The following is a 72,089-nucleotide window of genomic DNA, read 5'->3' as shown; positions in this document are numbered from 1 at the left end:
ATTCTGTGTCTTGCCACAATTCTGTCTCTGAGCTCCTTGGGCAGTTCCTTTGAGCTCATGATTCTCATTTGGTCTGACATGCACTGTGAGCTGTGAGGTCTTATATAGACAGGTGTATGCCTTTCCAAATCAGGTCCTATCAGTTTATTTAAACACAGCTGGACTCCAATGAAGGAGTAGAACCATCTTAAGGAGGATCACAAGGAAATGGACCGCATGTTACTTAAATATGAGTGTCTGAGCAAAGGGTCTAAATACTTATGACCATGTGATATTTCAGTTTTTCTTTTTTAATAAATTTGCAAAAATGTCTACATTTCTAGAGGGGGGGTTTCAGTCAAGATGGGGTGCAGAGTGTACTTTAATGAGAAAAAATGAACTTTTTAGAATTTACTAAATGGCTGCAATGAAACAAAGAGTGAAAAATTTAAAGGGGCCTGAATACTTTCCGTACCCACTGTATATATATATATATATATATATATATATCTATCTGAACTAACAGTCCTTCTGAGGACTAATCCAGCTCCATATAATCAGTGCTAGGCAGGAGTTAGGCATGCAGTGTATGTGGTAGACAGCAGTGCATAAAGCGCAAGAGGGTCCATTGAACGTCCTGTCTGCTGCTGCTGTAATAATTACAGATGTTTGTAGACATAGCCCTAGATATTAGGGGCCAGGGAACATTTTTTTTTATCTTAATCCTGGTTATTTGCTTAAAAAGAAATCCAGAGTACCCAATTTTTCTGCTCCATTTGCTTGTTAACACTGCAGAATACAGCAAGATTTGTTCCATACTTCAGCGATAAAAATCCAAAAATTTGAACTGAACGTGGAAAATATTGGCCTCCTTTTTCATTCTGTTGCAGTGTGTCGGTCAAGCTATTCACACTAGGTCTCTGTGTAGAATAATATTAGTAACTTACAACCCTGCTATTTAAAGCCGTGGTTCTCTGTCAGACATATCACCTATAACAGTGTTCCAAAATCAGCCATTTCTGCCTTCCATTTCTTTGCAATGTGTCGGTCAAGCTATTCACACTAGGTTTCTGTGTAGAATAATATTAGTAAATTACAGGCCTGCTATTTAAAACCGTCGTTCTGTCAGACATATCACCTATAACAGTGGAAGGAGAAGTGAGGTGAGTATTTGATTTTTTTTTATATATGTATGGAGGCATGCAAGGTGAATGTTACCTCTGACTTCAGGTCAGCCAGAAGTTGTGGTCACAAGAGGGGGGGACAATGACATCCTGCATGGGCATTATATGGGGGTGGGGACAAGTGACATCCTCCATGGGGCAGTATATGGGTGGGGGAACAAGTAACATCCTGCATGGGGCATCACATGGGGGGGTGGCATCCTGCATGGGGCATTATATGGGGGGGTGACATACTGCATGGGGCAGTATATGGGGGATGACATCCTGCATGGGGCATTATATGGGGGGTTGACATACTGCATGGGGCATTATATGGGGGGGTGACGTACTGCATGGGGCATTATAATAGGGGGGACAAGTGACATACTACATGGGGAATTATAATAGGGGGGGAACAAGTGACATCCTGCATGGGGCATTATATGGGGGGAGTGACATCCTGCATGGGCCATTATATGGGGGGGAGGTGAAATCCTGCATGGGGCATTATATGGGGGGGGAACAAGTGACATACTGCATGGGGAATTATAATAGGAGGGGAACAAGTGACATCCTGCATGGGGCATTATATGGGGGGGGAAGTGACATCCTGCATGGGGCATTATATGGGGGGAGGTGACATCGTGCATGGGGCATTATATGGGGGGAACAAGTGACATCCTGCATGAAGCATTTTATGTTGGGGAACAAGTGACATCCTGCAAGAGGCATTATAATAGTGGGGGGACAAGTGACATACTGCATGGGGCATTATATGGGGGGGAAGTGACATTCTGCATGGGGCATTATATGGGGGGAGGTGACATCCTGCATGGGGCATTATATGGGGGGAACAAGTGACATACTGTATGGGGAATTATAATAGGGGGGGAACAAGTGACATCCTGCATGGGACATTATATGGGGGGTAAGTGACATCCTGCATGGGGCATTATATGGGGGGGAACAAGTGACATCTTGCATGGGGCATTAAATGGGGGGGTGACATCCTGCATGGGGCATTATATGGTGGGAGAGGTGACATCCTGCATGGGGCATTATATGGTGGGGGGAACTGACATCCTGCATGGGGCTCCATATGGGGGGGAGTGAAATCCTGCATGGGGTATTATATGGGGGGGTAACATCCTGCATGGGGCATTATATGGAGGGGAGGTGACATCCTGCATGGGGTATTATATGGGGGGGAACAAGTGACATCCTGCATGGGGCATTATATGGGGGGGTGACATCCTGCATGGGGCATTATATGGGGGGAACAAGTGACATACTGTATGGGGAATTATAATAGGGGGGGAACAAGTGACATCCTGCAAGAGGCATTATAATAGTGGGGGGACAAGTGACATACTGCATGGGGCATTATATGGGGGGGAAGTGACATTCTGCATGGGGCATTATATGGGGGGAGGTGACATCCTGCATGGGGCATTATATGGGGGGAACAAGTGACATACTGTATGGGGAATTATAATAGGGGGGGAACAAGTGACATCCTGCATGGGACATTATATGGGGGGTAAGTGACATCCTGCATGGGGCATTATATGGGGGGGAACAAGTGACATCTTGCATGGGGCATTATATGGGGGGGTGACATCCTGCATGGGGCATTATATGGTGGGAGAGGTGACATCCTGCATGGGGCATTATATGGTGGGGGGAACTGACATCCTGCATGGGGCTCCATATGGGGGGGAGTGAAATCCTGCATGGGGTATTATATGGGGGGTAACATCCTGCATGGGGCATTATATGGAGGGGAGGTGACATCCTGCATGGGGTATTATATGGGGGGGAACAAGTGACATCCTGCATGGGGCATTATATGGGGGGGTGACATCCTGCATGGGGCATTATATGGGGGGGTGACATCCTGCATGGGGCATTATATGGGGAGGAAGTGACATCCTGCATGGGGCATTATATGGGGGAAGGTGAAATCCTGCATGGGGCATTATATTGGGGGGAACAAGTGACATCCTGCATGGGGCATTATAATAGGAGGGGAGTGACATACTGCATGGGGAATTATAATAGGGGGGGGGACAAGTGACATCTTGCATGGAGCATTATATGGGGGGGAAGTGACATCCTGCATGGGGCATTTTATGGGGGGGAGGTGACATCCTGCATGGGGTATTATATGGGGGGGAACAAGTGACATCCTGCATGGGGCATTATATGGGGGGGTGACATCCTGCATGGGGCATTATATGGGGGGGGACAAGTGACTTCCTGCATGGGGCATTATATGGGGGGGAAGTGACATTCTGCATGGGGCATTATATGGGGGGGTGACATCCTGCATGGGGCATTATATGGGGGGGAACAAGTGACATCTTGCATGGGGCATTATATGGGGGGGTGACATCCTGCATGGGGCATTATATGGTGGGAGAGGTGACATCCTGCATGGGGCATTATATGGTGGGGGGAACTGACATCCTGCATGGGGCTCCATATGGGGGGGAGTGAAATCCTGCATGGGGTATTATATGGGGGGGTAACATCCTGCATGGGGCATTATATGGAGGGGAGGTGACATCCTGCATGGGGTATTATATGGGGGGGAACAAGTGACATCCTGCATGGGGCATTATATGGGGGGGTGACATCCTGCATGGGGCATTATATGGGGGGGTGACATCCTGCATGGGGCATTATATGGGGAGGAAGTGACATCCTGCATGGGGCATTATATGGGGGAAGGTGAAATCCTGCATGGGGCATTATATTGGGGGGAACAAGTGACATCCTGCATGGGGCATTATAATAGGAGGGGAGTGACATACTGCATGGGGAATTATAATAGGGGGGGGGACAAGTGACATCTTGCATGGAGCATTATATGGGGGGGAAGTGACATCCTGCATGGGGCATTTTATGGGGGGGAGGTGACATCCTGCATGGGGTATTATATGGGGGGGAACAAGTGACATCCTGCATGGGGCATTATATGGGGGGGTGACATCCTGCATGGGGCATTATATGGGGGGGGACAAGTGACTTCCTGCATGGGGCATTATATGGGGGGGAAGTGACATTCTGCATGGGGCATTATATGGGGGGGTGACATCCTGCATGGGGCATTATATGGGGGGGGACAAGTGACATACTGCATGGGGCATTATATGGGGGGGAAGTGACATTCTGCATGGGGCATTATATGGGGGGGAGGTGACATACTGCATGGGGCATTACATGGGGGGAACAAGTGACATCCAGCATGGGGCATTATATGGGGGGCTGACATCCTGCATGGGGCATTATATGGGGGGAGAGGTGACATCCTGCATGGGGCATTATATGGTGGGGGGGAACTGACATCCTGCATGGGGCTCCATATGGGGGGGAGTGAAATCCTGCATGGGGTATTATATGGGGGGGTAACATCCTGCATGGGGCATTATATGGGGGGGAGGTGACATCCTGCATGGGGTATTATATGGGGGGGAACAAGTGACATCCTGCATGGGGCATTATATGGGGGGGTGACATCCTGCATGGGGCATTATATGGGGGGGTGACATCCTGCATGGGGCATTATATGGGGAGGAAGTGACATCCTGCATGGGGCATTATATGGGGGAAGGTGAAATCCTGCATGGGGCATTATATTGGGGGGAACAAGTGACATCCTGCATGGGGCATTATAATAGGGGGGAGTGACATACTGCATGGGGAATTATAATAGGGGGGGGACAAGTGACATCCTGCATGGAGCATTATATGGGGGGAAGTGACATCCTGCATGAGGTATTATATGGGGGGGAACAAGTGACATCCTGCATGGGGCATTATATGGGGGGGTGACATCTTGCATGGGGCATTATATGGGGGGGGACAAGTGGCTTCCTGCATGGGGCATTATACGGAGGGGAGAGGTGACATCCTGCATGGAGCATTATATGGGGGGAGAGGTGACATCCTGCATGGGGCATTATATGGGGGGGAGAGGTGACATCCTGCATGGGACATTATAAGGGGGGTGACATCCTGCATGGGGCATTATGTGGGGGCCAGTATTCTGTATGGAGCGTTATAAGGGGGCCAGTATTCTGTATGGAGCATTATAAGGGGACCAGTATCCTCTATGGAGAATTATATGGGGGCCAGTATCCTGTATGGAGCATTATATGGGGACCAGCATCCTGTATGGAGCATTATATGGGGACCAGTATCCTGTATGGAGTGTTATATGGGGACCAGTATCCTGTATGGAGCGTTATATGGGGACCAGTATCCTGTATGGAGTTTTATATGGGGACCAGTATCCTGTATGGAGCATTTTATGGGGACCTGTATTCTGCATGAAGCAATATATGGGGCCCATAATACTGTATGGAGGACTATACTGTCCGATCTGCACTGTGGGTTGAGAGAATTCACCGGTTTCTGAGCTATTGTAGAATTTACAATAGATATCGCTCATGTAATATAAGAAGTGAAATCTTCAGCATTGTACTATATATATTTCTCTGCGGCATCTGTGCATCATGAATCATGGTATGTGTTAAAGGGCCCCACTGAGACTCTTTCGACCAAGACCCACAAAAACCCGTAGCCGGCCCTGATTACAGACCTGCTATTTAAAACCGTGGTTCTCTGTCAGACATATCACCTATAACAGTGTTCCAAAATCAACCATTTCTGCCTTCCGTTTCATTGCAGTGTGTTAGTCAAGCTATTCACGCTAGGTCTCTGTGTAGAATAATATTAGTAAATTACAGACCTGCTATTTAAAACCGTGCTTCTCTGTCAGACATATCACCTATAACAGTGTTCCAAAATCAGCTATTTCTTCCATTTTCATTTTGTTGCAGTGTGTCAGTCAAGCTATTCACACTAGGTCTCTGTGTAGAATAATATTAGTAAACTACAGGCCTGCTATTTAAAATCGTGGTTCTCTGTCAGACATATCACCTATAACTGTGTTCCAAAATCAGCCATTTCTTGTGAACGTGGAAAAAATTCTCCTCATCTTGTCGCTCGAACTTCCTGTCCCAATTACTAGGGGATTGCAGTACACCTTTATTGAAGCCAGAGCAGTGTCAAAAGGTTGTTGGTTGGATAGCAGATAATGTTTCCAGTCACTTTGCCACCACCACCACCCTGTAGTTCACATGGTTAAGTCTCAATAGTCGTGAGTCTGGACCGCATATTCCTCACCCTGATCCTCCTTCCTCCCACCATGCCGAGTGCCCGGAGACAACTGATCCCACACTTGGAAACTCAGAAGAGCTGTTCACTTTTTCATTTGTAGATTCAGGCCTCTCGCCCGGCCAGCTTCAAGCAAGAGGAGAACGCGTGTAGTGATGGCCAAATATTGGAGCAGCCACAGTCACATGAAGGCAATGGTGGGAAAGTGCAATTACTGTCGCAAGAGGTGGATGATGATGATGAGACACAATTGCCAGAAAGTCAGGAGGGGGACCAGGGTGCGGAAGTGGAAGACGAGGTGGTGGATGATATAGTAACTGACCCAACCTGGCAGGGGGACATACAGAGTGAGGACAGCAGCACACATGGGGAGGGAGGCGTATCACCACAACAGGCAGAAAGAAGCAGTGTGGTGGTCGCAGACACAAGGCGGGAAAGCGTTCCTCGTAACGCCAACACGATGTAAGTTGCCAGTCCAATTGTTAGGTCTTCCGTGTCTGGTTGTTTTTTAAAGACTTTGCAGATAACCACCTACCAGGCCAGCATCAGCAGGGGTAGCAAAACTAGCAGCCTGACCACCACCAGCATGATCAGGCACATGTCAGCAAAGCACCCGACTAAGTGGGCCGAACCCCAGGGTCCAGAAACAGTGTCTGCGGGTGACACCACTGCTTGTTCTGCTGTTGTGCATGCACACCAATCCCCTGTCCATGGCGCATGCCAAGATGCCTCCCACCCTGCACGTGTCGTTGCACACTCTCAACTAGCACCATCACCAAGCACGTCCTTGTCCCACTCCAGCGTTCAGTTGTCCCTACCCAGTCCTTGGAACGCAAGCACAAATACGCAGCCAAAGCCCCACACATTTCACGCTCGAAATGTTGCCTTTGAGGCTCGTGGAGACGGAAGCTTTCCGCAACCTGATGGCTGCGGCTGTCTCTCGGTACTCGGTCCCCAGCCGCCACTATTTCTCCCGGTGTGCAGTCTCCGCATTACACGAGCACGTGTCCCTCAGCATAAGCCATGCCCTCAACAATACAGTTACTGTGAAAGTCCACCTAACCACAGACACGTGGACAAGTGCTTGTGGGCAGGGACGGTACATCTCGCTGACTGCACACTAGGTTAATATAGTGGAAGCCGGGACCCAGTCAGACCTTGGGACAGAACACGTGCTCCCTATACCGAGGATTGTGGTCCCTGGGTCAATCAGAGTTGCCTCCACATTTTACAGCTCCTGCACCACCTGCTCCTCTTCAGCCTTCATCTCCAAAATGACCACATCAGTCGCAAGCTGGAAGCACTGCCTCGGTCAAGCAGCAACAGGCTATGCTGAAGCTAATATGCTTAGGTGACAAACCGCACAATGCTGAAGAGTTGTAGACAGCTCTTAAAGAGCAGTCAGATTTGTGGCTGACAACGCTGACCCTACAGCCAGGCATGGTCGTGTGTGACAATGACCAGAACCTGGTAGCGGCTCTGAGAAGAGGCGAGCTCACACACATACCATGCCTGGCCTATGTGCTTAACCTCGTGGTTCAGCGGTTTCTCAAATCCTACCCGGATCAACCTGTCAAAGTACAGCGCCTGTGTGCCCATTTTAGAAAGTCAGCTACAGCTTCCGCCGCCATTGCCTTGCTTCAGCAGCGTTTGCAGCTTCCAGCTCACCGACTGATCTGTGATGTCCCCACATGTCGGAACTCTATATTGCAGATGTTGGGAAGGATTTGTGAGCAGAAGAGGGCAGTTCTTGAGTACCAACATCAACAAGGCTGTCGGTATTAAGTTCAGACTCCACACATAAGGCCTCAGGAGTGGACATGGATGTCAGACATATGTACCATCCTCCAAGACTTTGAGGACTCCACCAAGATTTTGAGCAGCGATGACGCCATAATTAGCGTCACCATCCGGCTTCTCTGTCTTCTGAAGCGCTCTCTGATCACAATTAAAGAGGATGCATTGCAGGCAGAGCATGACGAGATGGAGCAAGGTACCATACAGGGTGATTCCACACAGCTCAGCCTGATCTCATCCCATTGTGGATTGGGTGACAATGAGGAAGAGGATGAACAGAAGCTAGTTTCCTGCACTATAGATGGTACTAATTACGCAACTGTCATACCGTCTGTTCAGCGTTGATGGCCTGAGGACAGGGAGGAGGAGGATGAGGAGGAGAGCAAGGTCAGTCGTCCTCTTGGTGAGGAGTCTTGCCTGTTAGCAGTCTGGCACACATGGCCAAGTTTGTTAGCTGCCTTTCCTGTGACCCTCGCTTTGTCCAAATTTTGGGTGACAGTCATTACTGGTTGGTGACACTTCTAGACCCACGCTACAAGGAGAACTTTTTGTCTTTTATTCCCTTGCAGGACAGGCCTAATAAAATGGTGCAGTACGAGAAGGGCCTTGTTGCGGAATTATTTAAAAAATTCTCATCTGAAAACACTGGCGGCAGAGGTCACAGTTCGTTGGACAACCAAGGAGTACAGGCAAGACAGACACAAATGCAATCTAGCAGAGGCAGGGGAACACTGTCAAAGTTCTGGGACTGTTTTCTCAGTCCCTCCCATCGCAGAGGCCCTGAGGAGCGGGGTACTCTCACAAGGAGGGAAAAGTTTCGGAAGATGCTGAGGGAGTACCTTGCTGACCGTACCAACATCCTCCATGATTCCTCTGTGCCTTATAATTATTGGATATCCAAGCTGGACACTTGGCATGAACTGACTCTCTACGCCTTGGAGGTCCTGGCCTGCCCTGCCGCTAGCGTTTTGTCAGAGCGGGTTTTTAGTGCCGCCGGGGGAATTATAACCGATAGGCGCATTCGCCTGTCAACTGAAAATGCTGACAAGCTGACTAATATAAAAATAAACAAGGGCTGGATTGGGCCAGGCTTCTCAACACCACCGAATGATAGCAGCGTAACATAAACTCAAATACAGTGTTTTTTTGGGGAGGTCTAACTCTATTCCCATGCACCTCTGTCTTCACACCCAGACATGGGTATACGCTTCCTCAGTTTGTCTATTTGCTCTTGTCCTCCTCATCCTCCACATCCTCCTCCATATCACCACCATATCTACCATATCAACATATCTACGTCTCTTGCAAGGGACATTGGAATTCCTCCAAATTTTTGGCAGCCGTTGCATTTACTGCATAGGCAAACAATATGGGAGACCCACTTCCTAATAATGGGAACATTGTTTTCAGAAGGCCCTCCAAGCTCTACGTCTCTTGCAAGGGACATTGAAGTTCCTCCAAATTTTTGGCAGCCGTTGCATTCACTGCATAGGCAGACAGTATGGGAAACCCACTTTCTAATAATGGGAACAATGTTTTTAGGAGGCCCTACGACTTCTACTTCTCTTGCAAGGGACATTGGAGTTCCTCCAAATTTTTGGCAGCCGTTGCTTCACTGCATAGGCAAACAGTATGGGAGACCCACTTCCTAATAATGGGAACATTGTTTTCAGGAGGCCCTCCGACCTCTACATCTCTTGCAAGGGGCATTGGAGTGCCTCCAAATTTGTGGCAGCCATTGCATTCACTGCATAGGCAAACAGTATGGGAGTTCCACTCCTTTTTAATGGGAACATGTCGTACTCGTTACTGTAGCCCAGCTCTATGTGTCTTTAAATTGTTAGTAGGGTTTTTCCTAAACTTTGGCAGCCGTTGGACTCACTGCATACACTATAACTGCATATCAGACCCTCTCCTTTCTAATGGGAACATCTCGTTACTGTGGTCCAGGTCTATGTGTCTTTAAATTGTTATTGGGGATTGTTATTAGGGTATTTCCAAAATTTTGACAGCCATTGCGGTCACAACATGGGCATTACCACTATAGGAGACCCATTCCTTTACAATTGGAGCATTTTTTTTACTGAAACCCTCCTCTATTTCTCTTCAGAGGGGTATTGGGGTGCGTCCAAATTTTTGGCAGGCCTTGCAGTCACTGTATACGCAATAACAGTATAGGAGACCCAATCTTTAATAATGGGAACAACAAAGCATAGCCAACTGTTGCTCCTTTGAAGAATCGTAAGGCTGTAAAAATAGTGTTTGTGACTTTCACAATCCCTCCTTCATAAATGAAACAGGATGTGCGTGATGATGTTTCACACACCACATGGCCACATGAGGTTGTAAAATGTTAAAATTTTAAAATCCCAGTGAATGAATTTGTCATGGTTGAAAGCTATGCAAAAGTGCAAAAACGCATCAAAAACGCTATGTGTGAACATAGCCCAAGGTGTGGAGCAGCATTTTTGTTTTTGGTTATTTATTTTGTCTTATATACAAGTCATTACCCTGGAAAGGATGTTCCTTAACATATTTTCCAGGAAAATCCATTTTGGTTTTGTTTTTGTATGTTTTATTGTGAGTCCGTAAAAGTGGCGTTATACATCCGACAACATTGTTGACAGCAGTGACCTGGGAGTCAGAAATGCTTCCAGGGGTCTTCCCCATGCTGTTCCCATGTCATTTGAGCACTGTTCCCATCGATTTGGGCAATTTTTAGGCCCTCTGCAGACCGCTGGGGGTAGCCACCAGAAAAATGCTCAAGTTTCCCATAGACTTACATGAGCACTCGAGCATTCCAATTTGCTTGACCCGAGCAACGAGTACCCGAGCATTTTAGTGCTCACTCATCACTAACAGCTATCGCTCGTGAAAACATGATTTTGAGAGATCGTATTGATGACGTGGAGAATTGCTCCCGTAGAAGCAATCTACGTTTAGTGGGGTTACCGGAGTCGTATGTACAAAATGCCCTGAAGCCACTATATGAAAATGATGTTCCAAGGGCTCTAAAACTAACTGAGGGCAAAAAGGTGGAAAGAGTTCACATGGTTGGCCCCCCACCATCTACCTCTGTGAACCGGGATGCATCCATACCGCGACAGGTCATCATGAAATTTCTGGATTTTAACGATAAAGCGGACATTATCCGGGCATACAAACAGCTGAACCACCCGTTGATCATTCAAGGCCATAAAATCTTGCTTTTATTCCAACGAGGTAACCAGAAAACACAAGACCTTCAGGTCTATTTGCACCAAGCTCCATAAGGAAAAAATCCGCTTTCAAATCCGCTTCCCGGCTACTCTACGATTGAAAGATCCAGATGGTTCCAGATGGTTCCTTTCGGGAATTTGTATCACCTGGCAAGGCTTAGGTTTTTGGCAACATTCTTCTGTGCCCACGGGTCAGTTCTGATCAGGCTCCCCAAGCTGACAACAAGTCTCACTGTTCACAGATTCCAGAGGGATCTGTGAGTCGGGCAGACAAAGGAGAACAGAGACCTAACAAATATATGACAAAAAACGGTAAACAGTAATCAATTTTCTCTCCTTACAGGGGTGCTGGTGTAGAGTGTCGTTTAAAAGCCGTTGCTTCTGCCCTTCTCTTTCTCTGGATTCTTATTATCTTTACTGATGTAGTTATACTGCTCATGGGAGGGATAGAGGGGAGGGGGAGGGCAGAGGCAGGGAAAGGGTGGGAAGGAAAAGGAAAAATAACATAAAAAGGGGGTTAAATCGAAGTTTTATTCCCATGGTTGGGCAGAAGTGAAGCCCAGGGGAAAGATTTTCCTAGCAAGTTGGAACATAATGTCCCAGCTCCTGCTAGGACAATTATATTCTAATGTTTTGTTTGATATTTGTTGTTTAGGTTTGTTACACCATGTTAAGAATTATTTCTTGTTTTACTGTCTAGCTACATGCCATCATTGCCCTATAACTATCTTACCAGTTTTGATCAACTGTATTGATCCTGGATATTTTTATTGTGTCATGGAACGTTAAGGGTTTAAGATCTCCCTAAAAACGCATGAAAATCCTCAGGCATTTAAAGCGCTTAAAACCTGACATAGCCCTCCTACAGGAGACACACCTTCCGGAGGCAGACTTCCCCAGGATGAAAAAATTGTGGGTGGGTGGCGTCTATGGTTCCTCTTCGGTGGACAGAAAAGCTGGGGTCTTAATCCTTATCAATAAACACTTCACACACCAGATCATCAGCCAACAAATGGATAGTGAGGGTAGACTGGCCCACTTAACAGTGTCCACGCCTGGTGGGGTCTTTCCTATTTATAATATCTATGCCCCTAATGTAGGGAACAAATCCTTTTTTAAACAGTTGGAGACTAGACTTCTGCTTGACCCCAATTCTAATAAAATAGTAGGAGGTGACTTTAATTTGGTGTTATCGGTCCACGAAGACAGGAAAAATATCACAGGTACCCTCCAACCTACAACTACACATGACAAGGCGCTTTCGCCTCTTTTGTCCACCTGTCAGCTATTTGATTCATGGAGGTTCCACAAACCTAGTAATAGAGAATATACCCACTTCTCACACGCCAATGACTCCTGGTCCCGGATTGATTATATACTAGTCTCCCCCTCCCTGTTAGCCAAACTAATTACTGTACACATCAATAACATTGCTATTTCAAATCGCGCACCAGTAGCTATGGAATTATCGAAGGTTTTCCCTCGGGGTTCAGACTTCTTATGGAGATTCCCTGATTACTTCTGCAAAGATGACTCTTTCATTTTGTCTCTCAAACTATGGTGGCAAGAATTCATGTCAGACAACTCGGCACACCAAGATGATCCTATGTTATTATGGGAGTCGGCTAAGACTGTTTTTCGGGGGAAAATGTTGGCGTATACATTTACCCACAAAAGAAAAGTTCTTAAAAAATATAGTGAACTCTCTATTAAATTAAAACAAGCCTATATCAAATTCCTACTCGACCCGTCCCTCATAAATAAAGACCATTGGTCACAAAAACAAGCTGAGTTTAACCAATATGTAGATTTGAGGGAAAAACTTTACCTATCTAAATCAGCAGCTTACTTTTATAGATTTGGAAACAAATCGGGGCGAATGATGGCTTATTTGGCTAGAAGGGTGAGAAAACCACAAGGAATTTTCCAATTAAAAAATACTAGCGGGGAAATTCACACCAACCCTAAAACAATAAATTTGATTTTAGGTTCCTTTTATATAGACCTATACAAAAATCCAAAGCAAACATCTCCCTCTCCAACTACACTTTTAGACAGGGTCAAGTTGCCCTCCTTCTCAGAGGAACAAAAATTTATATTGAATAAACCCATCTCTTAGGAAGAGGTCACTAATACAATCAATAAACTGAAACCAAATAAAGCCCCTGGCCCAGGTGGCTACACAAACAAATTCTTCAAGTTTTTAAAGATTGAAATCTCCCCACTGTTGGAATCTATTTTTAACAAAATATCTCACGGTGATCCGCAAACATGGCTTACATTAAATTGTTATTAAAACCGGACAGAGACCCTTTATCCCCCAGCTCTTATAGGCCAATCTCTCTCATTAATTCTGACATTAAAATCATATCCAAAATAATGTCCGACAGACTGGCTTCCACTTTACCTCACCTCATATCTCCCATCCAAGCAGGTTTCATTAAAGATCGCTCGGACACTTTGAATATCAGAAAAGTACTCTTGGTACTGGATAAAATCAATTCCTCATCTAACTTAAAGGACTCCCCAGCGATCATTTCACTAGACGCTTAGAAGGCCTTTTGATAACATTAATTGGGAATGGTTATACAAGGTCTTAGCAAAAATGTCATTAACAGTCTCCAAGGGCTCAGGTATACACTCTGTTTTTTTTGTCTACTCCCTTCTCCCTCGAGAAGGAAACGAGGCAGGGTTGTCCGTTGTCCCGCCTCCTTTTCAACTTAGCTTGGACCCCTTAGTCCACATATTATTGGATCCAAACACTTTCTCAGGTATCCAGTTTACCAAGAGATCTATTCAGGCGGCCTTTTTTGCAGATGACGTCATACTATTTATGTCTGATCCCACTCGACGTTTGCCTATAGTGCTTGATCTGCTTAAAAATTTTGGTTCTTACTCCGGCTTTAAAATAAATGTTAAAAAATGCGAAATACTCCCACTAATCGAGAAGGGAATAAAACTCTACCCAAATGGGTCTTTAGGTGATATAACCTTAGCATCCTCATATATTACTTATCTGGGAATTAAAATAGGTTGCTCGCCTTCATCTCTATACGCCTTAAATTATCCCCCTCTTATAAAAAAAATTATTAGTCAGCTAAAGGCATGGCAGGATTTGCCCTTATCTTTTATGGGAAGGGCAGACTTGGTAAAAATGATCAGTTCAGCTAGGCTTATGTATCAACTACAAACCTTACCACTACTCCTGAAACACTCCGATGTCACTATACTCAATAGGTCCTTCAGTCATTTTATCTGGAGGGGAAAACATCCTAGAATTAGTCTGAACAAACTCATGGCTTCTAAAGCCAACGAGGCATTAATTTTCCAAGTATCAGAAATTGCAACCTTGCCTGCCTCTCTCGCTACATCATAGACTGGCTCCATAAGAGACATACATATTCTGATCACACGTTGGAATCTGACTATGCATTCCCCTTTAACGTAACAGCTCTTCTTCATTCCCGGTTTAGTTCGTTACCCCTAGCAGTCAAAAGTTTGATGATGTTTAGGGATACTATTTCTACTTGGAAGGCAGTTAGGAAAAAATATGGCCTTGCATTCAGAATCTCAAAACACCTTCCGCTATGGCATAATCCAGTATTCCCCCAGGGTAGTGAAAATAAACGTTTTTTTTAAATGGCAACAAGCAGGTGTCGACAGCGTATCTCATCTTCTCCACCCAACTGAGCAGAGGTGGCTGTCATGTATAGAATGTCTGGAAAGATATAACCTACCTTGCCAACACTATTTTCAATATGAACAAATGAAGCTCTCCATTATGGCCAACTTAAGGAACGTTACCTTTGAGGTTTCCCAGAACGAGTTAGATGTCATTTTGTTATCTCGAATGGGTACCCCCTCAATATCTGCTCTTTACTCTGTAATGAAGTCTAATCTATTGGGGGTGCACCCCGACATTTTTTTTAAATATTGGAAGCAACAGTTGGATGATGTGGAGATTCCCTGTAAGATTAGGACAGGTTGGAGCTTATTTAGGAAACACATTATAAATGAAGCATGGATAGAAACTCAGTATAAAATTATGCATGGAGCTATTTACGCTTTTAACATACCTAAAAAAGATCCGCTATCAAATAGACTAACTGCATGTCCTAAATGACACCATTCCTGCTCTGACCTCTTACAAGGCCTTTGGTCCTGCCCTGCGTCAGTTTCATTTTGGGGACAGGTATCAGATATGATTAATGCCATTTGGGGCTCAGGGTATACCCTTTTGACTTATTTAGCCTTGTTGCACTTCTGGAGTAATGCAGACAATCCTAGCAAGAAGATAGGAGGCCCTCCCAAATTGCTACATACCTGGCTTATACTGGCGAAAAAATTGCTTCTTAAATATTGGCTAGATCCCAATAACCCCCCCCCCCATTGCAGAATTGACAGCACAAATGAAGCATTTTATGGAAGTGGAGCAACAAGATGCCCTTTGTAATAAAGAGACGCAAGCAGGCAAATTTCTTCTGAAGTGGTAACAGTGTATTCTTAATTGTTGCTCACTAAGTGAAAAAAAGAAAATGGTGGAACTCCACTTCTACAGCTTGGTATACATTAGAAAATCTCAAAAATAACCTGGGACTACTTTGCTTAAATTAAAAAGGGGGAGGAGGGAGAGAAGGAGTAGGGAAGTGGAATTACTATGTTAGGGTTTCTATTCTGATTATAGAATAACTGTCTTTTCATGATGGCTTTTATAAGTTATAATGTCATCTAGATCTTTTGTCCGGTTAGCTGATGACTGTTTAGAGGTTTTAATTTTTAATTTTGTTTTGTATGTCATACTAGGTAAATCCGCAAAAGATGTTATTATTTGCCCAGTCTGAGTACGGGTACTTGATTATCTTCTTCAGTCGGGTTTGTTTATATGTTTATGAAAAATTCCAATGAAAATGATGTATTAAAAAAAGAAAAAAAGATTATAATAAAAATTCCAACCAAAGCAGTAAGAAACGAATCATTGAAAAAGGAAACAGATGACTAAGATGATGGCGAGAACCATAATAGAGTTTTTTGCTCTTGTGTTGTCTTCCTGATTTCACCCATTTTCTGACCTCGGTTTGAACTTTGACTTTTCTCTGACATACATGACAGATTAAGTTGCACTCTGTAGCGCTATAGCATGAAAACATGAAATATATGAAATATGAATTGCATTAGTGCTCTAAAAAATAAGAAAAACTGAGAATACTTAGCGCATAAATTGGCCAATTCATGTATACCAAGCAGCCGCAGTAAGGCGATTCTCATTGCGGGGAACCTATTTAATGTGAATCCATTCATATTTCATGTTTTCATGCTATAGTGCTACTGTAAGGATCTGAACCATATACCTGTTCTGACTGGTCTTGCCCTTATCTAAGATGGAGTTGACAGCTTCACGGGGGCCATCTTGTTTCCTGTCTGACATTTCCTGCTTCCTGTTTGCTGTATATATAAAGGGACTCCGTCCACTATACCTTTGCTTGTGTATCTCATGCTTCACCTGTTGCCAAGCTTGGAGGACTTGTATTACTTGCCTCTTCTCATCATCGGGGTTCCCCGTCTGCTACTTATCTGCCGTTCGTCTGAAGATTCGACTCGTTCAGATCTGCCCTGCATCTATCTCCATTCCGGCTTGTTCTCCGCAAGGAGCCCAGTCTGGGCTCCGGATCTTTTACACTTTGCTTTTCTGGACCTCGAATACTTATCAGTTTGTACAGACATCAGATCTAGAGACTGTATTTGCTTATCATTTATTACTAAATCCTGATTGCTACAATATACCTATTAAGACTTGATATACCGTGTTTGTTTTCACTCTGACCCATGCCATCGGTCTCCATAGCATCAAGGAGTATTTACTTGGCAGGATACACAAGCCATTAAAAGAATGGAGTTCGCTGGGTCAGATTCTGTGGAGGTGCTTTTGAGAAAAATATGCACATACGTCACAGGACTTCATGGGGAGCTTCAGGCTACTAAAACAAAAGTGGTGGCATTAGAGTTGCAACTATAATGCTAATGTGTCCGATACATCCATTCAGGCGTTATCTACTCACCTCTCAAACCTAGAGACTGTAGCCCCGGTCCCGGTTCCAGTGTCTGTTCCAGCTCCGGTTCTGGCTTTCCCTAAGCTCCCGCCATTCAGGTTTGGTGGTGAACGAGAAAAATTCCGAGGGTTCCTAAATCAGTGTCAGCTGTTTTTACAGGCCATGCGGCTCAGTTTCTAACAGAACGAGACAAGGTGTTAACTATGATAATGCTGTTCACCAACAAGGCTCTTGCCTGGGCAAACCCTCTGATTGAAACCAGTGATGCATGTTTAAATTCTCTAAAAGACTTTATTGTTGCAATGGGTCAGATGTTCGATGATCCCAATCGAAATGTCACGACAGAACCCGCATGACTGGCACTCCAGGAGGGAAAGCGTCCTGTCGTGGAATACGCAATGGAATTTCGGAGGTGGGTGCTGGATACTACATGGTGCGACTCGGCAAGATACGCAGTGTTTAGAAGGGGTTTATCCACCGCAATTAAGGACGAACTGGCTCGAGGAGAGTCACCTGTTGCCCTGGGTGACTTCATAAATCATTGTATCCGGATAGATATTCGTCTCGCAGAATGTCGGCAAGAGAGATGGGCAGATTCTAACCGTAACAACTTGTTATCCCTTCCTTCTCCCTCCAGGGAAGCTCAAAATAAGTCCTTTCTCCAGGCAGAGTCGGAACCTATGCAGGTTGATGCAATTCGGAGAACTCCCCCAGACGCACGCAAGGAACATCGTTTCAGAGAAAATCTATGTTTCTACTGCGTAAAATCGGGTCACTACATCTCGAATTGTCCCAATAAGAATCGCAGGACTACGGCTGTGGTAATCGAATGCGACTTTTCAGGCGTATCTTCAGTAAGTTCTCACCCAATTTCTCCCAGGAATAAAGTAACCGACTTGAATCACGACTTCTCTGACTGTACTTCAGAAGCATCCTCACCTGTGAATGCAGCCATTTTTTCAGTAAGCTCCACTACTTCGGCCTCGGATGGGTCAAAGATGGATTCACACGGTTATATCCTCATCAAGATATGGATTCAATCCTGCTGGGTTACTAGTTCCGCTATGGTTGACTCTGGAGCCAGCGGCAATTTCATGGACATTACACGGTATACGTTCACAGAAGAGAATCTCACCGGTATTAATAGAAACCGTGGATGGGTCCCCGTTAGCATCCGGGCCGGTAGATCTTGAAACAACATCATTGAAGGTCCGTATGGGGGCGGATCATTCAGAAAGACTGTCATTTTTGTTCATTTCTTCTCCTCACTTTCCCATAATCTTAGGGTTACCATGGCTACAACTGCAAAACCCTACTATCAACTGGGAGACAAAGGAATTACTGTTTCCAGGAAGACAGATAACACTAGCTTTAATCAGGTCAGCACGCACAGTTGATTTAAATCTACCAGTAGCATACCAAGATTTCGTAGATGTATGTAGCAAGAAGAACGCTGACAAGCTACCACCACATCAGCCGTACGACTGTCCCGTGGAACTGCTACCTGGCGCCGCGATTCCATTCGGTAACATTTATCCTTTGGCTGGACCAGAATTCAAAGCCCTCAAGGAATATATCGATGAGAACTTAGCCAAAGGATTTATACGCCCATCTTCCTCCCCAGCAGGTGCCCCAATCTTCTTCATGAAAAGAAGAACGGTTCACTCCGACCATGTATTGATTACCGAGAGCTCAACAAAATTACGATTAGAAACTCTTATCCGCTTCCACTAATTCCCGAATTACTTGAGAGGGTACGACACGCTAAGATTTTCACAAAGTTAGACCTCCGTGTAGGATACAATCTAGTACGGATTCGCCTTGGTGACGAATGGAAGACAGCCTTTCGGTCACGCTATGGACATTTTGAGTATCTTGTTATGCCTTTCGGGCTTCATAACGCACCGGCTACGTTTTAACACTTGGCGAACGATATTTTCAGAGACATACTCGATATTTTTGTTGTGGTTTATTTGGATGACATTTTAATTTATTCCAGCAACATCGAGGATCATCGAGGATCATCAGCAGCATGTGAGAACGGTCTTGGATCGTTTACGGCAAAATCAGTTGTACATCAAGTTGGAGAAATGCGAGTTCCACAAGATGGAAATCCAATTTTTAGGGTATGTTATCTCTCCCCAGGGTCTCAGCATGGATGCAAGCAAGACTCAAGCCATTCAGAAGTGGCCAATTCCAAAGACAGTGAAGGAGGTGCACCGATTTATTGGATTCACCAATTTTTACAGACGGTTCATTAAATTTTTTTCGGAGATCGTTGCACCCATTACTCAACTGACTCGGAAGAAGACGCCATTTGTCTGGTCGCCACAAGCGCAGACAGCATTTTCCAGGTTGAAGTCTAAATTTACGTCAGCTCCTATTCTCATACACCCGAATCCGGATCGGGCCTTCATAGTGGAAGTGGACGCCTCAGACTGTGCTATAGGGGCCATACTCTCACAAAGAAGAGGTGAGAAAGAGCTTTTACATCCTTGTGCTTTTCTTTCGCATAAATTATCACCTGCGGAAATGAATTACGACGTTGGAAACAAAGAGCTGTTGGCCATTATAACTGCTTTCAAAGAATGGAGACACCTGCTTCAGGGGGCGTCCCAACAGATTGTCATACTTACAGATCACTGTAATCTTGAATTCATGAGGTCGGCAAGGTGTATAAAACTCAGACAGGCCCGGTGGAATCTTTTTCTCAATCAGTTTAATTTTATTATTTCCTATAGGCCAGGCTCTCTCAATGAGAAAGCCGATGCATTGTCTAGAATTCACTCGGTTGACCTAACTCCGGCTTCACCTCTGAGAACTATACTCTCGGAAAGTAACTTTATAGGCGTGTTACACAATCAAGATCTACTAACGAATATTAAGGAGGCATATGCTGCAGATCCGTTACTGATTCAACCATCCTGTCAGGTAACTCTAACCTTGAAACATAGACTTTGGTTCCAGGGACAGCGCCTGTATATTCCGGAAACGGTTAGATTAAGTGTGCTAAAATTAATGCATGACTCTAAGATTGCTGGCCATAGAGGTGTCCAGAAGACTCAGGAATTCATGTCTCGCTTCTTTTGGTGGCCAACCTATCGCAAAGACGTTCAGCATTACGTTTCATCATGTGAGGTATGTGCAAGATCAAAAGTTCCCCGCTCCTCACCTACTGGACTGTTACAACCCCTTTCTATTCCATCTCGTCCCTGGGGGTCTATTTCAATGGATTTTATCGTAGAGTTGCCTGCGTGAAAAGGAATGAACACTATTCTAGTACTAGTCGACCGGTTAACCAAGGCTGCTCATTTCATTCCCTGTACCGGTTTACCAACAGCCAAACAGACAGCAGATCTTATCGTACAAAATGTTTTTCGGCTACATGGAGTTCCTGATGAAGTGGTATCGGATCGAAGGGTCCAATTTACCTTAAGATTTTGGCGAAGCTTTTGTGCTGCTCTGGACATCAAGGTAAATTTGTCATCTGCTTTCCATCAGCAGTCTAACGGCCAAACTGAACGGACGAATCAGACCTTGGAACAGTACCTGCGTTGTTACGTATGCCACTTACAAGATGATTGGGTGGACTTACTCCCGTTGGATGAATTCACGTATAACAATTCACAGAGTGCGTCCACCAAACAGTCTCCGTTCTTTGCTAACAAGGGGTACCATTCCAGCATTCTCCCTCGATTCCCGATAGACATGTCCTAACCCGCAGTAGCCGCCCGGATTACGCTTCTTCAACAGAATTTGGAGGTTTTGAAACAAACGCTGGCTACAGCTCAAGAGAGATACAAGAGGGCGGCAGACAGGTTCCGTAAGCCAGCACCGACATACAAAATAGTAGACCTGGTTGGCTTTCAACAAAGAACTTAAAACTAGTTCCAACGTCTAAACTGGAACGGAAGCATGATGGGCCATACAAAATCAGCAGCATAGTAATTCTGTAGCCTGCCGACTCAAGTTGCCAAAATCTCTGAAAATACACCCTGTTTTTCATGTCTTCATGTTTAAACTGGTAGTACCAAATCCCTTTCCTGGACGTACACCTGTTCCACCTGATCCGGTTCTTATTGATGGGCAAGAAGAATTTGTCGTGGAGGGGATCACGAATTCTCGGATCCATAGGAGATGGCTTCAGTATTTGGTAAAATGGCAAGTGTACCCATGGGAAGAGAATTCCTGGGAACCTCAGGAGAATATTCACGCTACTTGCCTGATCAAACAATTCCACAGCTGATACCCCAATAAACCGGCTCTGAGGTCATCCGGAGGACATCTTTTAAGGGGGGGGTAATGTGAGGATCTGAACCATATACAGTACCTGTTCTGTCTGGTCTTGCCCTTATCTAAGATGGAGTTGACAGCTTCACGGGGGCCATCTTGTTTCCTGTCTGACATTTCCTGCTTCCTGTTTGCTGTATATATAAAGGGACTCCGTCCACTATACCATTCCTTGTGTATCTCGTGCTTCACCTGTTGCCAAGCTTGGAGGACTTGTATTACTTGCCTCTTCTCATCATCGAGGTTCCCCGTCTGCTACTTATCTGCCGTTCTGCTGAAATTTGACTTGTTCAGATCTGCCCTGCATCTATCTCCATTGCGGCTTGTTCTCCGGATCTTTTGGACTTTGCATTTCTGGACCTCAAATACTTATCGGTTTGTACAGACATCGTATCTGTTTCTAGAGACTGTATTTGCTTATCATTTATTACTAAATCCTGATTGCTACAATATACTTATTAAGACTTGATATACCGTGTTTGTTTTCACTCTGACCCATGCCATCGGTCTCCATAGCATCAAGGAGTATTTACTTGACAGCTACAGAGTGCAACTTTATGTGTTGGTTATATATGGAGATGGCTTCTTTTAATTTGCACCTGTACACACCTGTTTGTTGTAGCCTGTATTTCAGGCCTCCCATTTTCTTCCTTCACCCCCCAGTGGGCAGGCCTTTTCCTTTCATCTCACCTTCTTTAGGTGTGCACCTCACATAGCGGGCCAGCTATTCTTCATAAGGCACTCCCTTCTTGGGGCTGAACCCCCAGAGGGTGGGACAAATCCTTGCTCTCTTCTAAGCCCTCTACACCCACGATGGGCAGTTTCTCCTTTCTGTACTGTGACACCAACTCCCATCTTGCCATCCAATGCAGTTGCCATCTTTCCATGCAATTCAAACGCGATTTTTCCTTCTTCCAGTCTTCCCTGCATCCATTTTCTTCTTTTTCTGCAAGACTCGATCGTGCCGACTACGCCAAATGTAATAAGCATCTGCGCCCTTCCACATTATAGGACAATGGGGATACTGGCTGGGTGTGTGTCCTGTTACCTTAGTGATACACCACTGCAGGCCGTATGCTGCGCTTGACTTGACAGGCCAGGACCCTATAAGGTAGAGATGAATGAGGGACACTAGAGTCCAAAAATAAACTTTTCTTTACAGAACAAACTAATGAGAAATATGTACATCAGATAGAACAGAACACTTAGAGAATACTTATGCAAAATCCAGAGGCAGAAATTTTACGATTACACGTGGTAGTACATTTCTTCCATTACATGTTAGATAAGTAAAGCAAACCATTATGGTAATTTCCATCTTTCTCTTTGAGAACCGCAAGGGTCGAGGTGTGTCGCTATGGCCCCTCACAGCTCGTCTCAACTTCCAATTGATTCTTGAGGATCTCACTGGCTGAGTTGCATTGGTATTTCTCTTCACTACTATTCTCAAAGTCCATTCAATGTGGGCCACACACTCTTTGCTGCTCTACTGCATCCTCAATTTTCCATTGGAGAACTCATGTTCCAGCCTGGCCACCTTCTCCTTTATGACCCTCACGCCTGGCTACACTCTACCTTATTATCTAGTATAGATAACGGTTCCTTTAGACGCACTTGCCTGAGAAAAGGAATCCTTCATCCCCTCAGTCCTTGCTTTAGGCCTCCTTGCCTGAGATAAGGAACTGTCATGGGTTTACCATGACAGAGTGGGGCCAGAAGACCGCAGTGTCTGCACTCATTAGAAGCACTTCACCATCATATTAAACTGTGCAGGTTTCTTCTAGTAGTACAGGGGTTAATTTGTTTAGTTGAGTGCTCCTGGAGTTTTCCTGCTTTGGTGGTCTCAGCTGTTCAGTGTTGGCCACTCCCCTCTGCTATATATACTCAGGGATTGTCAGCGTTAGTTCATACTGCCTGGTTCTAGAGTAGGAGGTGATGCTTGTTGGAGGTGGCATTTGGAGAGTTGTTCAGAAAACTATTTCTTGTTGTTTATCTGTGTGCACATCCTCATCCTTTCCTATCTGGTTTCTCCTTCCTCAACTACCCGGTATTCCACTGTTGTTTGTGAGCACATTGGTATCTTAATTTAACCCTGTCTGTCTTACCTTGTTTGTCTGGTTGGTGTATTCTTATACACTTCTACGCCCCACTTCCCTGGGTGGGGTAAATGCAGAAAAGGGTTGACATAGGAGCACAACAAGGCTCGTGGCCACGGTATCATCGCCATCATAAGTTATCCAGTGAACAGGGATAGACTAGGGCGCCCCCTTAGCTGGACGGATAGGATAGGAGCCCCTAGCCCTGTGATATCCTGCAAAAGTGCTGTGATATTAACCTTATTCCTCTTAGTCCTTCCTTTAGGCTCCCTTGCCTGAGATACGCTGACAAGCAAAGGGTAACAATTAGAGATGGGCGAACCTGACCTGAAATGTTCGTACCGAGCAATTACTGTTCCACTTTCTGTGGAAGTCCGTCCCAGTAAGGAGTCTGAGAGGTGAGGTTGAGAGTGGGAGAATGAATTTTCAATGGAGTTCGGGTTCTGGTACCCGAATCAAACTTTTACATAAAGTTAGGGTCGGGTATAGAACCCGAACTTCCAGCGGTCCGCCCATCCCTAGTAACAATGTTTTGAACTTTTGACTTTCAGGCTCCATTTCTTACCATCCACTACTGCTTTGAACGTGAGACTTTCATAATTTTATAGACAATCATCTTGGCTATCTCACACATAAATTTGACTTGCAACTATTTAGCATATAATTAGTTGAGATTCTTGTCATGTCACTGCATTGTTACTGGTGGTGTAACAATCTTTTTCTTCCTGTATACTACTAAATACAACCTGTTCTCACATTCTCTAATAGCTCAGTGTGTTGATAGATTGATTCCCAAACAAAAGGTCACTGGTGCAAATCGAAGAGCAGATAGCACAAACCAGATAAAAACAACATTTAAAACAGTACACTGCGTTATATAGCCATAAGATCTTCAAGCGGGAGTGTGGGCAACTTCTCCACTCTTTTACAGTTGCATCCCTAATATCAGCTAAACAGGCATAATTACTAGGGTGTACTACCTCAATGCTAAGCACTTTTACTCTATCTTTTCTATTAATTGTTTTACAGTTACATACCTTTGCATTCTGATCTTGCCCACCTCCTCCCACCCCATATAACAGGGCCCCATCCACAGCCCACTCAGTGAGCTCTAAACTTCTTTCCAGGTTTACAATGCTCCTGAGCAGACATGGGTGGATCAATTTGCGGCACTACAGTCCATCAGCCAGGTCAGGAGCCTCTGGCCACTTCATGGGAGGCACACAGATCTTTTACCATTCATGATCCTTGCCCTTTCTTTTGATTAGCAGAACTGGAGTGACATCATCATTGCAGTGTGATGCACAAATGACGTGGCACTAGTCCAGCTAATCAAAAGCCATACCAGGGATCCTAAAAGGTAAGAGAGGGGGACATTATGCTAAATTGAGGCCAAAGAGTGAGAACATTATACTAAATGAAGACCAAAGAGGGTGGCATTATACGAAATGGTCGACAAAGAGGGACATTATATTTAATTGTGTCAAAAGAGGGGGACATTATACTCTTATGGTGTTCAAAGAGGGGGACATTATACTAAATAGAGACAAAAGAGGGGGACATTTTTCTAAATAGAGGCAAAATAGGGGGACATTATACTAAATAGGGGCCAACGATGGTTATATTATACTGTATGGGGCCCACAAAAGGGGACATTATACTATACGGGGGCCAGAGAGGAGACATTATAGTGTATGGGGGCCATAGACATGTACGTTATTACTATTTTCGGGGTCAGAATAGAGGACATTATATTAAATAAGGGGACTTTATTAATGTATCAGGCCACAATGTGGGACATTTACAAAGCCCCCATTGTGGCCCCGTACATTAACAATGCCCCTTTATGGCCTCATACGTTATTAATTTATGGGGCCAAAAGTTAACATAACGCACAGCAATGTAAAAATGATATTGCTGTGCACATGCTCAGCCTTTCGTAACTTATTTTAGCTGCTTAAGCGTTTGGAAACCATGAAGCGATTAAAAGAAGTAATACAGTTATATGAAAAAGTTTGGGCACCCCTATTAATCTTAAGCTTAATGTTTTATAAAAATTGGTGTTTTTGCAACAGCTATTTCAGTTTGATATATGTAATAACTGTTGGACACAGTAATGAGGTTTATTGTACTAACAGAAAATGTGCAATCTGCATTCAAACAAAATTTGACAGGTGCATAAGTATGGGCACCCTTATCATTTTCTTGTTTTAAATACTCCTACCTACTTTTTACTGACTTACTAAAGCACTTTTTTTGGTTTTGTAACCTCATTGAGCTTTGAACTTCATAGCCAGGTGTATGCAATCATGAGAAAAGCTACTTAAAGTGGCTACTTGCAAGTTGTTCTCCTGTTTGAATCTCCTCTGAAGAGTGGCATCATGGGCTCCTCAAAACAATTGTCAAATGATCTGAAAACAAAGATTATTCAACACAGTTGTTCAGGGGAAGGATACAAAAAGCTGTCTCAGAGATTTAACCTGTCAGTTTCCACTGTGAGGAACATAGTAAGGAAATGGAAGAACACATGGACAGTTCTTGTTAAGGCCAGAAGTGGCAGGCCAAGAAAAACATCAGAAAGGCAGAGAAGAAGAATGGTGAGATCAGTCAAGGACAATCCTCAGACCACCTCCAGAGAGCTGCAGCATCAATTTGCTGCAGATGGTGTCACTGTGCATCGGTCAACTATACAACGCACTTTGCACAAGGAGAAGCTGTATGGGAGAGAGATGCGAATGAAGCCGTTTCTGCAAGCACGCCACAAACAGAGTCGGCTGAGGTATGCAAAAGCACATTTGGAGAAGCCAATTTCTTTTTGGAAGAAGGTCCTGTGGACTGATGAAACCAAGATTGAGTTGTTTGGTCATACAAAAAGGCGTTATGCATGGCGGCAAAAAAACACAGCATTCCAAGAAAAACACTTTCTACCCACAGTAAAATTTGGTGGAGGTTCCATCATGCTTTGGGGCTGTGTGGCCAATGCCGGCACCGGGAATCATGTTAAAGTTGAGGGACGTATGGATTCCACTCAGTATCAGCAGATCCTTGACAATAATTTTCAAGAATCAGTGACAAAGTTGAAGTTACGCAGGGGATGGATCTTTCAGCAAGACAATGATCCAAAACACCGCTCCAAATCTACTCAAGCATTCATGCAGAGGAACAATTACAATGTTCTGGAATGGCCATCCCAGTCCCCAGACCTGAATATCATTGAACATCTGTGGGATCATTTGAAGAGGGCTGTCCATGCTCGGCGACCATCAAACTTAACTGAACTGGAATTGTTTTGTAAAGAGGAATGGTCAAAAATACATTCATCCAGGATCCAGGAAATCATTAAAAGCTACAGGAAGCGACTAGAGGCTGTTATTTTTGCAAAAGGAGGATCTACTAAATATTAATGTCACTTTTCTGGTGAGGTGCCCATACTTATGCACCTGTCAAATTTTGTTTGAATGCAGATTGCACATTTTCTGTTAGTACAATAAACCTCATTTCAAGGCAGAAACATTACTGTGTCCAACAGTTATTACATATATCAAACTGAAATAGCTGTTGCAAAAACACCAATTTTTATAAAGCATTAAGCTTAAGATTAATAGGGGTGTCCAAACTTTTTCATATAACTGTATGTTCATTCACAGAAAAAGGTCGCCAGCAGAGCCACTTCAAGAAAAAGACCTCAGGCTTTTCTCTCAAATAGGTTTGCCTAGGAAAACCTCAGCAGGTCTGCCAGCGTCTAAAGGCTATATACACATGGAGTCTTTTTGCTGAGTTTTGGGATCCTGAAACTGGCTATGTGCCATCCAGAATCCACCAGGAAATGTGCTAAAGAATCGCAAACAAATAGACAAAATGCACATAAATGTAAAAACAACATTGCTGTGCATATGCTCAGTACATTGTTACTTGGAGCATATAAAAGAAGTAACATGTTCATTCCTCGGACGCACGGCAATGTCATTATATTGCTGTGCATTATGTACAGTTTTAGCGGTGGGTTTGCACCGCTTTTTCAGAAATGTAACATAGTCATAAATGATAAAGTTTCCTGAAGCAGTTTCTGCTGGACAAACGCATGTTTTTTGACAGCTTCAAAAGACTCAGTGTGAACATAACCCATCTCACCAATCAAAACTTGTGTTATTTTAACTCATTGTTTTGGAGAGTATTTCCTCCGAAGATTCAGCAAAAAAAAACCTCACCCTCAGTCAGTAGCAAGACTTGTTTGCATAATTCTCCTGTACATCCCAGTACTATGCAGCCATTTTGTTATTTTATTTGGTGTTAAAGGGAACCTGTCATGTCAGATAATGTTATTAACCCACATATACTGTATAGGTTAATCTGCAGGTTAAAGATATTAGGAAGGTGCTCAGTCGCTGTACTGAAAGTTCAGCACCCAGGAGAAAATGAATTTTACTCCTCCTGGGAACCGTTGGCTGTAGTCATACAGGCATGCTGGCGATTTCAGCCACTCCTCACAGCACTGAGAGCGGCTCCTACAAGAATGTCCTGGCACTTTGACTGACAGCTCGCTTAGCACTGATGCACATGAATTAAACAAGAGGACATTGCCATGCCCCGTCATGCATATTTTGGCGGAGATAGCCGAAACTTGCGTGAAAATTTCAAAAATGCAAAGTATTTACTCCAGAAATCTGGCTTAAAACACTTTGATGAATCGGGGTCTTGGTGTTGTCAGGGCTGTGGAGTCGAAGTCGTGAAGTCGGAGTCGGAGCCCATTTTGGTGGAGTCTGAGTCAGTATAAAATGGACCGACTCCGACTCCTAAAATATATAATAAATTGGGTACAGTAATTCAGTGCAGTTTGTGGGGAATATTTTTTCATGTGAATTTGGGAAAGTTATGAAATGTCCTATAAATGTCTGTCCTATTCCTGATCTAAGGGTCTAGACTTTTAGCTGAGATGAATCTGTGCTACAGTAAATTTATCACTTACACATGAGCCATGTATGAGGGAGTCTGAGTCGTGGAGTCGGAGTTGGAGTCATGGAAATTGAGGAGTCTGAGTCGGATGTTTGGCTTACCGACTCCACAGCCCTGGGTGTTGTGCTTCGCCAATAGTTTTTGTGATGATCTTATTAACAAAGGAACTTTGGAACTTGACAGCTATCGAGTCAACAAAGCACAACGCACGTTAGCAATTTGTGGCCCTACTATGTAAAGTAACAAAAAAAAAAAAACACAGTTAATTGCATAATATAATTTTATTATCTTTCAAAAAAATATATAATATAAGATTGAACCTTTGTGTTTTCAGCCTAATAAGTGAAACATCTTTGAGGAGAAACATAGGATGTTAAAATATATAAGTAACTGATCACAAATGTTGTAAAATAATCTGTAGCTCTTGGAAGAGTCTAGAATCACATTAAGGCCATGTTCACACATTCAGTATTTGATCAGTATTTTACCTCAGTATTTTGTAATCCAAAACCAGGAGAGGAACAATCAGAGGAAAAGTATAATAGAAACATGTCACCCACTTCGGTATTTATCACCCACTTCTGGTTTTGGCTCCCACTCCTGAGATAAAATACTGACCAAATAATGAATGTGTAAACATGGCCTTAGGCTAGGGCTACATGGTGGTTTGGCTGGCGGTGGAGATACCACAAAAATAGCGAGTTTTCGGAGCAGGAACATAACATTATTAAGGAGTTTTGAGATTTGGAGGATGATTTGAAAAGTTTTCCCTATTTTCTCCTCAGTTTTTGCTCCAAAAACTCCTAGCAAAACTCTGTGTACAATGCCTACAAAAAAATTATTCAAAAACTCTTGGAAAACTCTTTAAATTCATTTTATATGGGAAATACACTTTGCTGTTCGGAGGAGTTTTTGGAACTCTTTTTTTCCTGAACAAAATTTGAAAAACCCCTATATGTCACTTCTTTGACGGTATGTGTACATGACGTTTTTTCGGCCTGGAATCCGCCTGAAAAAGTGCTGCAAAAGCACCGCAAAACATAAATATAATTCACAGCAATGTGAATACTTGAAAAGTACAGAGCAAAGATGGAACATGTGCACAAAAATATAATTTGATATTGCTGGCATTTTGATCATTTTTTGGGCCGCTTTTGCAATATTTTTTTTTCCAGCGGATTCCGTATGAAATCCACCTGAAAAAAAAGCCAGGTGCACCTACAGTACAGACCAAAAGTTTGGACACGCCTTCTCAATTAAAATTTTTTCTGTTTGTACATTCACACTGAAGGCATCAAAACTATGAATTAACACATGTGGAATTATATACTTAACAAAAAACTGTGAAACAATTGAAAATATGTCTTATATTCTAGGTTCTTCAAAGTAGCCACCTTTTGCTTTGATGACTGCTTTGCACACTCTTGGCATTATCTTGATGAGCTTCAAGAGGTAGTCACCGGAAATGGTTTTCACTTCACAGGTGTGCCCTGTCAGGTTTAATAAGTGGGATTTCTTGCCTTATAAATGGGGTTGGGACCATCAGTTGTGTTGTTCAGAAGTCTGGTGGATACACAGCTGATAGTCCTACTGAATAGACTGTTAGAATTTGTATTATGGCAAGAAAAAAGCAGCTAAGTAAAGAAAAACGAGAGGCCATTATTACTTTAAGAAATGAAGGTCAGTCAGTGTGAAAAATTGGGAAAACTTTGAAAGTGTCCCCAAGTGCAGTTGCAAAAACCATCAAGCGCTACAAAGAAACAGGCTCACATGAGGACCGCCCCAGGAAAGGAAGACCAAGAGTCACCTCTGCGTCTGAGGAGAAGTTTATCCGAGTCACCAGCCTCAGAAATTGCAGTTTAACAGCATCTCAGATTAGAGACCAGGTCAATGCCACACAGAGTTGTAGCAGCAGACACATCTCTACAACAACTGTTAAGAGGAGACTTTGTGCAGCAGGCCTTCATGGTAAAATAGCTGCTAGGAAACCACTGCTAAGGACAGGCAACAAGCAGAAGAGACTTGTTTGGGCTAAAGAACACAAGGAATGGACATTAGACCAGTGGAAATCTGTGCTTTGGTCTGATGAGTCCAAATTTGAGATCTTTGGTTCCAACCACCGTGTCTTTGTGCGACGCAGAAAAGGTGAACGGATGGACTCTACATGCCTGGTTCCCACCGTGAAGCATGGAGGAGGAGGTGTGATGGTGTGGGGGTGCTTTGCTGGTGACACTGTTGGGGATTTATTCAAAATTGAAGGCATACTGAACCAGCATGGCTACCACAGCATCTTGCAGCGGCATGCTATTCCATCCGGTTTGCGTTTTGTTGGACCATCATTTATTTTTCAACAGGACAATGACCCCAAACACACCTCCAGGCTGTGTAAGGGCTATTTGACCAAGAGGGAGAGTGATGGGGTGCTATGCCAGATGACCTGGCCTCCACAGTCACCAGACCTGAACCCAATCGAGATGGTTTGGTGCGAGCTGGACCGCAGAGTGAAGGCAAAAGGGCCAACAAGTGCTAAGCATCTCTGGGAACTCGTTCAAGATTGTTGGAAGACCATTTCCGGTGACTACTTCTTGAAGCTCATCAAGAGAATGCCAAGAGTGTGCAAAGCAGTCATCAAAGCAAAACGTGGCTACTTTGAAGAACATAGAATATAAGACATATTTTTAGTTGTTTCACACTTTTTTGTTAAGTATATAATTCCACATGTGTTAATTCATAGTTTTGATGCCTTCAGTGTGAATGTACAATTTTCATAGTCAGGAAAATACAGAAATATCTTTAAATGAGAAGGTGTGTCCAAACTTTTGGTCTGTACTGTAGCTAAAAGTGTAGAAATTCTTGAAGCAGCTTCCACTTTAAAAACATATGGTTTTAGAATTTTCAAAAAAAATTATGTGAACATAGCCTTAGGTTGTGTTCACACAGAGTACTTTTGCTGAGTTTTGGGAACCGAAATTCTCCAAAATCCTTCTCAAAAACTGAAAACTCCAAAAAAAGTCAATGTGATCACACTTTTAGGGTATGTACACATGGTGTCTTTTTTTAAGTGAGTCCACTTTGAAACCCACCTGAAATGCGCTTAAAAAATAAAATACTACAAATAATGAAGATACGCATTGCAATGTCAAAAGCTCTTGCAGTTTATATGTCCAGTCTTTTTGAGCTTCTTTTGGGTATGTGCACACAATCAGTATTTGCTTGCAGAAATATTTGCAGCGTTTCTGCAAGGTTCTGCACCTGTTGGCAGCAAAAACGCTGCAGAAATTCAGCACATTTTTATGCTTTTTTTTGTATGTACATGCGTTTTTGATGCATTTTTGCCTGCACATTTGCCATACATTTTTTCCAATGTATTGTATAGGAAAAACGCTGGCAAATCCGCACAGAAAATTGACATGCTGCTTATTTAAACGCACATGAAATACTGTCAGCAAATTCCTGATCAAGTGCACAGATCTTCCAAATTCTCATAGGAAATGCTGGGATAAGGATTACAATGCGTTTTTAGTATATTTCGGCGCGGAAAAAATACACAAAAAAACGCACCATGTGCACATAGCCTTGAAGTGCTACAGGCTTTGAAAGCCGTGAAGCGGCTATAGGAAGTGACCTGATTATTTAACAAGCAGCTTTCATTTGGAAGCCATTCATTATTTAATCGATATAGTTAATAAAAATCCACAGGCAGTATAAGTTGATGCAAAAATGACCGAAAAACGCCAAAGAACACGCTTCAGAAAAAAACACTGCTGGCATTTCCTGAATCGACCTCTGCTTCAAAAGCTCAGTAGGTATGCCGACATCTAAAAGATGCTAAATCCTCCTCAAAAACTCTCAACTCCTCAAAATTTGGATTTCTGCTCCACAAATTTAGGGTTGAATGGATTCTCTGCTATATCAAATTTTCAGCAATAGAAATGAGCAAAATCAAAGGGGTTTGGATGCCAGACAGCACCCTTCATTCTAGATATTAGTGGTAATATGAGATCACAGATTTTACTAATGTGATCTTCTTGCATGTGATCTAATCTGATCTACTCGCAAATAATTTTGACTGTTCCCCCATTAAGGCCTAACATCACAACGGCTCATGCTTACACAGCCTCTTATGGGCAATGGACAGGGGAGCGTTACATCTGTTACCTTACAAATATCAAGGTATGGATCAAACAAAACAATATTGGGAATATCATGAGTTATACAAGCTCTTCTCTGTCCAAGTAAATAAATACGGCCATTTGTGGAACAGCATCCCATAAAGAACTTGCGGTTGAGGCATTCTTCTTCTATTATTGACCACATTTCAGTGCGAAAGTCAAAGCGGAGAGCTTTCCCACCAATGGTGTATAGAATTCCATTAAGTACAGTAGCGCACAGGTCATACCTTAAAAAATAGTAAAATAATTTAAAATCATGCTTATTACAAGTACTGTATAGTCTAATATTTTCATGACAGAATATGGCATATTATAGACACAGGTTGTCAATACAACATTGGTCACCTTCAGCAAATCAATAAGAACCCCAAACACCTCTAGATTGTATTAGTATTGCAGTTCTGCACAGATAGAGGAAATTTTACTGTTTACTTAGGTGCCCACACAAAACACTTTCAACTGGAGTTATTCCCTTGTAGAGGCTGCAACTGCTGCCATTTCAACTAGCTATGTTCACTATAGGTGAGGGGGGCTTCACCATGCATCAAGTAAGTTCTTAAAAGCTTAAACTTTTTATGCCTTGGCTCTTTTAAATTTGAGCAAAAAGCTGACTACACCTTTAAAGGGAATCTCTCAGAGGTATCAACTCTCTTAAGCCGTCTATATGGTCACGCAGGTCATAGTCCAATGTCTTATTCCAGAGAAATCCACGTTTTTCTTATATGTAAATGAGCTATTCAGGACAATGGGCCAGACAGTAATCCGCATGAGAATCTGCCTTCAGAGATTTTTTTTTTTTATAATAAGGGGAGTTACAAGTGTGAAACATGTAATGACTACTCTCCTGATCTCACTGCAGAAATCTATGTGACTATACCTAACACATCTGCAGGTTCCTCTCAGCTTCCATCTCACAGTCAGGCATGGTTGTAATACAGCAGAGCTGTGAGAGCTGCAGCTCTTAAAATGCTTGTTATGAGACAAAGTTCAGTTCTGCTGTTCTGTGTTAGTTACATGTCTCAGGCTGGTCACGCCTCCTTTCATTTAAAATCTCTGGAGGCCGATTCACATGCAGATCACCCTTACACCCTATCTTTACACCCTAACCAGTTTTGTAATTTGCTTTATTATACAATGCCCTACAGCTTTATCTATCTAGCTAATGCCTAAATGTGTTTTTTTACTGTACTTCTTGTGACGTTTGATTTGAGAGGAGTCTCAAACATGACACAGGAGGCTGGGGCTGCACTCACTTCCCGCAGCGTCCATCGCCCCTCCTGGAACAGGACATTACCAGAAGAGCGCTGCAGTTACTCACTAGTTTCTTGCATTGCTGCCCCCTCTGAAGACGTCCTTGAACCTGGTTGATGGACGTTGGGGGAGAAGTGAATGCAGCACCTGCACTCTGCTTCTATCTTCTCCGTATGTGTGTGTGCTCATGGGACATTAAGACATGTTCAGATGCAGATTAATATTTTGTTTAATAGTCACGGGCATCAGGAGTTCCTATTAAAAAAAAATTAGATACAGTACAGACCAAAAGTTTGGACACACCTTCTCATTTAAAGATTTTTCTGTATTTTCATGACTATGAAATTTGTGCATTCACACTGAAGGCATCAAAATTCTGAATTAACACATGTGGAATTATATACTTAACAAAAAAGTGTGAAACAACTGAAAATATGTCTTGTATTCTAGGTTCTTCAAAGTAGCTACCTTTTGCTTTGATGACTGCTTTGCACACTCTTGGCATTCTCTTGATGAGCTTCAAGAGGTAGTCATCGGAAATGGTCTTCCAACAATCTTGAAGGAGTTCCCAGAGATGCTTAGCACTTGTTGGCCCTTTTGCCTTCACTCTGCGGTCCAGCTCACCCCAAACCATCTTGATTGGGTTCAGGTCTGGTGACTGTGGAGGCCAGGTCATCTGGCATAGCACCCCATCACTCTCCTTCTTGGTCAAATAGCCCTTACACAGCCTGGAGGTGTATTTGGGGTCATTGTCCTGTTGAAAAATAAATGATGGTCCAACTAAACGCTAACCGGATGGAATAGCATGCCGCTGCAAGATGCTGTGGGAGCCATGCTGGTTCAGTATGCCTTCAATTTTGAATAAATCCCCAACAGTGTCACCAGCAAAGCACCCCCACACCATCACACTTACTCCTCCATGCTTCACTGTGGGAACCAGGCATGTAGAGTCCATCTGTTCACCTTTTCTGTGTCGCACAAAGACACGGTGGTTGAAACCAAAGATCTCAAATTTGGACTCATCATACTAAAGCACAGATTTCCACTGGTCTAATGTCCATGCCTTGTCTTCTTTAGCACCAAACAAGTCTCTTCTGCTTGTTGCCTGTCCTTAGCAGTGGTTTCCTAGCAGCTATTTTACCATGAAGGCCTGCTGCACAAAGTCTCCTCTTAACAGTTGTTGAAGAGATGTGTCTGCTGCTAGAACTCTGCGTGGCATTGAGCTGGTCTCTAATCTGAGCTGCTGTTAACCTGCGATTTCTGAGGCTGGTGACTCGGATAAACTTATCCTCAGAAGCAGAGGTGACTCTTGGTCTTCCTTTCCTGGGGCGGTCCTCATGTGAGCCAGTTTCTTTGTAGCGCTTGATGGTTGTTACAACTGCACTTGGGGACACTTTCAAAGTTTTCCCAATTTTTCACACTGACTGACCTTCATTTCTTAAAGTAATGATGGCCACTCGTTTTTCTTTACTTAGAATTCGTATTATGGCAAGAAAAAAACAGCTAACAGTCTATTCAGTAGGACTATCCAGCTGTGTATCCACTAGACTTCTGCACAACACAACTGATGGTCCCAACCCCATTTATAAGGCAAGAAATCCCACTTATTAAACCTGACAGGGCACACCTGTGAAGTGAAAACCATTTCCGGTGACTACCTCTTGAAGCTCATCAAGAGAATGCCAAGAGTGTGCGAAGCAGTCATCAAAGCAAAAGGTGGCTACTTTGAAGAACCTAGAATATAAGACATATTTTCAGTTGTTTCACACTTTTTTGTTAACTATATAATTCCACATGTGTTAATTCATAGTTTTGATGCCTTCAGTGTGAATGTACAATTTTCATAGTCATGAAAATACAGAAAAATATTTAAATGAGGTGTGTCCAAACTTTTGGTCTGTACTGTACATACAGGTGCTTTTTCACAAAATTAGAATATCATCAAAAAGTTAATTTATTTCAGTTCTTCAATACAAAAAGTGAAACTCATATATTACATAGTCATTACAAACAGAGTGCTCTATTTCAAGTGTTCATTTCTGCTAATGTTGATGATTATGGCTTACAGCCAATGAAAACACAAAAGTCATAATCTCAGTAAATTAGAACAATTAACAAAAAACACCTGCAAAGGCTTCCTAAGCATTTAAAAAGGTCCCTTAGTCTGTTTCAGTAGGCTCAACAATCATGGGGAAAGACTGCTGACTTGACAGGTGTCCAGTAGGCAGTCACTGACACACTCCATAAGGAGGGTAAGCCACAAGAGGTCATTGCTAAGAAGCTGGTTGTTCACAGAGTGCTGTATCCAAGCATATTAATGGAGAGTTGAGTGGAAGGAAAAAGTGTGGTAGGAAAAGGTGCACAAGGAACCGAGATAACCGCAGCCTTGAAAGGATTGTTAAGAAAAGGCCATTCAAAAATTTTGGGAAGATTCACAAGGAGTGGACTGCTGCTGGAGTCATTGCTTCAAGAGCCACCACACACAAACGTATCCAGGACATGGGCTACAAGTGTCACATTCCTTATGTCAAGCCACTCATGATCAATAGACAATGCCAGAAGCGTCTTACCTGGGCCAAGGAGAAAAAGACCTGGACTGTTGCTCAGTGCTCCAAGGTGTTGTTTTCAGATGAAAGTAAATTTTGCATTTCATTTGGAAATCAAGATCCCAGAGTCTGGAGGAAGAGTGGAGAGACCACAATCCAAGCTGCTTGAGGTCTAGTGTGAGGTTTCCACAATCAGTGATGGTTTGGGGAGCCATGTCATCTGCTGGTATAGGTCCACTGTGTTTTATCAAGACGAAAGTCAGCGCAGCCGTCTACCAGGAAATTTTAGAGCACTTCATGCTTCCCTCTGCCGACAAGCTTTTCGGAGATGGAAATTTCATTCTCCCACAAGACTTGGCACCTGTCCACACTGCCAAAAGTACCAATACCTGGTTTAAAAACAACAGTATCACTGTGCTTGATTGGTCAGCAAACTCGCCTGACCTTAACCCCATAGAGAATCTATGGAGTATTGTCAAGAGGAAGATGAGAGACACCAGACCCAACAATGCAGACAAGCTGAAAGCTGCTATCAAAGCAACCTGGGCTTCCATAACACCTCAGCAGTGCCACAGGCTGATCGCTGCCACGCCATGCCGCATTGATGCAGTAATTGATGCAAAAGGATCCCCGACCAAGTATTGAGAGCATTTACTGAACATACATTTCAGTAGGCCAACACTTCGGATTTTAAATTTTTTTTTTTCAAGCTGTTGTTATAAAGTATTCTAATTTACTGAGATAATGACTTTTGTGTTTTCATTGGCTGTAAGCCATAATCATCAACATTAACAGAAATAAACACTTAAAATAGATCACTGTTTGTAATGACTCTATATAATATATGAGTTTCACTTTTTGTATTGAAGAACTGAAATAAATTAACTTTTTGATGGCATTCTAATTTTGTGAGAAGCACCTGAACATTTTGCAGATTGTGTTTTATTAATTTTGCAGTATACCTTTTCAAACTGTTTCCAAGGCAGTGTTACGGTAGGTTCAGGCAGTGCCGCTGGCAGTAGACTACTCCCACAGCGATGGCCATTGGCCTGTCGTGGGTCTTCAGATCTTTGCCTGTGCTGCTACTGCACTGCCTCCATACTGGTCTGGCTATACCATGTGGGAGGTAAAAGAAGCAGTAATCACCTGAGCAGAAGACAGCATTAACACAGCAGGTTACCACCACGTTTCAGTATCTGGACGCTCCTTTCACAATACAAAACCTGGAGGCGTCCTGCAAAATTTATATATATGTTTCTGAAATTGATGCCTGAGACTATAAATTAAAATTCATAAATCGGTACCTCAACATCAAAGAGTACTGTGGATTTGCACAATGTTTAGAAATGTATTCAGATATTTTTAGCATATTTAATAATTGGCACCATGTTTTTTAAGAAAGCGAAAAGGTCCTCCAGCGACGAAGCAGGGTAGGTATAAAACTTCACATTTATTAGTACATATTAAAGTCAGGAATGATCAGGGTAATCTCATGTAGCACACTAAACCAACACGTTTCAGCATGGAGCCTTACTCCTGGTTGTATGAGTAAAGCTCCACCCTGAAACGCGTTGGTTTATTGTGCTATATGAGGTTACCCTGATCATTTAATTAATTTGTACTAATAAATGTGATGCTTTATACCTACCCTGCTTCATCGCTGGAGAATCCTTTTCATTTTTATGCAGCTTCTGCATCTCTGACCTAGGCGACTCTGTGCAATGTCTCCACTGTGAATTCCAATTCAGCAAGACCTGGTGAGCTGACTCTCCTTCCCCCCTCCTTGGCATGTTTTTATAAGACTCATTCAGATGTCCGTATTTTTTCATGTACGCAAAAAAATGGTAAATGTGTCATTCAGTGTTTTGGTCCAAGTTTCATCGGCATTTGGTTAGTGTGTCATTAGTGCTTTGGATCAGTATGTCATCAGTGTTTGGTAAATGTGTCACTTTTTACCATCAGTATTTTTGATAGATAAATAAATTACAAAGCTCCTATTCTTTGCAATGTTAAACGCAGACAACACACAGACTGCACACTAATGCCATCCGTATGCTGTCAGTGATTTTCATGGACCCCGATACCTGTATTAGTACTTTTTATCGGTGATGCTGATGAAAAATGGACATGTCTCCATGATTTTTGCATGGACACAGGGTCCGCAAAAAAATATGGACATGTGAACAGCCCCCTAGACTATAATAGGTATGCGTTCTTCTGTGTAATTCACGGATAGAACAGGTACGTGAAGCATGGACGAATGAGGCCTAAATGTTTTTTATGTCCTTTACATTTTGCCATCAAGTTCCCTTCATATCTTATAAGAGTTTTCAACAGTATTTTAAAAAAAAAAAGGTGTTTAGGACGCTTTACTATGCAAGTATAGTTTAGCATTCTCATTTTGTGATGCTTGCCATTTGAGAAATATCAGTATATTAAGAACGGAGTGCAATTTCCAACTCACACTTTCTTCTATCTCCATACAAGTAGTTTTGCACTGATTTTGGTTCTGTAACTAAATAGTAAGTATTCTTCTGTTCCTGTAAACTTGGGTCTGTTATGATATCTACAGTAGTAGGCTTGGATCTATTATGGTATCTTGACGTACGATTGGTTCTGTTATCAGATCTACCCTCCTCAACATTGAAATTGCCTCACCAAGAAGGAAACTTGAATATTATGAATATTACAGGATCAATAGATATGTTAATGATATTCAAATGATAAAAGAAAACTAGAAGCAAAATTTTCAAACCATCTGGATTTGTTAAGTATTGAGTATGAGCACCACATGTAGTTATACATGCCTTGGCAGCTATCAATAAGGTTATTAATGGTTGTGTGAAGAATGTTCTGTTCTGAATATACTTAGGCAAGCAAATCATCAGGATTTGCTGCTGGCATCTTTTTTTTTGCAGTGGCCGGGCAATGATGTCCTGGGTGTGCCAGATGAGAGACAAGTCTGAAGATGTCGCAGGCCATAGTAGCATATTTTTGGCACACAGACTACTAACAGTAACATGAGCAACATAAGGACTGGCTTTGTCATTTTGAAAAACAGCTCCTACGACACATTGGAGAAAAAGCCCTGCTGCTGGTTCCATGATCAAATCAATGTAGTGCCGAGCTGTCAGTCTACCTGGAATGAAGACTACACTATATTATGCTACCTCACACCATAATCCAGCAGAAGGACTGGTGTGACATTCCCTCGTGAAGGGCTCTTCAAAGCGTTGCCCACTTGGTCTCCAGACGAATCTTTAACTATCATTGCGTTCAAGACAAAAGTGGGGCACGTAGCAGAAGAGGATAGACCTCCATTCTAACCTTTATTTCCATATTTCTCTGCACCATGATAGCCTTTGAGAGCAGTGGCGTGAAGTCAATGGAAAACCAGTAGCTGGACATCTGGTTTATAGCTCGATGTCGTGCAAAGACATTCTGATAATTGATATAGATACTGTTTGATGCTTTAGGCTTGGTATGTGACATTCATTTTTACTTGCAGAACAGAATGAGTCACAAATGAATTTGACAACTGTCCATGCAGAGGTTCGGTTTTGTGCACCTTTTGCTGTCATTTCAGTTTCTTTTTGTTCTATAAACCATTGGAATAGAGCTGACATGTTAGCCTATGCACATTGTGATTTGTCTGAGTGATAAACCAAAGTCTTGCAGTCTCTAGAATTCTGTCCCTCTCAATTTGCGACTAGTGGCAATAATTGACATGAAGGCATCGCGCAATCATCCCACAAGACTTGAATTTTTTATGTTTCAGTCTGGCATTTATGCCCCTCCCACGTGATACAGACTGGAACTTGGTATCTGAAAATTTGATCAAAGGCAGATCTTAGCAATCTTCTACTTTTTCCTTGATTTATATAAACTTAAGGCTTGTTTTTCTTGGTTTTGCAATTTCAATGTTGTGTGTGTAATAGTGGGGAAGGGCGTAGCCTTCCCTTGAAATTGAGAGAGTAAAAGGAAGAGTTCCTGAAGACAGACCTCCCCAACTGTGGTAGGCCAAGCTAAGGGGGTTAGCTTTAGTGGTCCAGTTGGTAGAGCAGAGGGGGAGCTTAGTGCCCTTATCAAGCCTAGAGAAATATAGAGCTTGTTCCTGGTATAGTTCCTTCTGGGCTGTAGTACCTGAAAACAGCCACAAGATGCCAATGTTCGGGGTGCAGATGTCAGGTTGAGTCTGCTAGCCGAGCTATAGACAGTGATGGGTTAAGGTTCTGTGATGACAGCTCACTGAGGGTGGGCATATTAGGAAAGTCTCTGTTGTAATTTCCTGAATCAGGAAGTGATTGGGCAGTACAAGAAGGGATTGCGACCTGATGAGACAGCCTTACTATAGTGGCTGCTAGGGTAAACGGGAGCTCCGAACCCTCAGACAGTGAGATCCCAGTGAGCAGTTCTCCCCACGCAAGAGCACGAGTCCTGTTCGCTCGCCGTAGAAACTCACCAAAGCGTAGTGAGGACACGGGGCACTTCTGGTCTGCAGGCAGCAGAGGAAGCTAAACAGTACTCCAAGCCAAGACGTGGGGGAGAGATATCGGATCCGTTCACTGTTAATACAGAGGAGTCTCTAGGGCCAGGAATTATAGCCACAGAGATGCTCCGCTTAAAGAGGGAACCAGGGCTGAAACAGTTAACGGCGCCTGTGAGGGAGATGATTGCCTGTCGGGCCTTATCCATTATATCTGACTGTAAATACTGTAAATATTCCTCTTCCCCAAGTAAAGTCCAAGTTCTGGTTAAGAACCTTGTGTCCTCTGAAATCATTGCTGCCCTGGTCCCAGAAGAAAATTGCCTGGAGACAGCCGCGATCGGATGGCGTGAAGTAAGTGAAGAGCACTACATACACAGCCACACTACAGAGAGAGGACACGTATTGTCTGTAGGGTGCCATAGCGAGAGGGGGCTACAGCTCGCCCACGACTACCTCGCTGGGGCACCTTACATTTGGCGTAGTCGGCAGGATGCGAGCTCCTCGCATGAAGAAAGCGGGGAAGAGCCGACACAGAACACTGAGGAGAAAGTGTTGGAAGGCATGCGGCCCAAGATGGCGGCTCGAAGCATGGATTCCAAGATGGTGACGACGGCGGTAAAGGCTGGAAGAAGAACCGCCCATCGTGGGAGTGGACGGTGCTGGAGAGCGCGAAAAGATGCCCAGCCCCTACGAGTTCCGGCCCGAAGGAGGATGGGCCCAGCGGTAAAGATGCGTCCCAGGATGGGACGTCCCGGGAAGAAGAGGGCGCGGCGTAAGGTGAAGCCCGGCCCCGTGAGTACCAGCGCGCACAGAGAGGGGGCGCGGCTGAAGGCGGAGCGGCCGAGAGTGACAAGTGACGCGGCGGTCGCGTCAGAGGTCCGGCCCAGGAAGAGGCGGAGCTGGACGCGCAGGACGCGCGTCACCGGTAAGCGACCGGCGCCATTTTCTGTCCGACACGTCAGGAGAAGGAGATCCGGCAGCGGATGTCTTGCAAGAATGGCAGCCCCAGGACCTCGCAGCGTGCAAGAGACCGGCGGAGAGTCGGAACCCCTGCAGATCGTTACCCCGGGGGCCGCGGCTGGAAGCCGTTCGCCGGCGGGCGCTGCCCGCGAACCGTTGCCTCTACCCCCAGTGGCTGTCCAGTGGTCTACTAGGCCCGAACCGGAGCTGGGCCTGCTTGTCCATGAGCTCCGGGTGTGGAGTTGGAGCCGGATGCCGGGAAGCCCGTCCCCCTCGGTCGAGGGTGGAGAACATCCCAGTGGGGCCGGAGCAACAGCTGCAACGGAGACTGACGGAGGTGAGCAGCCTATATCCCAGCGGCCGGTCTCGCCTGTCATGGCAGTTTCCACGGCGACAGGGGGTGGCGCGGAGGCGAGGCCTCCTAAGAAGAGGGCCCCACGGGAGAACTTTTGGTCACTGGCCTTGGAGGCCCTGCATTCCCCCTCAGCGGGGCGGTGCACCAAGCCCGGAAGTCCGCAGTGGGCTACCCGCGACCCTCCGTTGACCCCACGCGAGCAGCGGCGATGGACCGACACCTTCCTAAGAGGCTGGCTGGAGGGGTCCAACACAGCGCGGAGGGAGTCAGTGGAGAGCTCCCAGACCCGGGGGCGGGTCATAGAGTTCCGTATCCGCGAGGGATACGGGTTCCTCGAGGAAGAGTGGACCGGGCATGAGGTGTTTGTCAGCCGGGAAGCCGTCAAGCGCGAATACCTGCCCGATCGCCTCCACAACCTGCATGAAGGGGAGATTGTCCTCTTCGTGAAATGCGAGTGTGCAAAGGGGTGGTACGCGGCTGCGGTCACCCGCCCATATAAATGGGAGGACGTCCTGGAAAAGGACAGGCAGGTCTTCCGGCGAAGAGCTGAGAGGGAGGCTCAGCAACGTCGGGCTAGGGAAGCCCCTGGAGGATTCGTGTCCCCTCCCAAGGCCAGCATCCCACAGGAAGAGGAGCCCGGGCGCCAGCAACAGGGGGCTGGCGTCGAAGAAGAGAAGGATTCCCCGGGCTGTAGTAGGGCTGACTCTCCCAGTGAGGCCATGGGCACAACAACTAAACACCCAGGAGGGGCCGAGGCAACTAATAGTGGAGTCGCCGGAAAGACTCAGGCTGGAGTTAGTCAGGAGGTCCACAGCTTCACTGTGACCAGCTACGGCCCCACGCAAGTCGGCTGTGGCAGCGCGACCTCCTCGGATGAGGACCCCGGGCGTAGCCGATACCCTGACCAGCCCTGGAGGTGGAAGAAGCCACCCTCCTCTGCAGCGTGGGCCGCCATCATGAAAGAAAGGAAGGAGGCCCGGAAGAAATAAGGTGGTGAGCTAAAAGGTCCATTGGCCTCCTACCTTCTTTTTTTTTAGGACCCAGCAGTGGTGGTCCTTTCTATAGTTGGGACTGTTACCCAGTGGGGGCGAAGTGCCCCATGTTGACTTCAGTTGAAACAAAAAAAAATAAAAATGGAGGACTGTTCCCCTACCTCCTAGGCCAGGAAGGCCTTAAGCAGCACCCAAAAGTTGCGTGCCCGGGAGAGCTGCTCTTTTTGTTTTTATTTTTGTTTTCTTTTTGTTGCGCTTGTTGCGCCTTTTTCTGCTGGAATTTAAATTGCTGAGGCACACCTTGAGGATGGATATCCTCCAAATCTAAGAGACTTGCGGCCTAGCGGGAAGAACCGGTGACCCCCGCTAGGGCCAAGAAGAAAAGAGACTCACAGGGTGTTACCTGTGACGGTGTGCCTCAGAATGTAGCCCCAGGAGGGGATTAAGGGCTATTGAAGAGTTGACCTGATTTAAAAATGTGGACATGGACACTTCGTTTCCAGGGTCCTTACCAAGAAGGACCGGTGCCTCTGAAAAAAAAGTTGATAGTGGACTGTCCTGAATTGCTGTTCCAGGGCCCTTAACCGAGAAGGGCCGGTCTTCCATTCAAGAAGATGACCTCAGGACCGGTCGCTTACTAAGAATGTTTTAGTAAAATTTAGTAATGTAATTTTATAACTGTTGATTGATGTTTATTGCCTAGTGTGGTCAGGGACGACCAACATTAAAGTGTCGGGGAATGTAATAGTGGGGAAGGGCGTAGCCTTCCCTTGAGATTGATAGAGTAAAAGGAAGAGTTCCTGAAGACAGACCTCCCCAACTGTGGTAGGCCAAGCTAAGGGGGTTAGCTTTAGTGGTCCAGTTGGTAGAGCAGAGGGGGAACTTAGTGCCCTTATCAAGCCTAGAGAAATATAGAACTTGTTCCTGGTATAGTTCCTTCTGGGCTGTAGTACCTGAAAACAGCCACAAGATGCCACTGTTCGGGGTGCAGATGTCAGGTTGAGTCTGCTAGCCCAGCTATAGACAGTGATGGGTTAAGGTTCTGTGATGACAGCTCACTGAGGGTGGGCATATTAGGAAAGTCTCTGTTGTAATTTCCTGAATCAGGAAGTGATTGGGCAGTACAAGAAGGGATTGCGACCTGATGAGACAGCCTTACTATAGTGGCTGCTAGGGTAGACGGGAGCTCCGAACCCTCAGACAGTGAGATCCCAGTGAGCAGTTCTCCCCACGCAAGAGCACGAGTCCTGTTCGCTCGCCGTAGAAACTCACCAAAGCGTAGTGAGGACACGGGGCACTTCTGGTCTGCAGGCAGCAGAGGAAGCTAAACAGTACTCCAAGCCAAGACGTGGGGGAGAGATATCGGATCCGTTCACTGTTAATACAGAGGAGTCTCTAGGGCCAGGAATTATAGCCACAGAGATGCTCCGCTTAAAGAGGGAACCAGGGCTGAAACAGTTAACGGCGCCTGTGAGGGAGATGATTGCCTGTCGGGCCTTATCCATTATATCGGACTGTAAATACTGTAAATATTCCTCTTCCCCAAATAAAGTCCAAGTTCTGGTTAAGAACCTTGTGTCCTCTGAAATCATTGCTGCCCTGGTCCCAGAAGAAAATTGCCTGGAGACAGCCGCGATCGGATGGCGTGAAGTAAGTGAAGAGCACTACATACACAGCCACACTACAGAGAGAGGACACGTATTGTCTGTAGGGTGCCATAGCGAGAGGGGGCTACAGCTCGCCCACGACTACCTCGCTGGGGCACCTTACATGTGTATGTACAGTCATGGCCAAAAGTTTTGAGACTGATACAAATTTAGTCCATTTCTCTAATGTTGAGCTACTACATATTAGCCGGGTATGCCCCCAAAACTCTTAATAAAACAGAAAATACAAGTGCTTCAATACATATATATATTTCGAAAGTTCAGTATGGTGATCACTCACCATAGTTTATGAAATGAGGAAAAAATGTCTTATGTCCAGCTACTTCCGTTCAGTTTCAAAAGTCTCCATGTTTAAACAGTCTCAGAGGAACACCATGAGAGAAAATAACTTTACCCAGTCCTCAGCAGTCCAATCCCTGTACTTTCTGTACAATCAGTCTGTCCTTGATGTTTTTCTTGGAGATAACTGGCTTTTTTGCTGCCCTTCTTGACATTAGGCAAGCCTCCAAAAGCCTTCACTTTACTGGGCTGCCAGAAGTCTAAAACTGTCTGAAGAGGGCTTCATTAGAAAAAAATAACTTTACACCAGTCCTTTGCAGTCCAATCTCTTCTTCCTGTAGAATGTCAGTCTCTCTGTAATGGGTTTACTTGGTAAAGAAGTACCTTCCCGCTACCATTCCTGAGCTTCGCTGGTGTTAAACTGATCCAGTAGCTTGATCCTCTTTGCGAGATCCTTTTGGAACTTGCTGGACTTTCTTGGGTGCCCTGAAGCTTTCTTCACAGCAATTGAACCTCTTTCTTTGAATTTCTTGATACTCCAATAAATGGTTCACTTAGGCGCAATTTTACAAGCAGCAATGTCTATGCCTGTAAAGTGCTTTTGATGCAGAGCAATGATGACTGCATGTGTTTCCTTGGGGGTAACCATGGCTAAGAAAAGAAGACAATGATTTCAACACTAGCCCCCTTTTAAAGCAACAAGTCTGCCCTAATAATTAATCAGAATGACAATAAAATCATCTGCCTTGTCGTCATTAACACTTTCTCCAGAGCTAACGAGAAGATCGCTGAAATTATGTAAACAGGACATTTTGTGGCAGGGTTGAAATTCAGTGGAAATTGGATTTTTGGGATTTAAGCAGTTATCTGATCTTCTTCAAAAAAGTCTGCTTTCACTCTATGTGACTGCAAACTCTTGAATCCTTACAGCATGCACACCACATGCTGTTAGGATTCCCCAGAACTGCCAGCAAGGATGGGCGGTTGCATGATTGCCAGTATGCGTTTTGCATTTTTCTGGCAACATTTTGACTTGATGTGCTTGGACTTGCTCAAAACAACTGAAATGAGGGAGGCTGAGAACGTCTGGGTGGAATGTAACTGGAAATATGCAAATCGCAGAAGTTATCTAAGAATGAGATAAAATGAGGTCTCTGGTATAATTCAAACTGCAGCATGTTCTAGTCACATGTCAGTATGAACTCCCGAGACACGTGCCTCAATGACTAGAGCTGTATCACACATTCCCTGTGAGAAGATAACCCCCTTTGTGCTCAGGGAGGAAGAGATATATTTCTTGTCATATCGCAGCCCGGCCACCGACTGAGGTACGTGTGATACTGTTCTTGTCAGTTGAGACAAAGGTCTCGGGAGCTGTATGTCTTCAGACTGTAGCCCATACTGACATGTCTGGCTGCTGTATGAATTGTATCTCATTCTTGGATAACCTTTTTAACCCCTTTACCCCCAAAGGTGGTTTGCACATTAATGACCAGGTCAATTTTTACAATTCTGACCACTGTCACTTTATGAGGTAATTACTCTGGAACGCTTCAACGGATCCCGCGGATTCTGAGACTGTTTTTTCGTGACATATTGTACTTCATGATAGTGGTAAAATTTCTTCGATATCACTTACGTTTATTTGTGAAAAAAAAAAACGGAAATTTGGTGACAATTTTGAAAATGTCGCAATTTTCAAACTTTGAATTTTCAAAAATTTACAACCATTTTTTTAGGGACCACATCACATTTGAATTGACTTTGAGGGGCCTTTATGACAGAAAATATCCAAAAATGACACCATTCTAAAAACTGCACCCCTCAATGTGCTCAAAACCACATTCAAGAAGTTTATTAACCCTTCAGGTGCTTCACAGGAATTTTTGGAATGTGGAAGAAAAAAATGAACATTTAACTTTTTTCACAAAAATTTTACTTTAGACCCCATTTTTTTATTTTTGCAAGGGTATCAGGAAAAAATGGACCACAAAATTTGTTGTGCAATTCCTCCTGAGCACGCTGATACCCCATATGTGGGGGAAAACCACTGCTTGGGCACATGTCAGTGTTCAGAAGGGAAGGAGCACCATTTGACTTTTTGAGTGTAAAATTTGCTTAAATAATTAGCGGACGCCATGTTGCGTTTGGGGAGCCCATGATGTGCCTAAGCAGTGGAAACCCCCCACAAGTGACACCATTTTGGTCACTAGACCCCTCAGGGAACTTATCTAGGTGTGTGGTGAGCACCTTGAACCCCCAGGTACTTCACAGAAGTTTATAACATTGAGCCGTAAAAATAAAATTTTCACATTTTTCCCACAAAAATGTTTTTCAGCCTTCAATTTTGCATTTTCATAAGGGTAACAGGAGAAATTGCACCATGCAGTTTGTTGTGCAATTTCTCCTGAGTAAGCAGATACCCCATATGTGGGGAAAAACCACTGTTTGGGCGCACGACAGGGTTCGGAAGGGAAGGAGCGCCATTTGACTTTGACAGTGGAAACCCCCCACAAGTGACTCCATCTTGGAAACTACACCCCTCAAGGATTTTATCAAGGGGTATAGTGAACATTTTGAACCCAGAGGTACGACACAAAATTTGATAACATTAGGTCATCATATTGAATAAGTTGTCATTAGTCTTGAGTGCAAGTGCTCACTACTTGAGTTTGCATCGGGTATGCACCAAGTATCGCGGGTTCTCAAGTGACATGCTCGAGTCCCCATCTGCATGTTGTTAGACACCCAAAACAAGACATGCAGGGATCGCTCGTGCATGGCAGGCAATCCCTGTAAGGTTTTTTTTGGCTGTATAACAGCTGCAAAACATATGGGGCGAAGACTCAAGCATGTTAATCGAGCACCTGCGATACTCAGTGCATACCCGAGCACCCGATGCAAACTCAAGTAGCGAACACTTGCGCTCAACACTAATAACCATATCGTCAACATTTTTTTTTCTTTACTTCTGAAAAAATCCCAACCCTAACCCTAGCCCTAACCCTAGCCCAACCCTAACTCTAGACCTAACCCTAACACAACCCTAACCCTAGCACAACCCTAACCCTAGAGTTTATTTCTTACGCCGTTCCTTGTGCAGTATAAGTGATTAGATGACTTTATTCTTCGGGTTAGTGTGATTACAGCGATACCAGATTGATATCGGGTTTTTATGATTGACAGCTGTCACACACTAAAAAAAACTTTTTTTTTTTGCAAAGACTACTTTTTGCATAGCCATATCTTGAGAGCTATAATTTTTCCATATTTCGGCCGACAGAGCCATGTAATGGCTTGTTTTTTGCGGGAAAAGGTGACATTTTTTGATCGCTTTCTATTCCGATTTTTGGGAGGCAGCATAAACAAAAATTCAGGAATTTTTTTTTTGTTTTTTTTCATGCCGTTCCGCGTGTGGTAAAATTGATAAGGCAGCTTTATTCTTCGGGTCAGTACGTTTACAACGGTACCACATTTATATCTTTTTTTGTTATGTTTTGGCGCCTTTACACAGTAAAAACTATTTTATAGAAAAAATAATTGTTTTTGCATCGCTTTATTCTGAGAGCTTGTTTTTTGCGGGACAAGATGACGTTTTCAGCGGTACCATTTTTATTTACATTCGTCTTTTTGATTGCGTTTTATTCCATTTATTTGGCGGTATGATGATAAAGCATCGTTTTTTGCTTCGCTTATTTTATTTTTTTTTTACCATGTTCACTAAAGGGGTTAACTAGTGGGTCAGGTCATTCCGGGTACGCGGTGATACCAAATATGTGTACTTTTATTGGTTTACTTTTTTTTCATAAGAATATTTATTTATGGGTACAGTATATTTTTATTTTTTGGGGATTATTTTTTTCATTTTTTTTAAATATTTTTACAATTTGTTTTTATTTATTTTTTTCACTTTCTGACACTTTTGGAACTGTTATACCTTGTCCCACTATGGGACTTTCACTTTTTACATTCTGATCGGCTGTACAGCATAGGAATGCAGCAGCATCCCTGTGCTATACATCCTGTCAGTGCTGCACAGGGAGAAGTTACTTTGGTCGCGCACTGCGTATGACCAAAGTAACTTCTTGCCTCCTGGTGACCAGGATGTTCTCATGACGACATCGGGTCACCATGACAACATCAAGGACCCGGCACAGACACCGCAGGACACCGGAGAGGAGGTCAGTATCGGCGCTTACCTCCCCCCTCGTTCCTGCAATGCTGCAATCGACTTTGATTGCAGCATTTCGGGGGTTAATGTGCAGAGAGTGGTGTGGCACCGCTCCTTGCACATTAACCTTGCACATTGTGCCGGGTGTCAGCTGTGACAATGTGACAAGCCTGTGTGCGGTTGAAATCGCCAGGGCATACTAATACAGTGGGGGAAATAAGTATTTGATCCCTTGTTTTTGTAAGTTTGCCCACTGACAAAGACATGAGCAGTCTATAATTTTAAGGGTAGGTTAATTTTAACATTGAGAGATAGAATATCCCCAAAAAAATCAAGAAAATCACATTGTAGAAATGAGAATTTTTTTTTTTTGCATTTTGCAGTGAGAAATAAGTATTTGATCCCTCTGGCAAACAACACTTAATACTTGGTGGCAAAACCCTTGTTGGCAAGCACAGCAGTCAGACGATTTTTGTAGTTGATGATGAGGGTTGCGTACATGTGAGGAGGAATTTTGGTCCACTCCTCTTTGCAGATCATCTCTAAATCATTCGATTTTGAGACTGTCATTGGCAACTCGGAGCTTCAATTCCCTCGAATTTTCTATGGGATTAAGGTCTGGAGACTGGCTAGGCCACTCCATGACTTTACTGTGCTTCTTTTTGAGCCGCTCCTTTGTTGCCTTTGCTGTGTGTTTTGGGTCATTGTCTTGCTGGAAGACCCAGCCACGACCCATCTTCAATGTTCTTACTGAGAGAAGGAAGGAGGTTGTTGGCCAAAATCTCGCGATACATGACCCCATCCATCTTTCCTTCAGTACGGTGCAGTCGTTATGTCCCCTTTGCAGAAAAGCACCGCCAAAGTATAACGTTTCCCCCACCATGCTTCACAGTTGGGACGATGTTCTTAGTGTTGTACTCATCCTTCTTCTTCCTCCAAACACGGCGAGTTGAGTTAATGCCAAAGAGCTCAATTTTTGTCTCATCTGACCACAGCACCTTCTCCCAATAACTCACAAAATCATCCAGGTGTTCATTGGCAAACTTCAGAAGGGCCTGTCATGTGCCTTCTTGAGCAGGGGGACCTTGCGGGTACTGCAGGATTTTAAACCTTTAAGGCGTAATGTGTTACCAATGGTTTTCTTGGTGACTGTGGTCCCAGCTGCCTTGAGATCATTAACAAGTTCCCCCTGTGTAGTTTTAGGCTGATGCATTGCAATGCATTGTCTGCATTTCAGACTGCTGAAAGTGAAAGTACCATAAAGGGACTAAGTAAAAAAAGAAAAAAAAATTGTGAAAAAAATTACAAAATAATAAGAAAAAAATATATATATTGTACCCATAAATTTGTTTTTTATATGTTAAATTACACATTTAGTATTGCTGTGTCCGGAACGACCCGCCACATAAAACTGTCACATTAGTTAACCTTTTCGGTGAACACTGTAAAAAAGAAATAAAAAAAATTAAAAAAAAAAAAAAAAGGAGGGAGGCAAAAAATATGATCAGAAAAAGATGAATGTAAATAAAAATTATCACTAAAAACATCATCTTGTCCCACAAAAAACAAGCTGCCATACAGCTCCATCAGTGGAAAAATAAAAAAGCTGTAGCTCTAAGAATATAGCGATGCAAAAAAAATTATTTTTTCAATAAAATATTTTTTATTGTGTATAAAACATAAAAATGACTATAAATGTGGTATCACTGTAATCATACTAACACGAACAATAAAGCTGTCATCAATTTTACCACACGCGGCATAAAAAACCCCAAAAAAATCAATTCCTGAATTGCTGGTTTCTGTTCATTTTGCCTCCCAAAAATTGGAATAGAAAGCGATCCAAAAATGTTATGTGACCGAAAACGGTACCAATAAAAACATCAACTCGTCCCACAAAAAACAAGCCCTCACTTGACTCGTTCGGCCAAAATATGGAAAAATTATAGCTCTCAAAATATGGTGGTGCTGCAATAAAAAGGTTTTTTTAACGTGTGTCAACAGCCAAACAGAAAAACCCGATATAAATGTGGTATTGCTGGAATCTCACCGACCCGAAGAATAACGTTGCCTAAGCATTTTTACCGCACAAGGAACGGCGTAAAAAAACAAAACCAATTCTTTACCTGCTGTCGATTTTTTTCATTCTGCCTTCCAAAGATCGCAGTAAGGCTTAGCTCACATTTATCCTGCGCTCTACACTGAGCACTTACACCAAGTTTTCTGTGTAAATCTCTGAAATACTTTATTCAGACGGAATCCCCGGCAGAAGATTCCCTATAATGTGCAGATGGAGGCACTGTGGACGCTGTCTGGTCTATGATCCAGCGGTGTCTGTCTTTTTAGGAGTGCATAAAAGTGCGGTCCGCCATAGTTTTGTGCACCTCTGAAAAGGACACCGCTGAACAGAGGCCAGACAGAGTCCAGAGTAACCCTGCTGCCTCATTATAGCGGATCCCTCGGGGTTTTATCTGAATCACGTCATTCGGCGAAACCCCAAAGTAAGTGCTCAGCATATAGAGCCTGATTTATTTGATCCAAAATGCTATGTAAAATGTTCCCAGCAAAAGTTTCAAATCAATCAACAAAAAAAGCAAGTCCCCTGGGCACTACAATATACTGGGCACTACAACAGTAGTTTGCAATTTTCACTCAGCAACATCCACTGCTGCTTGTTTCTGGAAAACATCCATGAAGACAAAATCGTCACTACACCTGTAGATAAATTCCCAAAGGGGTATAATTTCCAAAATGGGGTCACTTGAGGGGGGATTTTGCTCTTCTAGCACTTAGGGGAGAATGGCATTTGTCCTAATAAGTATAGATTTGTACACACCACTTTGCAGTGGATGTGGATGTAGGAATTCTGGAACTTGTTGTAAGAACTGAAGTAGTGGAATAGTTGCAATTTTTTTCACTAAAGGAGACACGGTATATTGCAATTAAAACGCAATTAGATGCTGCACTCTTTGTATACAGGGGAGTTGTATACATTTCTTAGCAGTTTCCCTCTGTATAGGAAAGCACAGTTTGCAGTGCTTGCTTATATAGCTAAATAAACGGTATGCAGGTGCAGACAGGTCAGATGGAGAATGAAAGAGCACACTTTCAGCCTGCTTCTAGTGCAGGGGTGGGCAATTCATTTTCCCAAGGGGCCACATGAGAGACCATGACTGTTGTGGAGGGCTGAACCAATAGGCTGAAATCAATTCTGCTCAATATTAATATTAATATATTCACTATAATTATTATATTATTAATAAGTATATTAACATTAATTGTATCTCTTAATATTGAGCATAATTAAGTATGCTGACATCCCCCTATATACCGTTTGAACCCAAATACAGCCCCTTCTAAATATTGTATGAGCCCCGCACAGCCCTTTATATACCGTAATAGCCCCCACACAGCCTCCCAATATACAGCATGAGCCTCACACAGCCTCCCCATATACAGCATGAGCCCCACATAGTCTCCCCATATACAGCATGAACTCCACAGAGCCTCCCCATATACAGCATGAACTCCACAGAGCCTCCCCATATACAGCTTGAGCCCCACACAGCCTCCCTATATACAGTATGAACCCCACAGAGCCTCCCCATATACAGCATGAGCCCCACACAGCCTCCCTATATACAGTATGAACCCCACAGAGCCTCCCCATATACAGCATGAGCCCACACAGCCTCTCCATATACAGCATGAACCCCACAGAGCCTCTCCATATACAGCATGAACCCCCACACAGTCTCCCCATATACTGCATGAACCCCACAAAGTCTCCCCATATACAGCATGAGCCCCACACAGCCTCCCCATATACAGTATGAGCCCCATATAGCCTCCCCATATACAGCATGAGACCACCATACAGCCTACCCATATACAGCATGAGACCCCCATACAACCTCCCCATATACAACATGAGACCCCCATAGCCTCCCCATGTCCAGCATATGACCCCCATAGCCTCCCCATGTCCAGCATGAGACGCTCATAGCCTCCCCATGTCCAGCATGAGACCCTCATAGCCTCCCAATGTCCATCATGAGTTCCCCATAGCCTCCCCATGTCCAGCATGAGACCCTCATAGCCTCCCAATGTCGATCATGAGATCCCCATAGCCTCCCCATGTCCAGCCAAACATCCCATACACATGAAAAAAAGAACACCACATACTCACCTCCGTCCCATTCCCCCTGCGCTCTACTTCTGCTCCAGTCTCCGATGCGCTGACTCTCCGCAGTACGCAGCTGGTGCGATGAGATGACGTCATCGCGTCAGCTGTTTCACACGCTGATTGGTGGTGGAAACGGCGGAGGCCCCACCTCCACCAATGCAGTCAGAACGGATGGAGATAGGGAGCGGAGACAGCGAGAGGGCGGGCGTGGGAGGGCACAGTGCAGCTCGTGGACCACTGTTTTCCAGCCCCTTGGCTGTCTCGGTCCACGGGCCGGACTGGAACAGCCAGAGGGCCGAATGCGGCCCGCGGGCTGCACTTTGCCCAAGTCTGGTCTAGTGAATGGGGCCTATAATAGGGGAATCTCAAACCACTGAATACAATTTTCTTAGCTTATGAAAAAATAAGTAATTATATTATTTATACATATATATTTATACAAGCAATTATAAATATTAATTATAATTAATACTGTTTTATACTGTACCTGGGCATAGGAGAGTAAGTGATTACATCCCACACATCAGTTTCTGTATTTAGCCTCTGAATCCCACTGTAGACGTCCCCATTCTCATCACGGCCACATATAACGTACAGTTTGCAATCAATACTGACTGCTGCTGCTCTTTCAACAGGTCTAATGAGAGGGTTCTGGCTCTCCCATGTCATCTCTGATAGATCTAATTTCTCTACATCGGCAACGACACCCTCATCTGTGCTTCCACCAATAACATAGAGGTACAGTCCTATTCCCACAGCACAATGGCAGTTTCTAGAAATCTTCATAGGTGGCCCATCTCTCCAACTGTTATCGAAAGAATCATAAATGAGGACCCAGTCTATGCTGTACCATACAAAATCTCCACGGAAATATCCACCAGTCACAATCACCAGGTTTCCTGCAATTTAAAAAAAATGAAAAATTATTATTTTTTCATTTATCTACGATTGTATTCAGTTATTGCATTGATAGATTGTATTCTTTAATATGACTACCCTTATGGGAATAAAACCTAAACCCCTTCCTGACAAAGCCCCATTTTTAAAATCTGACCTTGCACTTTATGTGGTAACTCTGTAATGCTTCTCCCAATTACAGTGATTCAGAAACAGGTTCTTCATGACACTTTGTACTTTATGATAGTATTAAATTTAAGGTAAATTTAGTTAATATTTGCGTTTATGAAAGTATTGGAAAATGGTGAAAATTTTGAAAAATTTGTAGATGGTCATACCACACAAAATAGTTAATAAATATTTCCCATATGTAAAAATTACTACACTACACTATATGTCAGAAAATTCCTACAAGTGATACCCTTTTAAAAACTGCACCTCTCAAAGTATTCAAAACTGCACTCTGGAAGTTTGTTAATCCTTTATGAGCTTCACAGGAATTAATGCATTATGGAATGAAAAAAGGAAAAATTACATTCTTTCAACTAAAATGTTGCTTTAGCCTCATATTTTTCAGCTTCAAAAGATTTGATATGAGAAAATGCACCCAAAAATTTATTACGGAATTTTTACTTAACACACAGGTACCCCATATGTGGCCAGAATTTACTGTTTGGGAATATGGCATTGCATGAAAGATGCACTATTGGAACTCAATTTTTGCCGGAATAAATTGTGGATGCCATGTCACATTTACAGTGCCACCAAGATGCCAAAACAAAAACACTTGTGACCCCATTTTGGAAACTACACCGTTCAAGAAATCCATCTAGGGGTATAGTGACCTTTTTGGACCCACAGGTGCTTCACAACAATTTATAACATTGGGAAGTGAAAATCAAAACTTACATTTTTACCATGAAAATGTTTACTAGAAGTATAGCATTGTTGAGGTGTTCTATGTCAGATTAACAGAGCCACCTACAGTAGATGCCAGAATAGCAGAAACTCCTATCCCCCACCTCGAACGTGACCATATTTTACAAACTACACCCATCAAGAAATTCCTTTATGTGCATAATCCTGAGGTTTTAAAGGGTGCAAAAAATTGTTGTGTTAACATGGTAAATCAGAAATGTAATAATTCTTGGACGAGTAGTACAGTTTGAAGCAATCCTCAATGCAAAGGCCAGGCTTCCCAGGGCAGATGTCCCAACTGTAAATTGTGTCCTTTCATATTCCCCTTTTGGAACATATTCTGCCCCCTTTCTGTGTTCTACCCTTCTTGACAGTTTGGGGGACCTCACCGGGGAAATGTTGGCCTGGTACAATATGGGCACCGTCACTCCCGCAGGTGGCGAACGTGGTTTGTGGATCCACTGTGACACAAGGCCGAGCTTACCTAGGAAGGGTCATAGCTAAGAGGCTACCTGATGTTCACTGGAGCTCCTGATGGTGGAGTCAGGCTTGAACTACAGGTAGCTGTCAGATACCACTCTTAGGCAGTCTCCGGTACTGCAGCTGCTGACTCCAAGGGTCAGGTTCGCTGACATGGACTCAGACTCTGATCAGACTACTCCTCAGACAGGACAGATACTGACACAGAGTCACAGACAGGATTGGATTCAGAGACTGGATTTAGCAGTCCGGATATACGGAGTACACATTCAGACACTAGCCACGTACGGACCAGGGGACAAGGTTCAGGCACTGGCCAAACACGGACCAGGGTACAAGGTTCAGGCCTGGCCGAACAAGGACTGGGGGAGCATGTTCAGGCACTGGCTGCACAAGGACCGGGGGAGCAAGTTCAGGCATTGCCCACACAAGGACCAGGGGTTCAGGTTCAGGACCTAGCCACACAAGGACCAGGGGACCTAACAATTCACTAGTTCCACTCTAACTAATAAATACGCATTTTTTAGGCACCTCCCTATTGGGAAGGGTGCCTTTTATACAAGATGCCTTCCAGCTATTGGCTGGGGGCATCATAGCAGTTGTGTGCTACCCCTTTAAGAACAGGGTAGCGCATGAACAATGTGTTATGAAAATGTGGCATGCACAGGAAGCAGGAGACGTTACAGTACTCCCTCCTTACACCGCTTTTGCTCAAGCCCGCAAGGACTCTCTGCCGAGAAATTGGAACCCGACTCATCTTCACGGGTTCCCACATAATTTCTTCAGGACCACATTCTATCCAGTCCACTAGAAGAAAGATTACATCTCTCACCATCTTCTCAACAAGGAAGCTTCTTTCCATCAAACCATCGTCAGTGTAGGACGAAGTGGGCGTAGTACCAGGAACTTTGCATTGTGAAGTCTCTGTCTTACTGAAGAGACCAGCTACCACTGTGGATGATCCAAAGACCACCTGGAGTTCCTCTGCCTGGTTAGGGGATCACAGAGACTTGGAAGATGCCACCGCCTTGATGTTCTCTTCAAACGACCACCTTTAAACTGAAGATACCTCCTCTTGGTCCATCTAGAGCCTGGTCTCCAAGATGACACATCCTCAAGGCGGGGAGGTTCCTGGGAGGAGATCATTGGAACAATCGTCGGGACTGTGTGGGGACATCGCCTCTGCTTCCGTTCCTTCTGAGACTCCAGCAGACAGCGAGTCTACGACTAGCAGACCTGGCGGAGAAGATAGCGACACTGATGGCTGAACTGGACTTTTAGGGACCAGACACTTCTTGTGACTCCACTGTCCCCAACTAAGCACTTCTCAGGATCTCCAGACTAGAACGTGCACTCGAGTTCTGAGCTCCGGACAACCTAAGGAAAATGGATGGAATAAACCAGACAGCACATGGAAGGCAAATTTCTCCATATGCAATGCTCCTGTCTGGAGCTCTAGTCATTCAGAAATGACTTGACTGTTCTTGGGTTGGGCTCGTCCTTCACCTGACAACACCATCACCGGATTCTGTAGCAGTCAGATGGGAATCTGACAATGACGGCTTGTAGCAAGAACTTTCCCACCAAGACTGAAGTCTCCACTTAACATGTATACAGTCACAGTCATCGGTGGGGAGGGAATACTCTTGCCAAGGATAGCCTCTCCTACTGGCCCAAGGCTTTGGAGTTTTTCAGACTTCACAGGACATAGACAGCTGGGATATTCTACACAACCGCAGAAATAACGCAATCCCTTCTCACTACAGAGTTCCAGCTGCTGCTATGCCAGCTAACTACTGTCGATCTTCATGGATTCCATACGGGTAGCTGCCTCTACAGGCTGGAGAACAGGTGGACTCTGGGAGGACAGAGCCAGACGTGATCTCCTCACACGCATCATCTCTCTTGTCTGCTCCTGGAAGCTGGAAAGGGAAATTATCACAGAAGATTCTAGATTCTGCTCATCGAAGACCTTTCAGAAAGCCACCAGGAAGGCCTGCAGGTCTGAGGTGACAGGATCCCCTCTCTCCCATAGGGGGTTAAGCCATGCTAGGGCATCTCCTGCTATGTAGGACATAATGAATCCCACCTTAACCCAATCGGAAGAAAATTGATGTCCTCAATATTCATAGTGCTGCATGCACTGCTCTAGGAACCCACGGCACTACTACAGATCCCCTTCTTACAGTGACGGATCAGACAGGACGGGTTCCCTTCCAGGAGCGTAAATTGCAGTTCGAGTAGACAAGGCCGCAGGGACTGCAACTTTGGCTGCTGCAGAAAAAGTCAGGGCTTCCAATCGGGCGTCCAGCATTTGTAAATGGAACAATTTTTTTTTCGGTTGCTCACGCTGGCAAAACAACCGATGGTATAGCTCCGAGTGAATTAAGGCAATGGGGATCAGTGGGGTCCATGACCTAAGCAAACTGTCACACCTGCAGGTGGTGCACGTGGTTCGTTGACCCACTGTGCCACAGGGCCGGGCTTACATAGGATGGGTCGTAGCTAAGCGGCTACTTGATGTTCACTAGAGCTCCTGATGGTGGAGTCAGGCTTGAGCTACAGGTAGCCGCCAGGTACCACTCCTAGTAAGTCCCCAGTACTGCAGCTGCTGACCCCAAGGATCAGGTTCGTTCACACGAACTCAGGCTCTGGTCAGACTAATCCTCAGGCAAGACGAATACTGACATGGAGTCACAGACAGGACTGGATTCTGAGACTGTATTTAGCAGTCCGGATATATGGAGTACACATTCTGACACTGGCCGCACATGGACCAGGGGACGAGGTTCAGGCACTGGCCACACATGGACCAGGGGACAAGGTTTAGGCACTGGCCACACCGAAACCAGGGGATGAGGTTTAGGCACTGGCCGCACAAGGACGGGGGAGCACATTCAGGAACTGACGCACAATGACCAGGGGTTCAGGGCCTAGCCACACAAGGACCAGGGGACCTAACAACTTACTAGTTCCATTCAAACTAACTAATGAATACATGTTGCTTAGGCACCTCCCTATTGGGGAAGGTGCCTTTAATACCAGATGCCTCCCAGCTGCTGGTTAGGGGTATCTTAGCAGGAGCACGTGCTGTCCTTTTAAGAACAGGGAAGTGCGGCGTGCACAGAGAAACAGGAAGCAGGAGACGCTGGGGAACATGCCACGCAGCCAGGGCGATCAGTATGTCGGCATCACTGCATGGAGGAGGAAAGGGAACAATGCAGGGGCACCAGCATTAATGTTACAGGCACCTTTAGTTGCAGAAGTAAGGGAAGCCTCCGCTTCCTGATTTCTAAACATTATGGCCTTGATAATTACCTCCTGATGCTGAAGAAAGGTCCCCGTATCGCCTGCACATCAATACAGCACAAAAGCATTGTACAATGCCATTTGTACAATGTGCACGTCCAGCTTTTTGTACCATACTTTTGTTTCATGAATGGAACTGTATGGTTTCATCATCCCTCTTTTCCTTATACTTGTCAACTAACATGTTCTCACTTCAAAGTGCCCTCCTCTCGCCCTTTCCAAGTCTTTGTCTAGTTAGATACCTAGGGAGGCCTCTCTGTTTTTTGCACACAGTACCGCATGCTGCGGTAGATCTGGCAGAGAGGGATGCTGGTGTAGACGCTATCAACGTAGAGGGGGTAACCCTGATTCAGCAGTGGGTGCACCAATTCCAGCACAATTTTACAGGTGGGTATTTTGAGGATTTAATCCAGGTAGTCCTTCCTCTCACTGACCTTACATCTGTGGGTGTAGTGAGACAGAGATAATAATGAAAAGCTTAATACAAAAAATTGAAACTAAATGCAAATCTTTCCAAGATCTTTGTAAAATTTTAACCCAGTATTCAAGGTGCAGTAAAAGAAATCTAAACTTTGTCCTAAATACTAATAGTTGCACTTGACTCTATTATTTTCACTTCTATCTTCTTTTGGCACTTACCACTAGGAGTTATACACCGCTTGTCACAGCATTTAAATGCTGAACTATCATTAACAAATAATTCTTTGGGAATTAGAAAATATCCTTTTGTTAAAGGGAATCTGTCACGCCCCTGGGCGATATCAGACCTCTACTATGGTCATACAGGTGATAGAAAAGTAAATCTATACTTACCCGTATGGCCCATAAGCAGAGGTCTGAATGCAGAGAAATCTTCTTTTATAAAGTTTCTTCTCCAGAGGCTTGGCGTCCTATCTGCTAATTATGCATCTAAATCCCCGCCTCTGGGCTAAATTATCATCCCCCCCCCCTCCCCGACACGTCACAGGGCCCTGTGACTGCCCTGTGACATGCCCTGCTGTCTCCCCTGACGCGCATGCGCACAGCGGCGCTCCCAATACAAGGGCTGCGGCGCTCCCAATACAAGGGCTGCGGCGCTCCCAATACAAGGGCTGCGGCACAGTGCGGGCCGGGGAGAAACAAAGCGCACTCCATGGGAGCGGCGTTTTGCGCATGCGCAGTAGGAGAGACAGCAGGGCACGTTACAGGGCAGTCACAGGGCCCTGTGACGTGCTGGGGAGGGGGGAAGATGATAATTTAGCCCAGAGGTTGGGATTTAGATGCATAATAAGCAGATAGGAGGGGTTTGCTTGGCGTTCCCCGGACGCCAAGCCTCTGGAGAAGAAACTTTATAAAAGAAGATTTCTCTGGAATCAGACCTCTGCTATTGGCCATATGGGTAAGTATAAATTTTCTTTTATATCACCTATATGGCCATAATAGTGGTCTGATATCGCACAGGGGGGTGACAGATTCCCTTTAACACTCACTCTACAAAACATGATTGTCAAGCGGTACACCCCATCTCAAAAATATCTCAAACTGTTTCTTTAGTGGGAAAAATACAGTTGAAACCAGAAATTTACATACACTATATAAAAAGACACATATGAATGTTTTTCTTAATATCTGACATGAAATCAATGAACTTTTCCCATTTTAGGTCAATTAGGATTACCATAATTTTTAATATTTGCCAAATGCCAGAATAATGAGAGAGAATGTTTTAAGGCATTTTTATTACTTACTGCAAAGTCAAAAGTTTACATACATTTCATTAGTAGTTGGTACCATTGCCCTTAAACTGAATGACTTGGGTAAAATGTTTGGGATATCCTTCCACAAGCTTCACACAATAGTTGGTCAGAATTTGGGCCCACTCCTCCTGACAAAAGTCGTGTAACTGATCCAGGTTTGTAGGTCTTCTTGCTCGCACCTGCCTTTTCAGCTTTGCCCATAAATTTTCAATAGGATTGAGATCAGGGCTTTGTGATGGCCACTCCATAACATTGACTTTGTTATCCTTAAGCCACTTTGTTACCATGTTGGCAGTATGCTTCGGGTCATTGTCCATTTGGAAGGCCCATTTCGGTCCAAGCTTTAACTTCCTGGCTGATGTCTTGAGATGTTGCTTTTCTCATGATGCCATCTATTTTGAGAAATGCACCAGTCCCTCCTGCAGCAAAACAACCCCAAATTCCTCCAAATGCAACGATGGTCATTATGCCCAAAAAGTTAAATTTTTGTTTCATCAGACCACAGGACATGTCTCCAAAAATTAAGGTCTTTGTTCCTGTGTGCATTTGCAAACATTAATCTGGCTTTTTTATGTTTCTTTTGGACTAATGGCTTTTTCCTGGCAGAGTGGCCTTTCAGCCCATGTTGATACAGTACTCGTTTCACTGTGGATATTGACACAATCTTACCAGCTTCCGCCATCATCTTCACAAGGTCTTTTGCTTTTGTCCTTGGGTTGATATGCACATGTCGGACCAAAGTACGTTCACCTCTGGGACACAGAACCCATCTCCTTCCTGAGCGGTACGATGGCTGGACATTCCCATCATGTTTGTACTTGCGTATAATTGTTTGTACAGATGAACGAGGCACCCTCAGGTATCTTGAAATTGTACCCAAGGATGAGCCAGACTTGTGCAAGTCCACAATTCTCTTCCTGATATCTTGGCTGATTTCTGTAGACTTTCCCATGATGCTACACAAAGAAGAAGTGTGTTTCAGATGTGCATTAAATTGTATATCCACAGGTGTGTCTGTAATTAACTCAGAAGTTGCCAAAAAACCTCAGAGGCTTCCAAACACATGACATCAAAAATATGGACAGTCCAGAATTGTTTAATGGCATAGTAATCTTAGTGTATGTAAACTTTTGACTTTGCAGTAAGTAATAAAAATGCCTTAAAACATTCTCTTTCTCTCATTATTCTGGCATTTGGCAAATATTAAAAATGATAGTAATCCTAATTAACCTAAAACAGGAAAGGTTAATTCTGATTTCATGTCAGATATTGAGATAAACATTCATGTGTCTTTTTATATAATATATGTAAACTTCTGGTTTCAACCTTAAGTATTTGATACACTGCTGATTTTGCAAGTTTTCACACCTATAAAGAGTGGAGGGGTCTGTAATTTTTCTCGTATGTACACTTCAACTGTGAGAGACAGAATCTAAAAATATAAACCAGAAAATCACAAGGTATGATTTTTAAATAATTAAATGGCATTTTATTGCATGAAATAAGTATTTGATCACCTACCAATTTGCAAGAATTCTGTCTCTCACAGACCTGTTAGTTTTTCTTTAAGAAGCCCTCCTATTCTGCACTCATTACCTGCATTAATTTCATCTGTTTGGACTCATTAACTGTATAAAGGACACTTGTTCACAAATAATAAATCACACTCCAACCTCTCCACCATGGCCAAAATCAAAGAGCTGTCTAAGGACACCAGGGACAAAATTGTAGACCTGCACAAGGCTGGGATGGGCTACAGGGCAATAGGCAAGCAGGTTGGTGAGAATACAACAACTGTTGGCACAATTATTAAAAAATGGAAGGAACACAAGATGACTGTCAATCTTCTGCTGTTTGGGGCTCCATGCAAGATCTCGCCTTGTGGGGTAAGGATGATTCTGATAAAGGTCAGGAATCAGCCCAGAACTACATGGGAGGACCTGGTCAATGACCTGAAGAGAGCTGGGATCACAGTCTCAAACATTACCATTAGTGACACACTACACCGTCATGGATTAAAATCCTGCAGGGCACGCAAGGTCCCTCTACTCACGCCAGCACATGTCCAGGCCCATTTGAAGTTCACCAATGACCATCTGGATGATCCAGAATAGGCATGGGAGAAGGTCATGTGGTCAGATGAGACGAAAATAGAACTTTTTGGTATCAACTCCACTCGCTGTGTTTGGAGAAAGAAGAAGGATGAGTACAAGCCCAAGAACATCATCCCAACCGTGAAGCATGGTGGGGGAAACATCATACTTTGGGGGTGCCTTTCTGCAAAGGGGACAGGACGACTACATCATTTTGAAGGGAGGATGGATTGGGTCATGTATCGCAAGATTTTGGCCAACAACCTCCTTCCCTCAGTAAGAGCATTGAAGATGGGTCGTGGCTGGATTTTTCAGCATGACAATGACCCAAAACACAAAGCCAGGGCAACTAAGGAGTGACCCTGTAAGAAGCAGTTCAAGGTCGTGGAGTGGCCTAGCCAGTCTCCAGATCTGAACCCAATAGAAAATCTTTGGAGGGAACCGAAACCCAATGTTGCCCAGCGACAGCCCCGAAACCTGAACGATCTGGAAAAGATCTGTACGGAGAAGTGGGCCAAAATCCCTGTTGCCGTGTGTGCAAATTTGGTCAAGAAATACAGGAAATATCTGACCTCTGTAATTGCAAACAAAGGTTTCTGAACCAAATATTAAGTTCTGGTTTATATAGTATCAACTACTTATTTCATGCAATAAAATGCAAATGAATTATGTAAAAATCATACAATGTGATTTTTTTGGATTTTTTTCAAGATTCCGTGTCTCACAGTTGAAATGTACCAGCGATAAAAATTACAGACCTTTCCATTTTTTGCAGGTGGGAAAACTTGCAAAATCGGCAGTGTATCAAATGCTTATTTTCCCCACTGTACTTACACTGTAAAAGCGACTTCTGGCTCCCACATAGAGCTCTCTCTGATCTGGTGAGTCAGAATAGGCAAAATAGCCATCACATGACCCGCAAGAGGACCGAAGCGGCTCTGAAAACCAATCAAGATGGCGATCTGTGAGTATATTACCGCAATTACAGTACCCTACATACACATGTAGCACCCTGAGGATTCGGCTGCTACAGGGGTGTTGCACCTCAACCCAGAGGTGTGATATTCCACTCCCGGGTAAGGATGGAGTGTGGAACTGAGCTCAGTAGGCTGCATGCACTACACACATCCCATTTCCGAGGAACAGACCGATGGTACTCCCACTAGAGAAATGTGCAGGTACGACAGTGTCTGTTCCTGGCTGGAGTGGGAGGGGGGTGGAACATCCCAGTAGTGTAGGGGCAGATAGGGGGAGCAGTCTGGGTAATGCTAGGAGCTCATTGGGTGCTGGTCACCTGAGCTCACACATAGAGGGAGTATATAAGGTGGGCACCATCTTAGGACAGGGTCTTTTGCAGAGTGAGGTCAGTCTGTGAGACGTCAGTCCTTTGCAGAGTGAGGTCAGTCTGTCAGAGCAGAGGAGAAGAGCAGCTCCAAGGCCAAGAGAGAGAGAGAGGAGAAAGAAAGACCCAGAGGGGGAGAGAGAAGGAACTCCAAGAGCCCAAATTAGACCAGAGGGTGAAGAGTTGGCAACAGGGTACCGGATCCCAAGCTGGCAGAGGCTACAGCACACCTTAGCCAGGAACCGGAGGTCGTGGGCAGGACCGATCTGCCACGATCACCCACTAAATCCACCCGGAAGGCAGACCAGGAATAGGGTCAGGGAACCCAGAGACAAGGGTTTACCACCAAGAGGCCCGAGGGAGCCGGACATAGGTGGATCCCTGGTGGGGAAGGCCAGAGAAGAGGACAGGACAGAAAGGGAGCTCAGGACCACGCTCCAGAATCACCTGGGGGTTGGCTGAGTCCAGGACCTGGTGGACGCAGCACGGCTCGGGTGGTCACTTAAGGCCGGAGTGACCAGAACAACTGCAGTAAGTAAACAAACCCTGAACTGCACAGCCCGACTCTGAGTCTCATTTCCATCCTCGCTGCACCACCACAACCCCCATCCTCTGCAACTGACCCCCTGAGGCTATACCCCTCCCGTTGGGGGTTATACTACCTGAGCTGCACATACATCACCAGCCTCAGCGGACCCTGCTGCAGCGGCGGTCGTATTGACCGCAATTCAACGGGTGGCGTAGTCGACACAAAAGAACATCTAGTAACATCATAAGGACTGCCACACACTGAGCTTGACACCCTGGGCACGGACCGGGTCACAGCCACTCGGAGACTACAACCCCCATCTGATCCGGCTCCGGGTATCCCCAACAACACTGGCCCAGGGGGCGCGTCACACACACAGGTTTAGGCAATAAAAGTTTGGAGGGAGTGCTTCTATAAGTTCTTCCACTCACTTAGTAACAGAAAACTACAACTCACTGTAACAAAGATGGCATGATTTTTCCATGCACATCACTGATTATTCAAACTATAGAAATGATTTCAAGAAATATTTGGTTACCAATTGCAGACAATCAGATAGAAAATGTATAATCAAATAATAACAAAATAAAGCAAAAAATACATTAACCCCTTTACCACCTTGGGTTTTTCCTTTTTCGAGTTTTCGTTTTTTGCTCTCTTTCTTCCTAGAGCCATTTACTTTTTTATTTTTTGGTCAATATGGCCATGTGAGGGCTTCTTTTTTGCAGGGCGAGTTGTACTTTTGAACGACAACTCAGAAACGGGAAAAAAATTCCAAGTGCGGTGAAATTGCAAAAAAGTGCAATTCCACAATTTTTTTTTTTTTTTTTTTTACCGTGTTCACTAAATGCTAAAACTGACCTGCCATTATGATTCTCCAGGTCATTACGAGTTTGTAGATACTTTTTTATTTAAGTGGTGAAAAAAAAATCCAAATTTTGCAAAAAAAATAACAAAATGGCGCCATTTTCTGAGACCTGTAGCGTTTTAATTTTTCATGGTCTAGAGCTGGGTGAAGGCTTATTTTTTGCGAGCTGAGGTTTTTATTTATACTATTTTGGGATAGATACGATGTTTTCATTGCCTATTATTGCATTTTATTGCAATGTTGTGGCTACCAAAAAAACTTAATTTTGGTATGTGATTTTTTTTCTCGTTACGACGTTTACTGGTCAGATTAATTCTTTTTATATATTGATTGGGCGATTCTGAAAGCGGCGATACCAAATATGTGTATTTTTGATTTATTTTATTTTGTTTAATTGTTTTATTTTGAATGGGGCAAAAGGGAGGAGATTTTAACTTTTTGTATTTTTAAAAAAAAATGTTAAACTTTTTTTTTACTGAAGCCCTGCTATGCTCATCTACTATGAGCACCGGCCACGGGGCAGCGCTCATAGCAGATCGGCAATGACCACCACAGGGGTCTCCTAAAGACCCCAGGTTGTGATGCAAACCCATTGGCGCCCCTCGATCATGTGACAGGGGCGCTGATGGGTGGAGCTAGTGACGCATTTCTGTCGCGGACATATTAAATGCCGCAATCAGAGTTTGACAGCAGCATTTGACATGTTAACAGCCACGGGTGGATCGCCATTCCACCCGCAGATGTTAGGGGCACATGTCAGCTGATGAAATCAACTGTCATGTGCCGGAAAAGATACAGGCTCCGGCAAAATAAAACGATAAAAAAAAAAAAAATCAAAAATACATGTTTGGTATCACCGTGTTCAGAAACGCCCAATCTATCAATTTATAAAAAGTGTTCATCCGATCGACGATAGGCGACCTATGAAGTACCTATACATCATCTACTTGGAGCAGTTTTGATAGAATCCCTGTTTGCTCTGCTGTAGATGTAGCAGTGCTCAGAATGCTGAGCTGTGTATAACCTCGCTTCCTATGTACATAGGCAGCTTGCTGACAGTGTACTGTATACTATCAGTGTCTGGACTGCCTTGCATGTGAGATCTAGTCAGGCAGTGATACTTTCCTGCTGATAAAACACTAATTGTATTTCAATACTAATTGTATTGAAACTCCAACTAGCTGCTGAGCAAGTGACACATCCCTGGAATCAGGGTCTCTGCCCATATATTATTCTAGAGTTAATAGCAAAAACCTGGTTACAGATTCCCTTTAAAGTATGTCTATGCTGGCTGACCATGACCATATAAAAACTAAATAAAAATGTTAGGGTATTTCAGAAATAGCAATATAATATAATTATTATTTTTTTTTAAATTCAACAAGTACAACCTTTCCACTGTGTATAGTTGGGCCAGATATTGAAAGTGCATGTATGAGACTCCAGAACAGGTTGTAGTCTCTAAGTACAGTATAACAGACTTACAGCTGGCATGGTTATTTTCTAGGTACAGATTTTTTTTCTGCAAATTAAGAAAAAATGTAAATTTATGAACCAAATAAAAATTATAACCAGTGATGATCATGAATATATACATTACATATCAGTGCCAGCATTATACCATAAGATGACTCTGTCACAATGACATAAAACTGATACTACACAATATAAATTATGATTACATTTTGATAGAGTTACCTACTGTGGCCACTGCATACTGAGTGAGGTTTTTACGATGTAAAGGGGAGCATGCTCTCCATGTATTGGATCTAGGCTGGTAGATATACAGTTCTTGCTCTTCTTTCTCATGTTTTCCACCAAGAACGTATAAGGTGTCATAAGTTCTACTGGTTGACATCATTTCACCCATGGTGCGCCATGTAATAGGTGGGTTACTATTCAAAGTTTCTAAAAGCCTGAAATAAGTATCTTGGCCTTTTGCTCTTTGAATTCGCTTGACGAGAACGTCAAGGAAGGTGAGGCTAAGAAATGCCGGTCTCACCAGCGCAACTAACTCTTCGAAATTCTTCTCTCTTATAGTGTCCATCATGACCCATTTCATTACAGCATCAAACACGAGATCTTCACTGGATACATATAAATCATCACTTTGTAGTAACACTTCTAGAGTTTCCTTATCCAGCTGACTGAATTCATCTTCATAGTCATTCATAAGCTCAGATAAGTGTGTGACAGCGACACTGACTGCGGATTCATAAAGTTCTGTACATCCATATTGCTGAGAGTAGGACATCATACCCAAGCAGTTGGACACTTTTAATTCATGGACAAGAAATGCAATGCAGAACTGCTTGGCTTTCCGCAAGTCCAGAAAATCTGCCGTTTCCAAGAGGTCCGTGACATTTCCTCGGTTGAGTTCCATAATCCCATTTTTTACAAAGTTCATTAAAGTCTGAAAACATTCCTTGTTTACCCCATTAAGATTTATTTTATGTAACGCACTCTCTTTAAATCCTCCATAAAACATTATTTGGAAATAGCTACTTTCTGCTGCTAATACAGATTTTTCCACATGGAAGAGTTTCCGATCAACTTCAAGAATGACTTCATTCACGTCGTCCATTTTTAGCTGATGCTCATGACATTCTATCCAACTGGATAACTAGTTAGCATAATTATAAGATTAAAAATTAAGGAAATCTGCACACTACTCACTGCTCAACCCACAGCCATATATTCGCTTGTTGAGAAAGTTTTCTGTGCTGTGTCCTACTTTTCCGGTGGGGAAAGAAGATTTCCAAAACACTGTGACTCGTAAATTCTGAAGACGCATGTAGTCTGTGGCTAAGTTTGAACCTTGACAACTCGGCTGTTCCAAAAATAGCTTGCTATTCTGCAACTTCTGCTCCTGTCTTTCAATTTCTAAAAGAATCATTTGAAGGGAGAGGCCTCCTCAGTTTAGGACTATAATTATAATCAATATAATGAATAAATTAAACTGCCCTTTCATTTATCAATATCTTTACCTAGCAAGAAACCAAACTATTCCTTCATGTATATAATCTACAGGGTGGGCCATTTATGTGGATACACCTAAATTAAATGGGAATGGTTGGAGATATCAACTTCCTGTTTGTGGCACATTAGTATATGGGAGGGGGAAAACTTTTCCAGATGGGTGGTGACCATGGCGGCCATTTTGAAGTCGGACATTTTGGATCCAACTTTATTTTTTTCAATGGGAAGAGGGTCATGTGACACATCAAACTTATTGAGAATTTCATAAGAAAAACAATGGTGTGCCTGGTTTTAACGTAACTTTATTCGTTCATGAGTTTTTTACAAGTTTATGACCACTTATAAAATGTCTTCAGAGTGCTGACCATTGTGTTGGATTGTCAATGCAACCCTCTTCTCCCACTCTTGACACACTGATAGCAACACCACAGAAGAAATGCTAGCACAGGCTTCCAGTATCCGTTGTTTCAGATGCTGCACATCTCGTATCTTCACAGCATAGGAAATTGTCTTCAGATGACCTCAAAGATAAAAGTCTAAGGGGGTCAGATCGGGAGAACTGGGTGGCCATTCAACTGGCCCACGACGACCAATCCACTTTTCAGGAAACTGTTCATGTAGGAATGCTCGGACCTGACACCCATAATGTGGTGGTGCACCATCTTGTTGGAAAAACTCAGGGAGCGTGCCATCTTCAGTGCATAAAGAGGGCAACACATCATCATGTAGCAATTTCAGATATCCAATGGCATCTTTGTACCCCATATACCACACCATACCATCAAGTTACGAGATGTGCAGCATCTGAAACATGTACCAAAAGTAGCCAAAACGACTGTTTTACAAACCCATTCATATCAGAAAGCACTCATGCTAGCTGGTATGAATTTGGACTAAAGGGGTTTTCCCATGAACAAAAGTTCATTTTAATCAATACAATCAATACATCTTGGAATAATAATAAATTCCACAATTGGATGTGTTTAAATAAAATGTTCCGGTTCTGAGATAATCTTATAAATGTGCCCCTGCTGTGTACTGTGTAATGGCTGTGTCTCACCTGGCAGGAACATGGTCTAATCATACCACATCTCCTGGACAGAGAAAGAAGCAAGAGCGTATACAGACATTACAGCATGGGATCACAGTAGATTCTTTTAGTGAGATAAAGCATTTCCCATGCATGTTTTTAAACGCTTTAATTTAAAGAAAGAATTATTTGCGATCCCGTGCTGTAATGTCAGTATACTCCCCGCCCCCATGATCAGACCATGCCCTGCACTGTCAAACCCAGCCTTTACACAGTACACAGCAGGACGGCGCGCGTGGCCCCTTTGAGAAGCAAGGAGCGTGCGCAACCCGGGCATGCACATCGTGGGAGACAGGAGGAGGAGCGGTGGACGCAGGACTGGAACCGCAGCGGTAAGGGGATCTGGCAGAGATGCCGGCGCTACAGTAACCCCCTTTACGCCCCCTCTTTTTCAAGCCAGCAAGAAATTTTTCCAGGAGAAGAGGAGCGTGAATGTTCTCCCTGGGCTCCCTTGACCTCTCCTCAGGACCACACCCCTTCCAATCCACATGAAAAAAAACGTTTTTCCTCTTACCCTCTTAGTAGCCAGAATGTTCTCTACCTCAAAAACGTCCTCAGCGCAGACTGGAGCTGGAGTGGTGCCAGGATCATCAGAGAAGGGATTGAGGAAAACAGGCTTGAGGAGAGACACATGAAAAAAGTTGGGAATCCTTAAGGAGACAGGGAGTTTCAGATTGTATGCCACTGCATTAATCTGCCTCAAAATCTCGAAAGGACCGATGTACTGCGGACCCTACTAGTATGAGGGTATTTTGAGATGAACATACTTGGATGATAACCAGACCTTGTCCCCTGGACGGAATACCGGCGGATCCAGACATCTCTTATCTGCATGTCTCTTCATCCACTCAGAGGACTGTAGCAATGAAGACTGTGTCCTCCCAGCTCACAGAAAAGTTTTTAACAAGAGACTCTGCCGCAGGATTATCAACAGAAGTGGAATAATTGTGCTCCGAGGGAGAGAAGAGCTTCGAAAAGAAGCCGCAGGTCACCATTCGACTGGACGGGGATTTCTGGGTGAGGACTGCTCCGGCCTACCTCCAGGAAGAACTGCTTGTTACAGTCAGGACGATGCAGTACAGGAGCTGAAGAGAAGGCTTGTTTCAAGGACACAAAAGCACTTTCCGCCTCGAGAGTCCATTCCTTGAGATTAACCCCTTTGCGGGTCAGGGCAGAGATGGGAGCAGTCCGGGAAGAGAAGTGAGGAATGAATAAGCGGTAATAATTTGCAAATCCTAGGAACCGCTGAATAGCTGTAATGCACACGCCTGGGCTGAGCGGCGTGTGCGTGTGATTCCATTGGACCGTGCCGGAGAGTGAATGCCTGGAGGGGCGTAACTACAGTCATGGCCAAAAGTTTTGAGAATGACACCAAAATTATATTTTCACATGATCTGCTGGCCTCTGGTTTTTATTAGTGTTTGTCTGATGTTTATATCACATACAGAAATATAATTGCAATCATATTATGAGTACCAATAGGTTATATTGACAGTTAGAATGAGTTAATGCAGCAAGTCAATATTTGCAGTGTTGCCCCTTCTTCTTCAAGACCTCTGTAATTCTCCCTGGCATGCTCTCAATCAACTTTTGGACCAAATCCTGACTGATAGCAGTCCATTCTTGCATAATCGATGCTTGTATTTTGCCAGAATTTGTTGGTTTTTGTTTGTCCACCCGTCTCTTGATGATTGACCACAAGTTCTCAATGGGATTAAGATCTGGGGAGTTTCCAGGCCATGGACCCAAAATCTCTATGTTTTGTTCCATGAGCCATTTAGTTATCACCTTTGCTTTATGGCAAGGTGCTCCATCATGCTGGAAAAGGCATTGTTGGGCGCCAAACTGCTCTTGGACAGTTGGGAGAAGTTGCTCTTGGAGGACATTCTGGTACCATTCTTTATTCATGGCTGTGTTTTTAGGCAAGACTGTGAGTGAGCCGATTCCCTTGGCTGAGAAGCAACCCCACACATGAATGGTTTCAGGATGCTTTACAGTTGGCATGAGACAAGACTGGTGGTAGCGCTCACCTCTTCTTCTCTGAATAAGCTGT

The 72,089-nt window shown here is 44.0% G+C and overlaps 1 protein-coding gene across 1 annotated transcript; it reads right to left on the bottom strand.

The window, feature by feature from the left end:
* Positions 1–31,482: 31,482 nt before the first annotated feature.
* Positions 31,483–68,787, bottom strand: LOC141170827 (kelch-like protein 23). Its single transcript, XM_073655185.1, has 3 exons — positions 67,666–68,787; positions 54,283–54,694; positions 31,483–33,126 (listed from the first exon to the last, which is right to left on the bottom strand). The coding sequence occupies exons 1-3, from the start codon at positions 68,549–68,551 to the stop codon at positions 32,808–32,810; spliced, it is 1,617 nt and encodes a 538-aa protein (XP_073511286.1). The 5' UTR covers positions 68,552–68,787; the 3' UTR covers positions 31,483–32,807.
* Between the last annotated feature and the right edge of the window lie 3,302 nt (positions 68,788–72,089).

Source organism: Phyllobates terribilis, unplaced genomic scaffold, assembly GCF_046119375.1.
Source record: "Phyllobates terribilis strain yellow unplaced genomic scaffold, ASM4611937v1 Scaffold_1__5_contigs__length_1240528914, whole genome shotgun sequence".
NCBI classification, from domain to species: Eukaryota; Metazoa; Chordata; class Amphibia; order Anura; family Dendrobatidae; genus Phyllobates; species Phyllobates terribilis.
Note: the sequence above shows the minus strand (reverse complement) of the source record. Positions and strands in the feature narration are given on the sequence as shown.

Excerpts from the sequence above, each read along its gene's own strand:
- LOC141170827 (XM_073655185.1), bottom strand. The coding sequence starts at position 68,551 with ATGGACGACGTGAATGAAGTCATTCTTGAAGTTGATCGGAAACTCTTC. Across the intron at positions 54,695-67,665 it reads GTATGCAGTGGCCACAGTAG|GAAACCTGGTGATTGTGACT; the intron begins GTAACTCTATCA and ends TTTAAATTGCAG. Across the intron at positions 33,127-54,282 it reads ACTTACTCTCCTATGCCCAG|GTATGACCTGTGCGCTACTG; the intron begins GTACAGTATAAA and ends CTATTTTTTAAG.